Genomic DNA, 65,000 nt, shown 5'->3' on the forward strand with positions numbered 1-65,000 from the left:
TCGCTTCCTAGCTTTTGCTTTATTTTCTTTCACTCTTCTCTTTTTCGAGACGAATGTTTCTTTTGCAAAAGGATACATTCTCTTGTGTTTTTCTTTTTGGGCCTCTGCCCTCATCAAAGTCTGGTCAATGTTACTTTGCAATTCTGCAATCATTCCCACGCATTTTTCGTTGAAGCGTTGCCCACACTCTTGCCCACTGATGATTTTCCCAGACTTTTTAGTGAACCACTGGACATTCTCTTTCTGGATACTACTCTTCAGCTTCTTAGATTTCTCTTTCAAATCCTGAAGTTTTTTAATCTTGTGATTAATTGCTTGGCGGTCAGTAGGCTTTAAGGGTTCCTCTTCTGAATCGCCTTCTGGGATTGCTGCTTGCAATGACATAGCTGACAGCTGGCAGTGAAGGTCATACTGGCGTCTGGCTTCGGAATGGAATTTTTTCACAAAATCTCGTGCATTTCTTGACCACTTTCATTGGCGTTCGTAAAAAAAGGGTAGAACATCTTCATTAAGAAATTTAGCTCGTGCCGACTTGGGATTTGGATCACTTCACCAGAAGGACATTCCAGAGAGACAGATGATTATCAACCAAGGGCTCAGATTAAAAGGCATGTAAAAGAAAGAAAACTAACCCTGGAAGACAGTGACTCAATTGTTAGGGGGTTACATGTACGAAAGTACCTCGAGCACCTCCAATATCTTGAAGTGAAGAAATCGAAACGAAAAGATGACAGAAAACGTCAGAGAGAAAATGACTCCAAAAAGAAGTACGCTGATTACAACTGGGAAGAGATGTTCACGGCAGGGACACTGAAAAAGCTAAAAGTATCAGCTCTGAATCTCTTTCTGGAAAAGCACCAATTGGGAAATAAGAAAATGAAGAAAAACGAGAAACTAGTATTAATTTCAGCTTGTTTAGCCAAAGCCCAGCTTGACAAAGCAACTATTGAGCAAGCTGCGAGAAAGATTAACGTGGAAGAACATGTTGATTTTCATGATGGCGAACTCGAGGAGGACACAGGGGACGATGACGTTGACTATGATAGTGTTGACGCAGATGATACTGATGGTGATGACAACAATGACTGTGGCGACAAAGAGTATGATGGCAGCAGCAAAAACTTCGATGTAGTTCTCCAAGGCATTGGAAGTTCCAGCGAAGAAGAGGAAAACGATGATGACGATGAACAAGAAGTGAATGATGGCATAGAAGATGAATTCTGTTCAAGAGTGGGACGACGCGTTACAACATTTCGATCTCGAAGATTTTTTGGAGGTTCTGACTAAAGTGGTAGGCCAATGTTCCCTAATGTACCTATCCACATCAGCCTTACTGGTTTTGGTTGGGGAGTGGGTCACTAGTTTTTTTCTGTGCCACTCCAGGGGTGGGCCGCCCCAATTTTGTCAAATAACTCGGGGGTGGGCCACTGAAAACCAGTACTTAAAAAAAAATTTCATAGCCTACCCCCCTCCCCCCCTTGTTCCTTTATGACCGGTCCCTTAGCTTTCAAATTTCTTGCAGAGTTTAATTCTAGGCCTTTCTACCTCAACCATTCGCTCACAAAGGAAGTACCTTTTCCTTTAAACTTTTCAAATGATGCATTAAATTGATTGTTTTTCTTCCGTGTGCGAACTGATTATGATGGTGGGAAGCAATAATAATATGAGCCTGCGAACAGCAGACGCGCGCATTTCTGGTCGTCGCTTCTCTCCCTCCGAAAAATAGCTATGGTCAAGAGAGAATGAGCTAAGAGAGCGAATCCCTGTGCCCCATGATAATTTTTTTAAATCTATTTAAAGTTCGCGCGCGTGCTGCGAAGGATATTTTTGTCTGTTGTTTCCGTGACCCGCGCGGTCTATTTCCACGTGAACGTGACATGTTTCGCCGCCAAACATTTAAAGTTTGACAGCCATTACAGTAATTAGCGCCTGGAGCCGATGCTAATCGGCTCCTGTTGTTGAAATGTTTTTTGATCTGCGCTTTCCGCTCATAATTTAGGAATGAATTTCATTTACAAACGGATTGCAGTATTGGTGTCAAAATTTCCCTTTGAGATTAAAGATTTAGATTTTCTAACGGCTGGTAGCCTCATTTAAAGTAAAGAATATTGAATTCTCACACACTCTGAAAGCCAAAGGCAAAGGTTATCACGCGCGAAACACGAAACCTTAAATAAGTGGCTGGCTTCAATTTTTTATGCCAATGTGCAAGATATTTTTCTCTTTTTCCACGAATATTTTTCGTTCAGAAGCAGTACATTTGCTTTTAAGAATTATTTTTGAGAGTTTCAAACGCATTACTAATACTTGCGATGAATATTTCGCTGTGCAAACACAAATCAGGTCAGATGCTTCAATCTGTTAAACAGTCGCTAACCTGGATGCCAGAGAGTTTTGATGTGCGGTTTCCGGTTTAGGTCAATTCTTTATAGTGAGCGGTGTGCCCACATTTGTCTAGCTCCCTCACAATATTCAAATGTTTGGCGTCCAAACATTCATGTTTGAACCCACTTTGAACCTATTTTCTCGTTACGTGTCCATGGTTGGATCCAAACGACGGTAACACAGCTCGCGCCGGTGTGCGTGAATGTCGTCGGAAGAGACAGTTGTCGTTTTTAACAATAGGATGTTGGTTGCTTATATACTGATGTAGCGAAGACCTCAATAAGCAGTTTTCGCCGAGTCGGAACCGCTTTCCCCGGCGAGCCGGCTCCCGCAAGCCAGGACCGTTTTGCTCTTCGTCAGCTACTCTGGCCAGATTATTCCACGTATAAATCTTTTGAGTCGTCGACGAAAGTAATACCTAGTTTGCACGTCATATCGTTCGCTGTGCGTGATCGGCAGTGAAATAAATTACCCGCCAAGTTTAAAATTACATGACACCACTCTAATCGACCAATAAGGTGGCGTCCTTAAAATAACCACGCAGTATGACACAGAACCAATAATAGATTGAAAATAATTTTCATGGGAAGAGGGTCATGTATAGGGGATTCGCTCTCTTAGCTCATTCTCTCTTGCTATGGTATAGGGTGGGGATATTTTTAAGTGAAATATTGAAAAAGAACAACGTTTACCACTTCCCCTATACTCGAAGAAATGACAAATTAATGCCTCACACCTAGGCAGAGCTGGTTTTCTGACAAATTCCCCACCACTAGACCAACAAGATAACAAATGCCGGACAAAATTTAATCAGCGGGAAGTGGGTACCTTTGGAATTGACTGAGCCATAATAATTAAGCTTTCTTTGAACAATTATCTCAGACTTGACAGTGGGCAGAAGAGCCAGAACAATGGACTGGTAACATGCGATTTATTTCTTTCTCCCCTTGTCTCGCCCTTTACACTCGTTTCGCGCTTCATGCAAAATGCCGCGTTTTCCTCGAGTGGCTCATAAAGCGCCTGTTATGCAGGCTGACCTTCTTGGAATGAATTGTTATTTTCCTGTAATCTGATTGGTCAACTTTGTCTGAAGAGACCCCAATTACAGTAGTAACACTGTAAGGCTATGTGGATAATTTCCAAAAAAGTGAAATGAATAATTCGTGCACTTGAAGTACAAAATTTCTTTATTCAAGGTTCCAAAAGATTTCTGTAGAAAAGGTAACTCTCTAGGAAGCTTTCATGTTTCAAATTACGCTGTGGCTATATGGCCGGTAACCGGTCAAGGTTTTCAAAATACTAAATGACCGGCAGTCCTGTCTTTTCAGTAGATTTCACAAATCCAAAAAACTCCAGCTAAACCAAACTATCATATGTCGATTAAGAAAAGTCAAGCGATCCTGAAATGCTTTATATAGATGTCAAGAATAGCGTTTGGTTCACGCTGGGCTCAGAAGACGAAACCATGGTTTGCGACACTCAACTTTTTCCAGCTCAACTGCAGGTCAAGGTTTTCAAAACACTAAATGACCGGCAGTCTTATATTCTCCGTAAATTTCACAAAATCGAAAAATCCCAGCTAATGTAAATTATCATATGGCGATTAACAAAAGTCAAGCGATCCTGAAATGCTTTATATATCTCAAGTGTAGCGTTTGGTTTACACCGGGCTCAGAAGATCTCAGAAGACGAAACCACCTTTCGTGACTCGTCCCCAGTCGTCTCTCATTATTATTATTTGGCGTGGAAGACTAGAACGGGCTCTTTAACGAAGGGGATGACAGGAAGGGAGAAGGGAGCTAGAAAATAATTAATGAGTAGAGACAACTTGGAGACGACTGGTGACGAGTCACACTTAGAACTTTTTTCACGGTTTTCAAAACACTAAATGAGTGGCAGTCCTATATTCTCCATGAATTTCACAAATCGAAATAATCCAGCTTAACCAGACTATCATATGTCGATTAAGAAAAGTCAAGGGAAATGTACTGTGAATATAGGAGTGCCGGTCATTTAGTGTTTTCAACACCTTGACCGGCAGTCGAGTTGAAAAAAGTTCTAAGTGTCACAAAATATGGTTTCGTTTTCAGCGTAAACCAAACGCTAGACTGACTTTTCTTTATCGACATATAACAGTTTAGATTAGCTGGATTTTTTCGACTTGTGAAATTTACAGAGAATATAGGACTGCCAGTCATTTAGTGTTTTGAAAACCTTGACCGGCAGTCGAGGTGAAAAAAGTTTTAAGTGTCACAAAACATGGTTTCGTCTTCTGTGCCCAGCGTAAACCAAACGCTAAACTTGAGATCTATAAAGTATTTCAGGATCGCTTGACTTTTCTTAATCAACATATGAAAATTTAGATTAGCTGGGATTTTTCGATTTTGTGAAATTTAATGAGAATATAGGACTGCAGTCATTTAGTGTTTTGAAAACTTTGACCGGTTACCGGCCAATATAGCCACAGCGTTTAAATTATTCCTGTCTCGGGCAACCAGAAACAAATGTTTTGGGGCAGAAAGAAACGTAAAAATAATGAATCATATAAAAAGTCTTGGAAGCGCAAGGAAGGTGACAGCTGCATTTATTCTTCACTATTTAAAAGATAATTCAAAGATGTCGTGTTTGATTTGCCTAAAGTGAATGAGATATAAATACCTCCTGCAAGTTGACGTTAACTCAGCTGTGACCTCCTGTAGATAGATGTTACCCAGTAAATGGAATGCTTTTTGAAAAAAGGAGAAACAGAAAATTGTACAATTGCAAGGAGGCTTTAAGTAAATAAATAAAAAACGTTAATTTTTAAAAGGAAATTATTATATGTACCTATTCAGGTAAATTACCTATTGTAGATCTTGGTGGGTAGATTATCAAATGTTTTAAGAGAGGAAAAGCAGCAAATTATATGATATAACCTTATAATGAAAGCTTTCAATAATACGTTTATTCTTAACTAAGAAATGCCTAAAAGATGAATAAATAGTTGATATGCAGTTGTGTTTTATCTGCTGAATTTTACCCACCATCGCCAGTTCAATGTAGCCTGGGATCACACATCCCCTATTTCCTTTGCTGCATGCAGAAAGCTGTGTCCCTTTTCCGCCTTTTCACATGCAACAAAGGAAATAGCAGACATCTGCATGCAGGCTTGGAGGATATCACTAACAAAAACTGTTTGCCAAAACTTGTTCTTAGGGGCTTTTTTCAGTTTGCCGTCCCTTCTTCTGTTAATTGATGGTCTCACTCTGTACAATTTGCACTGATCATTGGTACCTTCCCGCACCAGCCGACAAACTTGGAATTGTGTTCAAAACATCTAAACCGAAAATTGTATGATGACAATTTTGTTTTTGAAAAATTTATCTCCACTGAAAACTATTTACTCTTAACGGGCCGTTGCATCTGTCATTAATTAATGGAAAGAATTATAAATGGCTTTACAACACAAAAGATTGATAAGGAAAACAGGATTTTGTCCAGTAATTTTACCTGGGACAAATTTTGTCCGCTTTGCCTTTGAAGATTGTCCCGTCTGGGACAAAATTTGTAAAATCGTGACAAACCTTCCGCATTTTTAAAACATTAGGGATGACAGAAAACTTAATATATCTAAGACAGCTTTTTCGCTAGTCAATGCCAGCTGGTTGTGAGGAGTTGGCAAGGGGACTTGAGCCAATCAGAAACGGAAAAATATTTTGAGTAAATAGTGATGAATAATGTTGTCTTGCAAAGATGTTTATTTTACATGTATACGCACTTTCTGAACCTTGAGATTTCTTTTCCTTTTTGTTCCAAGTCCCGGGGGGGGGGGTACTCCCATACATTACCTATACTTACCTATACGGGTATGTGCCGCCCAACGGGGTCGTAATTTTGAAGCTCCTGATTTAGAACGGGGTATCCATTTCAGAGGCGTTTTCTAGAACGGGGTAAAAAAAATTGTGGATCACGGCTTTATCTTCTGCTTAAAATTGTTGCTGATTATGAAGAAGCATTTATTTGATGTATAAGGCGAACAAATAAAGAAATATCTTTTTAAAAAAAACAGGGCTATTTCAATTTACAAACTTTCTAGAACGGAGTATAAAAATTTGGCCCATTTCTAGAACGGGGTATTAGTTTTAGGGCGAATTCTAGAACGGGGTATAAAAAATTGACCCATTTCTAGAATGGGGTATCAATTTTAGGGGAATTTTTTTTTAGAACGGGGTGCCAATTTGGAGTCCCGGGCGGCACATACCCACCCAAAAAATACCCAAGTGCCCCCCCCCCCCCGGGCTTAAAGTTTACCTTTTTAAGATACACTGTCAGGGGTTATCAATAATAACGTTTATTTGCTAATTACTATTTTTATTATTTTCATTTTAGATTACAAAGGAAGGACAAGGTTACCTTCATTTAATAACTTGAAACATGGAAGATTATTCCAGTGTAAAATTAAAAGCTCATGTTACGGATGGAGGTGGAGTAGCAAGTTTGGATCTGAGTGGAAAAGGACTCTCCAGGGTACCTGATGCAGTCACTGAACTGACTGAAGTGGAGGAACTTAGGCTGGATAAAAATAAACTGACTGGACTACCAACAAGTATAAACAAACTGAAAAATCTTATCAGGCTCCATTTGAATGATAACAAACTTAGAGAACTGCCTTCCCAGATTGTTGACTTAAAGGAGCTGAGGTTGCTGGATGTGGATAAAAACCAGTTGGTTAGTTTACCTATCAGTATACAGAAGCTGAACCAGCTTGAGAAGTTGCACTTGTTTGGTAACAGACTTACAGAACTGCCCTCTGAGATTGGTGACTTAAAGGAGCTGAGGTGGCTTGGTGTGAGCAACAATCAGTTGGTTAGTTTGCCAACGAGTATACAGAAGCTGAACCAACTTGAGGAGCTGCACTTGTCTGGTAACAAACTTACAGAAACTCCTTCTGAGATTGGTGACTTAAAGAAGCTGAGGAGGCTGGGTGTGATTAACAACCAGTTGGTTAGTTTACCTACCAGTATACAGAAGCTAAACCAGCTTAAGACGCTGCACTTGTCTGGTAACAAACTTACAGAACTGCCTGCTGAGATTGGTGATTTTAAGGAGCTGAGGTGGCTGGATGTGAGTAACAACCAGTTGGTTAGTTTACCTACGAGTATACAGAAGCTAAACCAACTTGAGGAGCTGCACTTGTCTGGAAACAAAATTACAGAACTGCCTCCTGAGATTGGTGACTTAAAGGAGCTGAGGAGGCTGGGTGTGATTAACAACCAGTTGGTTAGTTTACCTACCAGTATACAGAAGCTGAACCAGCTTAAGACGCTGCACTTGTCTGGTAACAAACTGACAGAACTGCCTGCTGAGATTGGTGATTTTAAGGAGCTGAAGAGGCTATATGTGGATAAAAACCAGTTGGTTGGTTTACCTGCTAGTATACAGAAGCTGAACCAGCTTGAGCACCTGTACTTGTCTGGTAACAGACTTACAGAACTGCCTTCTGAGATCGGTGACTTAAAGCAGCTGAGATGGCTGGATGTGAGTAACAACCAGTTGGTTAGTTTACCTACCAGTATACTTGAGCTGAACCAGCTTCATGGGCTGCGCTTGGAGGATAACAAACTTACAGAACTGCCCTCTGAAATTAGTGACTTAAGGGAGCTGTTGCGGCTGGATGTGAGTAACAACCAGTTGGTTGGTTTACCTGCCAGTATACAGAAGCTGAACCACCTCGAAGACCTAGACTTGTCTAGTAACAAACTTAGAGAACTGCCTTCCGAGATTGGTGACTTAAAGGAGCTGAGGAGGCTGGAGGTGCGATACAACCAGTTGGTTAGTTTACCTACCAGTATACAGAAGTTGAACCGGCTTGAGGGGCTGCACTTGGATGGTAACAGACTTACAGAACTGCCTTCTGAAATTGGTGACTTAAAGAAGCTGAGGTGGCTGCATGTGAGTGGTAATCCTTTAACCTCTGATGCAATACATTTCCTAGAGACGAAGATAAAAGGACTGACCAGTACATTTATTAAAGGTGGGTGTTGGGTTAGTTGTCAATGAAATTGTCCTCAATGCGTTTTTAGAATGGTACTTTTATTATTTACAAATGTGAAATATTTCAATAGTGTCATTATTTTTTGTCTTTGTTTTAATAAGGCTCGAGCGAAATTGGAAATGGCCAAATTTTGTCTCCTCCTAGACTTTCTTCTAAACTGAGGCCTATTTCTTGGCACGGTTTCAGGATATTAACAGATGTTTTCTTGCATCAAAATGTAGAAAACATCCGTTGAGCAATAAGTTTTGCGTAATCTTGCATTTCTTAAGTTCAGTTTTAGTCATAAATTCAGCTATTTCGTCTTCGGATAGCAGTGAACGCCATTTTTTTAGTACACTTGTGAATAAACAGCTAGGTTTCCTGGGTATAAGAGGGGTTCCCCTCCCCCCCCCGTGTGGGGACACGTCCGGCTAATTCTCCATAACCAACTGATGCTTATCATATTTCAGTCAATTTGGAAGATGTGTGCTATATACCATCGATTCGTTGGTATACTAAAATTTAGTCTCGTTACAAGTCGATCTCTCATAAGTTCTGAAAAGTGAGCGAAGCTAGCTTCAATGCATGAGATCGCGCAGGTACCGAGCGAGCGACCAAGTCCCCCATAACCAACCACGAAAAAAAATAAAGGACTTTTAGAAAGTCTAATTTAAATGATGAGATACCATCGATTAACCTCGTTTCCAGGAAAGGCAGCCTAACTGTTTATTCCCGGGTGAACAAAAAAAATGGTGTTCTCATCCTTCGGTCTTGGTGGATAACATCCTTCTCGATCTACATGATTCTTCACATTCTACTTCACAGCCTCATTCAATAATTGCTAAATATACTTGGCACAGAAGGAATTTATTTATTTTTGTTTTATTTATTCTTTCAAATTATTTCGTCGTTAAAATACAGTGGAAGCTCTAGTAAGCGGACATCACCCTCGGGACGCTGAAAAGGTGCCCAAAAAATCCTTTCATCATTTCCGTCACTTGAAATTCTGAGTGTTCCCCCCCCCCCCCCCCAGGGACCCAGTTATTTAAGTCGTTAATTAGAAAACTCCTTTGTGGATGTTCAGTGAAGTTTTTCAAAGCGTACATTTATTTCGCTTGATCACATTTAAAATCTTTAAAAGTTATCGACACCGAAAAACCAAAAGTAATCCGATCAAGCAAAATTTTAGCCTCCGTGTAGCCGCACCCTCTCCCCGTCAAAGGAAATACGGGGGGGGGGGAGTGCGGCTAACGTAGGCTAGCAAAACTTGTACCATTTAACGTGATATGCGAACGTTCTGTTTCATTTCTCACTTTTCGCGCGTGCAACAATGGAAATACAACACGTCTGCCCCCAGGCTATTTGTTCCATTGATGTCGAATTCCGCTTTTAATAAAACAGAACAGTTTTTTTTGTGTCGGCGTAAAAAAGCTTTCTGGTATACTGTATACGTAGACATACAGACATCTTCAGTTTTATCCTAAGTTATCTTATCATTGCATCTTATGTTTCGCAAGGAGTAATGAGTATGTCTGAAACTGGAATCCTTTCGAAAGCTGGCAAAGATAAAGAAGTGGTTGAGACGGTGTTACCTGTGAAAGCCGCTAAAGAAGAGGTTGTAGAAGAGCCTGAAGATGAAACCGAAGTTAACGACAATACGTATGTCGGCGAAAGCAGAATTGTCATTACAGAGTAAGTACTGTTTGAATAAAAATTCATTGGAACCTCCAATGACGGCAACGGAAGCGAAAAGTAGCTAAAAGTTACGTACAAAGTATATTTGTGTTAAGGTACCTCTGAGGCTTTGCTTGTCGACCTCTGCTGAGTCGTTTTTCATCAGCAAGTGCCATCTACTAGTAGTAGATCGGATATCATAGATCTCCAGCTGTTCCGACTCCTTTTTAACGCGTCGATTTTCAAAACTGGTGATAAAAGAAGGCCCAGGGATAACAAGCTTGAACATTTTACCCAAAAAGAGAGAAACTGACTTAGATATGCTACACTTATTAACAAAAAAGAAAGTGGCAGTGAAACATTCTTGTTCTCCGCGAGATCAGATACCGAGACGTCTCGTTTTCGATACTTTTCCTTTTTCATCTTTCCACACCAGTGACGAAACTCCACCTTTCCTCTCTGGAGAGCGTTTTTCAAAAAGTTGCGTTTTAGCGAGTGTTTAATTCTGATATGAGTTATATCTGTAGACGAAAGACTAATTCCACGAAAAAAGATGCTTTTTCAAAGAATCGAAAAAGGCGTCTGCTCTCGCAGGCTTGGATACTTGTGTGCGGGGCCTAATGTTTTTAATGTCTTTTATTTTTTGCACGGGTTGAGTGCACCGTGTGCACTCTACATCTACAACATAAGTTTTGCGTAAAGGGCAAAAAGTCTAAATTTTACCCGGCGTTTTGAATTTCCAGCCTGTTCGAAACTTGTTAGGGGTACAATTACCTTATTCTAGGAAATTAACAATGCCCGTTGACAACGCGTAAAAAATTTACCTTACATTAAATTAACGCGAATTTTTCGATGAACATCTTACTTTATTCAACACAAATTTGCTGCACTTACAGATTCTCAACACACATATCTCTCAAGGAGAAAAAAAAACATTTACAGTCTTTGTTAGCTATGTTAATGTTCGGGTTATTGGTCTGTGAATGGATCTAGCGAGGAAACATTCCCTTGGATTCTGACAGGTTCTAATGCCTCACTGATCCCCGCGGCTTTCCAGCCGTTCAAAAGACATTTTGAACTAGATTTTAAAAGACGAAGTCCTGTCAGATTGTGATCCTGAGGAGTCAATAGCGGAGTCATGAACTAATGAGGTTTTGCTGTGAAAGGTTCGAACCCAGGAGTAATTTCCAAAGTAGGTTGAGTTTGATCGTTCGGGTGAACGTAGTCCTGAACAGGACTGTTGTTGTTGATAGTGACTGACGTTTCGACAACCTGTACGGTAGTCAGTTGGTGGTATTATACTCTCGTCTGGTCTAGTAATCGGTCTTCTGTAAATAGTCGTTCCTAGTCTGACGACCACAAACTAGTGTCTTTTGACGTGAAACATGATCACATACCGACCGATTACTAGACCGCTCATCGAACAACCCTACCTCTCACAAGGCTACAACCATACGGACTTTGATAAGACGAGCGCAACTGGTTTGCGACTCACCTGACAGCCTACAAGACGAGACCCAAACCACGTTTACCTACCTAAACAGCGTTTTTAGTAAAAACAACTACAACAAACCTAAACAGCGTTTTTAGTAAAAACAACTACAACACGGACTCTGTTGAATGGAACACTCACAGTAACACTGATTCCATAAAGCCGGGTGCTTTAAAATAACAATGTTGTAAAATAGCGTGCATTGAGTTTAAATCGACGTTAGTTAAGATACATTAAATTAACGCGATTTTTTTTAAAATCGCGTCAATAAAGTGCTTTGCTAATTTCCTAGAATAAGGTACGTTCTTTTCAGTATGCTTATTTTTTATTTAAAAGATGATCTGACTTGTCACATCGAAGACCCCCTTCGAAAAGTGTCTCGCTCACGGTAGAACTATACGTCGCGGGCAAGAATCCGACTGAACGTCGCAGTCAAAATTTACGAAATGTTTTTTTGTCAGTAGAGAATTGTTTGAAATTCGACAACGACAGACTTTGTTTAGTTTCTTTGCTCAACGCTAAAGGTAGGGTATTCCAATTTTGGAGGATAAAGCAGCTAAGAGTTGATGTTGAATAATATAGTTAGTATAACGAATTTTCGACCTTGATCTCGTCATTCCCCTGCACTGCGTAGAACAAAATCATTATTGTCCAGTCTCTGTCCCCTACCCCCCAAAAAGCTTTACAAATTATGTTCTTCATTCAATGTAGATTTTACTCGAACAGTGAACTAGTGAAAGCTTTGTTTTGAAAACAACCGACTATCAAAATTTTGGCTCATTGCAGAGAAATAGTGGCAAGTGAAGGTACTCGCCTGGCCCTTAATTTAGGGGCTGTCCATCTTATATTCCATCCAAATGCGGTGTCTGAGCCTACGTCAACAGTGGTCTACAGATGGAAATCCAGTTTCTGCTCACCCCCATTGCAGGAACACGAGGCCATTGTCAGCAATGTTATTGAACTATCTTCCCACGATGGCCAACGCCTGCAATTCAATGCCATGGTGACTTTGTCACTTTCTCACAGTGCACCGGACCTACAGGGCTACGAAGTGGTGATAAAAAGGCAGATCAACAAGATAACCAATGAATGGGAAGACGTGAGTGGAACCAAGAACTTACGCTGTCGCCAAGGTATAGAAATGTTCTCTATGTAGTAGATTTATAACCGTTTGGCAGACCCTGTTTCTCTAAGCGGGATGCGGCTACGTCTTCCGTATTACCAAGAGACTATAAAGGGGACAGAGAGGGCATCCCCCATATACACCCTATTCCATAGGTAATTCGTCTCGAGTTATTTTTAGAATCGGGATAAAGTTACCTCGCGCGAGGCGTGGATGTTTCGTGGAGGTTTCGCATGACCAAACGCCGTGCAAAACATGTCGGGCGAGAGGCAATGAAAGCGTAAATAGATCAAGAGCATTCTTGAATATTGAAGCGAAATGAGTGGGGGCTCACCTGGGAAAAAGGAATCGCTGGACTCTTTGACAACCCGTGAAATCAGTTTAACTCGAAGTTGTCGTAACCTCAGTGCTTTAAAAAAATGAGAAATTTCGCCGGTCTATTGAAACCGGTCGTTTGTACAATTTAGGGAGTTTAAGATCCAACGACGCGGACGACAACTAGAACGTCAAAAAAACAATAGGTTTAATTAGCAAACAACAACTTCGCACGTGCAACACACTTTTTTGTTTATTTCTTTCTCGTTTTTTGCACGACTACGACGTGAAAATGCCTAATTTCGCGTTTTATGGAGGACGTAAATAAGCAACGACGAAATTTTATTTCTCTTTCTGAGCTTGAATATGGTCCCTTGAAATTCAGCTTTAGGAGGGTTCGCCTACAATTGACAAAGTAAGTGGGTAGGAATAATCGCTATAAAGACTGAAAAAAATAAACATCAAACCAGAAATTGCTCTCTTCAAACTGTAAATTATAAATGATCCTGAGAGAATATTCAGTGTGTTAAGGATTTCCCTGCTCTACTGTTAGCTCTATACAAGAGAGGAAGGGCGATTCTTTTTTAATTTCTGTTTCGCTGACACAGCTTTCGCAGAAATCTCGCTGCAGTCGTTTTCGTCGACAAAAGGAATAGCAAAATCGCTCTCCGCGTCTTCCCCCATTTTGTTCTGCGTCATTTCGTGAAGGACGCGTGGCTCTCAGCGTGGGTCATCCACGCGGAACACATTCGCGCTATGTGATTGGCTGTTGTCTAATCCCCCTTGAGATCTGTGGTATTAAAAATAACTCGAGACGAATTACCTATGGAATAGGGTGTATATGGGGGATTCCTTCTCTGTCCCCTTTATAGTCTCTTGGTATTACTGAAGGGTTTGCTTTGTTTCTTTCTGTTGAAAAGTGTTACCATTGCGCTTGCGCTCTCGATCTGAAGCTTGTTGTTTTTTCCAGTCTTGATTTTTATAAGGTCAGTCTTTCTCTTTTAGATAGCAAAGAAAGTCAAAGAAAGCGGTGTACATGATAGTTACATTTTACTTTTATCTTTTATCGGTGACATATATCGAAGCTGAGCACCCGTCTCACAAGGATATACCAGACCTTTTCTTTCCCGTTGCTCAAACTGATATATATGAGTGCTCAACATATGCAGTGGTTTGCCGTCTCAAACCTTCTCCGACTTACACCATTACATCTACTGGCGGTTTATTCATTCATCCTGATTATCCAGGCGTGACAATTACAATCCCTGAGAATGCTGTTGCACCCGAGTCACCGTCTACCCTGGAGTTAAAGGTTGGTGCGATGAAAAAGGTCCATTTTTAACTCGTGGGTACGCGCGAGCGTACCATGAGTTATTGCAGGGACAGGGATATCCAAATGAGTCACTCGCTCACTCGTAGTAGACGCACTTCGTAATTAATCGGGTCCGAACTCGAGAGCGCGAAGATCTATCGTTTCCAAAGAAGCACGCGCTCGCCGAAGTTCGGTGGCATCAAATTTCTCGCTGAGAGCGTGCATCGTGCGCTACAGCACGTTTATAGGATAGAGGTCTTACCAAGTGTAAGACACGCAGGAATCCTTGAGATTAGTACGATTCAAGAGCCTTTGACTCGTCCAGGCGTTAAACTTGATCATGACGAGAAGAGGAACATTTGCTCTTCGACTCCTTCAACTTCGACGCTGGCTTGATCTCCTACCTTGTAGTAATGTAGTAGGTTATGTGTATGAATGAATGTATGGTAAATAAAGGCACTTCTTCTTCTTCTTCTTCTTCTTCTTTATAAGGACTCCCCAAGATCACGGGGGGAAATGGATGTGATTTTGAGCATTAGCTTTAAAATAACCGCGGAAATCGAGATAAGAAAACATAAGCTTATGTTTTGCGTTCTACTTCGCGGAGGAGTTGTGTCGGCTTTGTATCGCATATGTTCTTTCATTGCCATGAAATGTGTTTACATTGCTTTTTGCTGTCAGTAGCCTGGTTTCAATAGTCCAGTTTCGAATTAGAAATTACCGCTAAATATAAACATTAACGACACATTCATACAGGGTTAGCCTCGACGTAAAGTAAAATATTCACAATTTCTGGCCAGTAAGTGTTTGAAATTTGAATATACACAATAGACAGAGTAATAAACAGATCTTTTTCTCGTTGGAATTTGTGTATATATTATTTCAGATTGAGGCTAAGGCTGTAAAAAATGCGTCTTCACTTCTTTAATTCAGCGGTCATAACGAACTCGAAAATGGACTATTAGCCTTAATCAATCGGTTACGTTTGCCGGCGGGAGTTCCATGGAAAAGGCATTAAATTTGAGACTTTTCACCAAATCACGTGATCATCCTCAATGGCGTAGTGGCTATGTGAGGTCGGGTCAACTCGAAGGTACCGGGTTCAAATTCTGCTATAAACGACCTTCTTTTTCCCTTCTTCCTTTTTTTTTTTCTTTTTTGTTTTGTTTTGTTTGCTTATTTGTTTTGCTGTTTTTTTGTTCTTGTTGTTTTTTAATATATACCTAAATAACTGTTAATAAAGTGCAATAAACAGCTAGAAAAGTATTGTGTTTCCAGAACAAGGATAGTATATTTATAATCTGAATTTCTATCATTTCCTAAAATTTACTGTGGGAAAACCAGAGGTGATAACTAATTGATAATTTTCTAGACAACGTACCCACGAGTTGACCATAGTCTTTCTTTGATTTGTTATATAAAGACAGTATTGACATGCGGGCAAATAAAATCAGCCCCACTGCTTTTTAAAGTGATACGGTTTCGTAAAAATGACAATCTAATAACGACCAGTCTAGTGAACTTGACTGAAAAATCGTTTACTGAATATTTGGAGAGATCCTTTTGTTACTTGAATTACTTCTTTTTAACTTTTGGGGAACCCACGTCAATTTTAAAGCCTAAAGAATACATGAAATTAACAGCTGATGATTACTCTTTTAAATGGTACAGGTGCAAGAAGTTCCAAATGAAGAATTTAAAGGGGAAGATGTATTTCTTGGACCTATTCTGCGAATTGAATGCTTTGGGGTTATCCAGTTCTCTAGACCTGTTACCATTCAGCTACCAGTTCCCTTCCAGACCGACAAGACTTCAAACCAGATCCCACTACATGCAGTGTTAGAGTCTTGTTCCTGAACTGCGAGGAGGAAAAAAAGGAATGGGTTGAACTCACTGATCTGGTAAAACCTGCACAGTTTGACGGGCGTTTTCTTAGGATCCAGGTCCAACGATTTTCTAGGTAAAGAAGCTTAAGAAATCATTTGGTTATTTAGAATAGGTGGATGGTTAAGCCACGCTTTAATGGATCCAACAATTGTAAGTGTTGGTCCAACTTCATCCAACATTGTTGGACGCAGCATGTGAGATCTTTTTATGTTGTTGCATGCTATTAGATCAGGTTTGACTTAGCCTGTCCACATACGTCTTCTCTTTTTATTTTTCGAGAATTCGACAGCGCGTGCCTGTTGTCTCCTTCCCCCCCCCCCCCCCTTCACCCCCAACCCCTTGCGCTTGCAAACAATAAATCCCTTGCGGTTTTTATTTCGATGCACGCGCTCGACGATCTGCAAAGAGGAAATACAGGGTCTGTGTACAGGCTAGGTTTGAGTGAGTTTAAACTCGTATGCGATGGACCATGTCGCAACATTGATTAAACAGAGGCTTTTTATTAGTGTTTCCCATTTGCGAAAAATAATAAGCTCAGAATATGAACTCCCCATGCGACATATTGGACAGTTCTAGGTTTAGGTTTTTGGGTTTGTGTGAAAGCTCAATGTTATCCAACTTTGTTGGATCCAGCAGTGTTTAGGCGAAATGTATCCAGGAAGTTACCCAAAATGACAGTTTTTTCTTTCAAAACTTCTTGATTTTATTTCCCATGCTCTACCCTGTATTACTCACAAAATTAAAACTCAAAAGATATTCCCCAAGTCTTCTCATTCTAGTTGTGGAAAAACGGTTGATGGCTTATGAACAAAGTGCTAACTGGCTTTTTTTTAAACACCTTGACATAAGCTCTTTCTGGTTTCCCTTTTCAAGTGTACTTGCACTCCTTTTCGAAGTTGAATCGTTATATCAGACGGCGATTACGTAGCACTCTGCTCAAATTTTATCTGTGCCATTTTAAGGCTCATAGCAACTCCCTTCAATCTGGCTCACACTCTTTAATTTTTGGTTCTTCCAGGTATTCCTATCTTCTCGACTGGCGTCAAGAAAACTCCAGTGTTGAAAGACTTGGAATTATTAGTTACATGACCCGACTGATAAGGAAGCCGCGCAGACCAGCAAGTTTCGTTGCTTACTTTCGTCCGCATATTCCAGACATTTTGCGCCTCATTTGTTGTCATACTCACCTTACACAAGCGGTAATACAAGATCTTGAAAAAAGAGACATAACATATGCTGACGGCAGCTCAATGCAAGATATGATACCAGGAGAGGACAAAGCATTTGTTTTTGTATCAGGAGGAATATGTCGATTCGATGATGAGGACGTGAATGATGTTTACCTCAGGTAAGCTTATTTTTTTATACATCGCATAACAATTTAGGAACGAGGAGCGCCTCCCAACCTTCAAGCTTCACCGAATCCGCTCCTGCTCCCCCCCCCCCTAGTAGAACCACTTTGTAATTGAATAATTATGCGAATCTGTGGTTAAGCATCCTTTTGACATTGGCAGCAAGTTATTTAAGATTTTCATTTTTAATTCCACGTGTACGTAACGTATAGCTGATGCACATGCTGGGGCAGTATTACTCGTAAAGAAGACTTCTGTCAAATCTCAACGGAGTAACCTTCGTGCTACAAGCTTTCTTTTATTGATTCAAATTTAGTGCGTCCAGCACAGGAAGGAAAAAAAATGCAAATTAAATTAGTCAGGCCTTTGTCTTTTTCGTTCATCAAGCTTACTGAAAGAAAACCGTTAGTACAGCATGGGTATTTTTGTTTGACGTTTGAACAGGTTATTAGAAGACAATCTTGAGTTCAAGACTGAATTGCGAGTTCGTGTCGTTAAAGAAGAAGACCTAGCAGAAGTAGAGTTCCGTAACAGCTTGACACCTACAGGAAGAATAAGCCTGTTGTGTAAATTTTACTTGCCCATCCAGAACATTCCACGTGCGGTTAGTATTACTACTATCGGCTAAAACATTTTATAGACATTAGCCTTCCATAGATCGAGTGGCAATGACAATGACGATCGTGATGATGATGATTTATTGGAGTATATCCAGAGGGCAGCTCTACATCTGCCATAATAACTAGAAAACTATTAAAAAACATAAGCCTATAAAATAATGTAAATACCGTAGATACCAAATACGATAAATAATAATGCTTTAGAAAACGAAGGAAATAGTGGTAGATTAAGGCTCAACCTAGGCGCAGGCTAGCACTGCTACTGAGAGCTCTAATGCACTCCTTTTTGAAAGTCGTGTAGAATATTAGCCTATCCAAGCAATGAAAAAGTTTACTCAAATTGTAGTGGTCGTTGTAAATCTTGAAATCGTGCCATTTCAAGTGACACTTGCCTCCTATCGAGTGATTGTTGGAGGATTTGTGCCAGTCAAGGCATTTTCCAAGTCACAAAAGCTACTTTTCGTCTTTGCGTCTTCTTTTCTTTTTTTATATTACTTACATAAAGTATGTCCTAAAAGTTTTAAAGGCCGAAAACCTTTTTAAAACTGCGAGTCTGTCATAGTGATGACACGATGGCAACAGTTGTGAAGACTTTTTTTCCAGTTTAGGCATTTTCAAATCGTCGAGAACACTCTTTGTCTCGGTTTATCCGTTTTTCTTACTTGTAAAGAGCTCCTGCTAAACTTTTTCCTTTTTTGGAAAATTCCCGTAATATCCTTCACAGGTTCTCTCTTCCTTCACGAAATGCCTGAATGTCTCGAAGAATTAGGAATTGGGGCAAAGGAATCCGAGTGCCCCCATCATTGAGCAAAGACGAGCAAGTGCGTTTCGTTGTTAAAGCACCAGAATATGCCATATGTCGCGGAGTTCCGCAGAGAATTGAAAACTAGTTAGGAGGCCTAGCTTCAAAGGGTACTCGGCTACTCAGTAAAAAGATAGAAATTGTGACTTGAAAACGTAGTTGAAGCAAACATTGACTGAGATTCGTTTAATTTCTTGTAGTATTAACAAAAGTTTATTTCTAAAGTTTAGTATTCGCATCCTTAGCGACATGTGGTAGCAGAGCGAGGTTGTAAACCGTTTGTACGTGGAACATGAGCGGATGTATTCGTCAGCGTTTAGGTCCGACGAAGAAGCGACTGAAGGATCGAATTAAACAAACTCAAGCCTTCCTCCAACACGATGTTGCTCTGGATGAAAGTGAGAACAAAGCAAATCAGTTACTCCTCAAGTTGGAAGGAAACCTCAAATCTTATAAAGATTTACTGGAACAACTGGAAGAATCATCCAAGGAAGACGAAGCTAAAAGCCAGCGACTGGAAAATGAAATGGAGGAGTTCAGTATTCTCGAGCTTGATGGAGACGAGGCTCTTTGCGATCTTAAAACACTTCTGATACATATTGCTAAACGAAAACAAGAGACAACTGAAAAGGAAGAAAAACAGAGGGAAAGTGCTCATGAAAGAGAACTTCAAATAGAAAAACTTCAACAAGAGAAGGACCTTCACCTTGCAAAACTTAATCAAGAGAAAGAGATTCAAATGGAAAAGATGAAGTTGGAATTGGAAATTTTGAAGAGGAATGAAATAGACAAACAGCGTGAAAATGAATTAAAGAAATTGGAGGTGGAACTGGAAGCTAAAAGGAAGTTGGCTGAAGCTGAAAAGGAAATGGAGCTCAAAAGAACAACTGCAGATACAGAACTTAAGATGAAAGCAGAAATGGAACAAAAACGTCTTGAACTGGAAAAACAGTTTGGTGTTCCAATTACTCGTCACACTCTCACTATCAAGCTTCCCAAACTGGAACTTCAAAAATTCAATGGAAATATTTTGAAGTGGCAAGAATTCGGGGACTCCTTTGAAGCCTCCATTCACAAGAATCCAAACCTTCAGCCTGTGGACAAATTCAACTATTTAAGAGCTGAATTAGAAGGAGATGCAAGTGTAGGTATCTCTGGACTGGAACTAACACCAACTACGAAATAGCGGTAAATTTACTCCAAGAGAGATTTGGAAGAGATGAACTCATGATGGATGCTCACTACTCGGCGTTAATGGATCTTCCTGTCTCTTTAATTAACACTGCCCAACTTCGTCAAACTTATGACATGATTGAGAAGCATCTTCGTTCTCTTAAATCCCTTGGTGAAAATGTGGACCAGCCACATTTTGTTTTCCTCATTAAGTCAAAGCTGCCAAAGACAGTGATATCCCGGATGGAAGAGTACAAGGACACGGAGGAGAAGTGGACAGTGGAAAGTATCCGAAAGGCTTTAAAGCGGTATATTTGTGCTCAAGAGGTTGGAGAACGTCAAACACAATTGATTCAGAGCCCCGAAAGTCAAGATACCACAGTGAAGTCTCAAAAACAGAAATCGTTCCCTTCAAGATGGCCTGGGATCACCACCATGGGTGCCTTACTTTCTGGAAATGAAGAGTCTGCTACTGATGGTCAAACAATGGGCTGCTTTTACTGTCACAGAAAGGATCACTGGAGTGACCAGTGTAAAACGTTTCCAACGTTAGAGTCAAGAAAGGCAAAAATCAAAGGAAACTGCTTTATTGCTTGAAGCCAAATCATCTACTGAAAGACTGCAAAGTAAACAAGCCATGTTTTCATTGCCATAAAGCTGGAAATCATCACAGGAGTCTTTGTCCTAAAAGGTTTTCTTCTAATGAAGAAAATGAAACTTTGACTATGTTTATTGACCCCCAAATGGCACCGGAAACTGAAAGTTCACTACTGGTTTCTGGGGAACAAGTACTGATGCAGACTGCACTGGCAGATACTGTGAACCTCAAGACTTCAAAGAAACAGTGTACTCGACTCTTGCTAGATTGTGGAAGCCAGAGAACCTGCATAAGTGAGGATTTAGTGAATAAACTCCAACTGATGCCCAGCAATACTGAAATCTTGACTGTCTTCACATTTGGCTCCACAAAGTCCAAGGAATTTAAGACTCCAGTGGTTGAGTTTGGTTTGAAATTAAAGAATGGACAGACAGTGGACATTCAAGCAAATGTTGTTCCAAAGATCACTGGGATGATTCAAAGGGCTCCTATTAATTCTAAGCAGTGTGAATTCCTTGCAAAGGAGTATCAGCTTGCTGACACTCTCCCAAATGAACTGGAGATGTCAAATGTGAAATTGTTGATTGGAAATGATTACTAAAGTGATTTGATTTTGCCAGAGAGGAAAAAGGTGATTCCTGGACTCTACTTGCTTGCATCTCATTTGGGTTGGAACCACTCTGGTAGACTGCCAACTGAAGAAAAAAAAAAATCAGCGGAAGTTTCAATGTTCCTTGTGACTGGAAATTCCAGTCAGCAATATCAGCAATCCTTCGTTGCTCCTCTGGAGAACATAATTACTTTGTGAAACCAAACTTAGACGAGTTTTGGAAATTGGAAACTATCGGAATCAAGGAGCCAATCAACGATTGTGATGATGATCTAGCCATTCAAAACTTCCACGACACTGTTAGGAAGACAAATGGGCGATACGAAGTTACTTGGCCATGGAAAGAAGAAAACCCTCAGCTCCCAGACAACTACCAGTTGGCTGTTGGTAGGCTTAACTCTCTCCTGAAACGAATTCAAGGAAATCCAGAATTAATTCAATGGTATGACAACATCATCAAAGATCAAGTCGAAAAAGAAATCATTGAGGAAGTGAATGATGGAACTGAAGAAGGATGTAAAAAGCACTACGTTCCCCACCATGCTGTCATCACCCCTGATCGAAAAACAACTAAAGTTAGAATTGTCTATGATGCATCAGCAAAAGCCAAAAAAGGATGCAAGAGTCTTAATGAGTGTTTGTACCGCGGTCCTGTCATCTTAGAAGATCTTTGTGGGCTTTTGCTACGATTCAGGATTTACAAAGTAGCACTTACAGCAGATATTGAAAAGGCCTTTCTGCAAGTAGGTCTCCAACCTGCAGATAGAGATGTTACTAGTTCCTGTGCCTTAAAGACACTACTAAGCCACTGTCCAAGGACAATCTGCAAATTTATCGCTTTGCGAGGGTCCCATTTGGAGTTATCTCAAGTCCTTTTCTGCTTGGTGCCACTATTCTCCATCACTTAGAACAAGTTGGAACTCCTACTGCAGACAAGATTATGATACACATGTATGTGGACAATCTTTTGACTGGAGTCAATTCAAGTAAAGAAGCAAGAGAGTTTTATTCAGAATCAAAAGAAGTATTTCAAGAATCATCCATGAATCTTAGAGAATGGGGTCAAACTCGAAAGAATTTCTGAAGTCAATTCCAAAGCAAGATAGAGTAAAGGAAACCATAATGAAAGTACTTGGAATACTCTGGAACACTATTAAAGATCACCTGATAGTCAAAGGTTCAAAACCAACAGAATGTTCCCCGAAAAGAGAAGTGCTTAAATCCATCGCTACAGTTTTTGACCCACTGGGATTCTTTACTCCTGCAGCTCTTCGGGGAAAACTCTTCCTTCAAGATTTATGGGCCTCAAAGAAAGAATGGGATGAGAAATTGGATGAAGAGATGCTTCATAATTGGAGGAAACTACAGAAAGAGATGGAATGTATCTCCATAGTAACTGTTCCTCGATTCATCGGAAACTCAAACGGTCAGTTGCTGTGCTTTTGTGATGCCTCAACCAAGGCTTACGCCTCTGTTATCTACTTGAGCTCTGATGCTGATGTTAATTTGCTCTTCTCCAAAGCGAGAATAGCTCCCATAAAGAAATTAGGAACACCTCGACTGGAGCTTCTAGCAGTGCTTATTGGTGTTCGCATGCTCAACTTTGTACGAGAGCAACTTCAACTCCCTATGAAAAAGAAATTCCTTTGGACAGACAATCAATGTGTTCTTCATTGGATCATGAGCAAGAAGGCACTAACTAACTTTCGTTCAGAATCGAGCCAAGGAGATCACTGAAACAAAGGACATATGTTTCCGTTACGTCGAAACCAGTCAATGTCCTGAGGATTTAGCAACAAGAGGAGTTTCAGCACAAGATCTGGACAAATGTGAACTTTGGTGGCATGGACCGAAATGGCTTCAGGACAGTGAGAAAACATGGCCAACTTGGGATATCCCAATGATTACTAAAGAAACATTGGAGATGATTGAAAGTGAAACAAAGGGCTCGAAAGCCTTCTATGAAACTTCCAACTTGGCTGGAGAAAACATCAATGAAGGGAAGGTTCAAAGCAAAGATAAGTCAGCATCCTTTGTCACCCCCTTCAGAATGGATGAAAAGAAATATTCTTCACTTCTTCGGCTTCTTCGAATTACAGCGTGGCTATTAAGATTTGTTCAGAAAGCTAGAAAACAGAAAACCCAAACTGGAGAGCTAAAAGCTATCGAAACCAAGGAAGCAAAAATTCTATGGATCAAGTCCATCCAGAAGACTTACTTCCCCGAAGCATTTAACAGCACAAATAGAACTGTGAGCAAGAAGGATTACAAAAATCAACTAGGCATTCAACATCATGAAGATGGACTACTTCATTGCCATGGAAGAATGATTCATGCTGAACTACCTCCTGATGCAGTATATCCAATACTTCTTCCCAAAAGGAGCCACTTCACTTCACTACTCATTAAGGAATACCACCAGAAGCTGTTTCATTCCGGTGTTTCTCATACGTTAGCTCAACCAGAAATGAATATTGGATTCCTCAGGGAATAGCTGAAGTAAAGAAAGCAATTCATGACTGTGGTATCTGTAAGAGATTTCAAGGTGGACCCTTCAGACTTCCATCAATGTCTCAATGGCCCAGGAAGAAAGTAGCACAATCTGCCCCATTCACCTATACTGCTTTAGATTATTTTGGCCCTCTTTATATTCAAGGTGAAAGTTCAAAAGAAAAGGTTTGGGTATGTCTCTTTACCTGCGTCACTGTCAGAGCCATCCATTTGGAGCTGGTAAAGGATATGATTGCTGAGCAGCTCCTGCTTGCACTCAGACGATTTATAGCAAGAAGAGGAAAACCTACACAGATTATACTAGATAATTTCCCACAATTTAAGCTCGCGAAAACTGCCATTGATAAAGCCTGGAAGGAAACAATTTCACACCACGAGATGCAAAGTTACACTGCCAACCAAGGAATTGAATGGAACTTTATAGTGGAACTGGCCCCTTAGATGGGTGGTTTTTATGAGAGACTAGTTGGCACTGTTAAGGGAGCTCTAAAGAAATCAATTGGCAAAATCTGCCTGACCGAGAAGAAGCTTGAAACCTTTCTAGCAGAGGCAGAGGCTGTTATTACTCCAGCAGACTTCTTAGGTCTCCATCCGATGTCAGGGATTCCGGTAATCGGGATCCATGGCCCCCATGATCCAGACTATGGAAAGAAGAGCTCAACCGATAAATTAGTAGAGATTTGGGGTAAAGGTCAGCAACACCTGAATTCACTTTGGAAAGTCTGGAAAGATGATTACTTAACCTCCGAGAAAGACGCCAAACACATGTAAAGGGTCCTCGAATTCAAGCAGCAGAAGAGCCTAAAGTAGGCAGTATAGTGCTTTTAAAGGAAGATTTACCACGTGGAGTCTGGAAAATGGCAAACATTACTGAGCTGATTTCACGAAATGACGGAAAGATCCAGGCACCCAAAGTTCTTCTTCCAACCAAGAAAGTACTCAACAGACCCCTAAATCTACTCTACCCATTAGAATGTGATAGTGGTCGAGAAATGGAAATGACGCAGGATGGAGAACAGTTTAAAGAAACTGAGGAAATTACCTCGAACACTTTGCGTCCCACTCGAGCGGCAGCAATTAGAGCAAGAGAACAGATGCAAAAACTCCTTTCTCCCGAAATAGGAACTTTCTCCTGGCTTGGGAGTGTCGCGGAGTTCCGCGGAGAACTGAAAACTAGTTAGGAGGCCTGGCTTCAAAGGGGCCTTGGCTACTCAGTAAAAAGATAGAAACTGTGACTTGAAAACGTGGTTGAAGCAGACATTGACTGAGATTCGTTCAATTTCTTGTAGTATTAACAAAAGTTTATTTCAAAAGTTTGGTATTCGCATTCTTGGCGACACCATATTCGACATCAAGAAACCTTGTTTTGTCAGTCTTATGAGTCAGTGAGTTATTGTAATTGTAATTTGTTTACCGACGGAGCTCTTAGGAGTTCACAATAACTCGTTGAAACGTTTCCGTACGTTCCTGATGGAATTGGAATTTGGAAGTGTTGATTTTTAAGGACAGAGGAAAACCGGAGTACCGGAGAAAACCCTCTCGGAGTAAGGGAGAGAACCAGCAACAAACTCAACTGGTTATGGAGAGAACAACAACAAACTCGGTATAAGTTAGGGTTAGGATTTGAGTTGGGGTTAGGGTGAGGGTTAGAGCTTAAAGTTAAGGTTTGTGTTCGCGTTTACGTTAGTTTTATGGTGAGATGACTCATACACATTCAATTCTCGCCATATTCAGGTACGTTGAACGTCTTTAATTAACGCGTATACCGTATGTATTGCGGTGTGCGCCTTTTTCCACTCAACATGGTTTTGTTTTGCTACTTAAGTTGACATCATCTTTAATTTGATGGAATCAGGTTTTACAAATGTCTGCTCAAACTCTTTCTCGTCGGCACCCTCTCTAAAAGTTCTATTTTGAAATATACAATGTTGGTTTGCTTTCAGGAATTACATTCAGCCTTTTCTGGTATAACACAAAGTCATGCACAGCCTTCAATCTTAAAAGTTTCCCTCCTGGCTGATGAGTGGGGGTCATCTAAGGGTGGCTTGTCAACAATCAACAGAACGCTTGCCATACATTTGGCAAAACTCCCAAATGTAGAAGTCACTATCATTGTACCTCAATTTGAGTGCGGTGAAGATGACAAGAGAGCCGCCAAGGCTCATAACATTTCCATTATGGAAGTACATCGTCGCCCTGGCTTTAGTGATCCTCTTGATTGGTTGAGTTTTCCACCAAGAGACCTTGACATTCAAGTCGTGATTGGTCATGGTGCAAAGCTGGGTAAACAAGCTCAAATCATCCAAGAGTCTCATTGTTCCAAGTGGGTTCAGGTAGTGCACACCGAACCTGAAGAGCTAGCAATGTATAAGAACTATCCTGGCGCAATTACCAAGGGAGAAGGAAAGAATAGAGCTGAAGTTGAGCTGTGTCAACTTGTAGATCTCGTTGTGGCAGTTGGGCCCAAGTTGACAGAAGCATTCTCGTCCTACTTGCGTTCATCTCATCAAGATGTCTTCCAGCTGATGCCAGGCACCTTTAAAGAGTTTTCAGATGTTGAGCATGCTGCTACGCGAGCGAGTGCAAAGTTCAAGGTGTTAGCCTTTGGCCGTGGTGATTTTGAAGACCTCATTCTCAAAGGATACGACATTGCCGTTCAAGCAATAGTTGAATTGAAGGACAGTTCTTACCGTCTGATCTTTGTTGGCGCACCTGATGGAAAGCAGGATGAAATCGCCGAAATCTTATGCCAGATGGGCATTCCAAGAAACCAGTTGTTTGTCAGATCATTCTTGAAAGACAAGCAAAGATTAAAAGAGTTGTTTTGTGAAGTTGATGTGGCCATCATGCCTTCAAGAACTGAGGGATTTGGCTTGACAGCACTGGAAGCCATGTCAGCCGGTCTTCCCATTCTGGTCAGTGGAAACTCTGGATTTGGAGAAGCACTGCGTTGTCTTCCAATGGGTATGTCATTTGTGATTGATTCGGATGACCCCAAGGAATGGGCAAAGGCAATTGCAGCTATCCATCAAAAATCTAGGGCACAGCGGCTTGAGGAAATCCAAAGACTTCGAAGAAGTTATGAAGAGAGATTTAGTTGGGAGAGACAGTGCAAATCCCTTGTTGACACGATGTGGAAGATGGTTTATGGTAAGAAATCAAGTATGTACTCAAAGTAAAGTAACGATAATTTAAATGAGCAATTTTAGGATGAGGCTGAGTATGATCTGAAGAATTTTGTAGATCGTGGAAGGTGTTGGCCGAGGCGGATAACACCCTACGAGATCTGCATAATTTTGGAGATCATTCGAAAGCCGAATCCAATAATTGTTTTATTATTCATTTGAAATAATTCATACTTTAAAAACATGCATGCCTCTGTCGATGTTAACTTTCTTTCTTCAACTTCGTCCCCAGGGCTTCTCAGTTGCCGTCCCTTTTTCTGGCGATATCCTATACTATTGACGTCATTTTATTGGATATCGCAAACGTTTTCCAAATTTTGATCAGCGCTAGCTGGTTTTGATGAAATAGCCGTGGGATTTGAGTCATTCTCATTTTGTTCTGTTGAAACCACCGTCATTTAAAATGGTCAGTTGGTTTTTCTTTGGACGAGTGTACTATCTCCCACAGAGCGTTTTCACTCACATGGCGAGCATCTAGGCCAATTTATTGGAAAAAAGAAAGCGTTTATATAAGAAAAGAGTTAACTCCCACAGGATTGGTTTGGAACACCAACGTGGCCGCCGTTTCTTTTTTTTTGAAACAACAATATGGCCGCCGTGACGTCATGTGAAAACGCTATATTAAACTGACGTGAAATAACCTTGCCACCAGGGTAGCTTTTTTCCTGCTCACTTCTCTTTTGCGTCATCCACAGTATCTAAAAGCTTGAAGAGGCTAACAGACATATAGAGTTGGACCTCATCGTTCTTTCTTTATTTTTTTTGAAACTTTATAAGGCGTACACTTATTTTAGAGTACGACTACTAACGGTGTCTGTGGTCCAGGGGAGTACTTCCTATTATGGCCTATACGGGGAGGCTCCGCACAAAAGGGGTATCTTTTTCAGGTCTCAGGTGTATATGAAAGGGTAGGTGTTTCATTAGTTTAGGTGTATAAAAGGGTAGGGAAATCTGTCATTTCGGTCTGTAAAAGGACTAAAAAGGGCTAACAAACGCATTTTATGGATGTAAAAGAGACAAGACAACTTCCTGGTTTAGTGATTTATTCATAAAACAAGATCGTGCATTTACAGCAGTTTTAACTTTGCACCCCTTTTAAAAGGGATACAAAGTTCTAAACTACAGTAGGTATGTCAAAGGGGCACCATTTGTCAATATACGAGGTATACGAAAGGTGAACCTTTTCTGTCAAAAATGGTATATAAAAGGGTAAGAGGTTGGACCTCAAAGCGGGGCCTCCCCGGATAAAATTGTTGAGTACCCCCCCTCCCCGGAGTCTGTGGTGGAGAGAGCTGACTGCGTAGTTTCCAGAATAAGAACCGTCTAGAAATGCACTTTGTCGTCTTTCTAGTAAAATTGTTGAGTACCCTCCCCCCGGGGGGTCTGTGGTGGAGAGAGATGACTGCGTAGTTTCCTGAATAAGAACCGCCTAGAAATGCACTTTGTCGTCTTTCTAGTAAAATTGTTGATTACCCCCCCCCCCCGGGGGGGTCAGTGGTGAAGAGAGCTGACTGCGTAGTTTCCTGAATAAGAACCGTCTAGGAATGCACTTTGTCGTTTTTCTAGTAACCACAGCATTTTTTTCTATTACAGCCGGATGGGACAGATCTCTTCCACTTTGTTGATGGATATTCATCTTGGAACGCTTACCTCACAAACATGGTGGCAGAGGGTACATGGGGTGATCACGTGGTTCTCCTTGGTGCTGCAAACTGCTTTGAAACTTGCATCCACGTGATCAGCAGTCTGCCGCATCACCATGACGTAATGATCTCCCCAGAGTATGATGTTACTGGTAGCAAACGACTTGTGCTGGGTCACGTGCATGAGCTTCACTATGTTAGTCTTACTCCACATGAAGGATGCTAAGTTGTCTAATTACTCTGTAACGTTTAATTTCCAAACTCGACTTAACCAAATTCATGTCATTTGAATCAAGCAACTGCACCTTTCATTTGCCACGTTATTTGCTGTTGTTGGCAAGAAACTTCTCTCTCCGTATAAACTGAACGCGTCCTTTTAGTCACATGTTTGCAGTTCATCAATGCTATTGTGACGGAATAAATAGACGTTTAATTAACAGTTAATGAATGAGGCTGAGTATCTTATGAAGAATTATGGAGATCGAGGAGGGTGTTATCCGTCGAGGCCGTAGGCCGAGGCGGATAACACCCTCCGAGATCTCCACAGTTCTTCATATGATACGAAAGCCGAATTCATTAACTGTTTTATTATTCATTCAAAATAATTCCTAGTTTAAAAACATAGCTAAAACATGCTTACCTCCATCGATCCATCGATGTTCAGTTCATCTTCGATAGTGTACGTTTAGGTTTGTCCAGCTCCGCAAATATTCTCCAAATAGCAGATGTCGCCCTTCTTCTTGCTGTTCTTGCCATGTTTTTAGCTATTTTTTCGCCTTTTTTACTCTTGAAACGAGTGAAATGTCCGCCATTTTTTCAAGTTCACAACCAAAACAACTCAACCTCGTCCCCAGATCTCGGTTAACGGTGCCTTCACTTGCGAAAACGCTGCATTTTTAACGTCATTTCCTCATTAAAGTCAAAATTCTTCCAAATTTGGTCACCAGTAACTGGTTATGGTGAATTAAACGTGTGCTTTTAGCCAATCAGAATCGGGAAAATATTTTGAATAAATAATAAATATGATTAACTCATAGGAAATTTTCTGTCCGAAAATGATCATACACAGTTCTCCTTAGGTAATATGAAAATCTTCTTATTTATTTTAGTCACTCTATTCTATTCTAATAGGATTTAGTTGTTTCAAGATCACATTGCCTGCAGTCGCTCTTAGTAATAGGGAGCTTATGCACGACGACGGCAACGAGAACGGCAAAATAGTAATAGCTTTAGTTAAGGAAAACAACAATTTTGCACGTGCATCACACTTTTTTGCACATTTCTTTGCCGTTGTTTCACGACTACGACGTGAAACTGCCTAATTTCACGTTTTATGGAGGGCGTAAATACAAGACAATTTTTTTTTTACCTGAACTTAGATGCAATCTTTTAGAATCAACTCCAGAAAGATTTCCCAACGCTTGATAAGTTGCCTGAAATAAAATAAGAGGGATGAAGTTTGGAACAGCGAAACTCGATTTTCAGTGACGTTTTCGCTGCCGTTGCCGTTGCCGTCGTTGTTGCTGAAGCTCCCTATTCTAGCAAAATTTCTCAATCCCTAATCTACACATACGTCGAGGAGATGAACACGAGTAACATTCACAGAGGCAGTTTGGTCACCGTTATGTTGTACACATCCTAACAAAATGCCTGTACTAATGATCACCTGGTTACTGTGTATGCGCATGTTGCCGGTGATCATGTTTGCGGCGTGTGTATAAACTGGGCCTCACCATTTAGAATTGTATACAAGTCAGGAGTTATTCCAGCATTTTCAATAGCATTTAGTTAAAAGCCTTGCCTTAGCGGTTCCTGATCTATAGTCTCTGAAATATTCAGTTTCAGGTAAAATATTTAAGTTATATAGAATTTGTTCCTGAAGCACAATTTCTTTCTTAGGGTATTAGTTTTTTTGTCGCTGTATATATGAAGTGTGTTCCTTGTCATTCTTTATGTATTTTTAAAAGCTTTGTATTGAGACAAATCTAGTAGTATGGATTGTGAGGAATGAAGTCTGGTTTAAATCATTTGGCTCAGTTAGAATCGTTTTATAGTTGGGTAGTAAATTTTTCGGATAGTTTATTAAGCGAACATTCGCCAAAATTAAGTTACCTCCCTGGCTCTGAATTTTGAGTGGTCTCTCTGAGGAGACCAGGTGCCGATTCACAGCGATTTCCACCGTTTTACGAAAATCAGTCAGATTTTTTATAAACAAGACGCCTAAAGTCGTTTCCGTGGGATGCGTTGGTCCATGGAAGCATAATGGCGTTCTATCTGAATTTGGAAAAATTAGGGAAACCAGAAAGATGTGTCATGTTATGAGCACGCAGTCTATTATTTTTTCCTTATCCACATCCCTTTTTTGCTTCCTCCCTATCCCCTACCACTTTCGACACCTGCTACACAAGCTAAATTTATAGTTGTCAGTGGTCGCAAGGATGGAGTTGACCTTGTTTTGATCTATCGCTATGTAGTTATTTTCGTAGCATGATTTGGATAAGAAAAAGAAGTTATTTTGCATCAAAACAAGATTTACCCGTGTAACTTAAATTGGAATGTTAACGAAAACAAGTAATGGAAAACATGCGCATAATGCTCTCTGATTAACCTGAACAGGAACTATATGTATAAAGATAGGTCATATCTTGGTAGTAAGTTGCCACAGGCAACTTTTTCAAAGAGAAATAAACATTGTAGTTTTGGGTTAATGGAACAAAACAAAACAAAACATCCGCTTGCTTTATCCAGGGTCGAACCCAGGGTTACAAAGTTCGATAAAGTTCCAATGTTTTAATCCAAGATGAAAGTTTAATATTCCAAGATGCTCTTGATACGGTTAAAAATTAATTGTAATGTGTTTCCAAGGTCTTAAAGTTAACATAGTTCCAATGAATTGATTATCCCTGATCCCAAGGAAAAATAAGTTTACTAAGGTCCTGATCCGTGTCCCATCCAGAAGTCCAACCATACCAAAAGCGAGTCGTCGATCGACGAGGACAATATTTTTGCGATTTCACCGTCAATCGTCAAGGGTACGAGTTGAAATTTACGCGATTTAACCTCCCATCGTCAAGGTGTTTTCGATAAAAAAAGAAAAAAAACTGAACTCTCGCTGTGCTCGGCAAAAACTGGCGAACCCCGATCGGAAATCACGGCCCGCGACCAGACGCTACTAAAACCTTATGAAAAAGCTAGACCTAAATAAAAAAGAATCATGAAGGGAAGAAATAATTTGGCTTAGGTCGCCTTTCGTGACTTGCCAGTATCTCGAAGGATTTCGCTGGTTAACAAGCCATCCTAAACCACGTGTGGAAAAACTCAAGGGCGACAAATTTGGCAAGGAACGTTCTGATTTCGACTTTCTTCAGAGGAAGCAAATCGATTAAAAATCGATACAGATTTTGTACAATCTGATTGGTCGGCTTGGAGGAAGAGATAATCGATAAAGATTTTAGGCAATCCTATTGGCTGGCTTTGCAATTTTGGGTACAACCGAACCGGATTTACCGTGGGAGTGCCACAGGCATCCCACGGAATAAATATATACCTGGAGTTATGAAAACCTGGTTAACAAACATTTTGTAAGTTTTCTCAACTTCCCCTGTCTAATAGCTTGTTTACTGTGTTGTTTGCTTATGTCTTTTTTTTTTGTTTGCCTGTTTTGTGGTTAGGGATTTGTGTAGACGTGGATGTAGACAGAACTTCCCCCCTCCTTTTTTTTTCTTTCCCTACCCACAATTCTTTCTTTAACACAAGTGACGGTTATTTGAAATCAGCGCGCGCGTAAAGCTGTTTTCGATGCCGTTTAGCAGTTTAGTTTTACTTGTATATTTGTCACCTTGAGAAAAGTTTCCCGGAGAACATCATGTATAGCTCAGAGATGGGACAAAGTTATTACGATTCGCAGAGTCTGCATCGTCCAGTATCGTATTATGTCCTCGTTTCATTTGCCTTAACGGATCAATCACCCTGATCCGGGCCGAGACGGAAAGGTACGATATTGTTCGCTTTTCTAAGGTGACCACTAAGTCTTTGGCCTCGGGAACAAGACAATACAAATGTTATTGTCAACTCCCCATGGGGGCTTTTCAGAGAAAAATATTAATAGTGGAGGTAATAAGGGACTGGTCAAAAAGTATAGGGGGGGGGGGGTGGGCCGGAGCAGAGAGGGGGTGGGTCATGAGGTTTTGAGCCTTGTGCAAGGGGTGGGTCGTGCAATTTGCAGCTACCCTTAGGGGGTGGGTCACCCTATTTTATTACATAGATAAGCACTAAACGAGACAGTTGACCACAATTGTTATATAAAACACAGCCAGCTGGAATTATTGCTAAAATACTCACAAACCTGTTGTGCGAGAAAATGCAACGGGTGACAGACCGCACATCCCGTGAACCCTTTGTTAACCTTTTTTTTGTTTGGCTCTAACGAGCATTTCCTTTAATGATTTTCCTTTTTTGTAAGGAAATGATTGGTGGTTCTTTAAAAATTTATTAAAGTTATGGTTGGCTTTGTATAAGATTCCATTTTTATTATTCAAGCTTCCTTTATAGTAGACACTGAGGGTTGGTATTGTGTCACAAATGGCAATAAATCTTTTTCCTCCTTGTAGGTTTTGTTTTAGGAGTTTAGACTCGTTTTTGTGAATTTTATTTCTGATAGTAGGTCTTCTATCAAAGTTTGTGGGTAGCCTCCGTCCATCAAGCGTTTTTTGAATTATTTTCCTCAAAGGTTGTTTCTGAGGAGTTTTTTCGTAGGATTCTCAAGGCTTCTCCTTTGACAAATACTTTTTTAACACTTGGAGGGTGACATGAGGTGAAATGTGTGTGCAAGAAGGTTTCCGTTTGTTTAAAATGTGTCTTTGCATTAAGGATAGATTTTTCTTGAATCTTGTGCCTTTGTATACAACCGTGTCTAAAAACGCTGCATCTCAGTGTCAAACGTTTCGGCCATGAATTTAATAGTTGGGTGATGTAAGTTTGCTTGTTCAATGAAGGCTTCGATGTCTGGTTTACTCATGTCCCATAGGGAAAAGACATCGTGTATGTAGCATTTCCAAACTGTTGTTCTTAAGACAGTTTTGCTTAGAGTTGTTGTTTCAATATATGTCATGAAAATATTGGCAAAGGAATCAAAACTGCTGTCTTTGTGCCCATTACAGTTCCATGGTTTTGTAGGTAGTGCTTTCCATTGAAGTGGAAGAAATTTTCTTTGAGGATTAATCTAAGAATTTCCGGCAAGTAATGTGTAGGAATGGGTTGTCTTTGTAGAAATTTTCATATGCGTTGTGACAGACAATTTCAATATACCCTCGTTTAGCTGTATATTTGTGTCAAGACTCATAACGTCCATCGAAACAAGAAATGTTCAGTTTTTCACATTTGTCTTTTCAGTGAAAGGTATGATTCTGTGATTTTGATAATGGTTGTAGCGGTGTATCAACAAATTTTGTCAAGCACAGAACAAGGTTAGGCCATCCTCTTTTTTTCTCCGTTTACCGTCGCCTGACCGACCCAAATTTTTGGCATTTTTTTAAAAAAAGTAACGACATAGTTACACCATTTTTCACTTGAAATAATTCTTTTTATCTGAAAAATGAGCATAGTAACAGCACAGAGAAAAACAAGAACAAAAACATGAACATTTTTCACAGTATATTTTACATTTTGTTAATCCAAATATGTGAATGTTAACTTTTAACGTCGTCCAGGGGTACCAGGGCCCACTATTCCGAGACTTCTTGTGATTTTTTTAAAGTTTTTTTTTTCAATCCGACCGACCGACCCAATATCAGGAAACGCATTCGACGGTAAACGAAGAGAAAAAAGGGGATGGCCTTAGAGGAAACCAAACATCCATGTTTTAACTAGGGGGTGGGTCATGCAATTTCCGACCTTGCTTTAGGGGTGGGTCAGTCATTTTTGTGCCGAAGGGAGGGGGTGGGTCATGTGTTTTTTATCAACCACATTTCCAAACGCTCCGGCCCATCCCCCCCTATACTTTTTGACCAGTCCCTAATAAAAAAAAAACAAGCAAACAACAACAACAAAAAAAAAACTCAAGAATTGTCAATAAACAATTATTAAGAAACTCTTTGCATATAGAATTTATGACATCACAAATTGATTATCAATAAACTATTAAGAAACTATTTACATATAAATTTATGACATTAAAAATTGATTTAAAAGGGAGGCTTTCGTTTTACGTTTGAAAATGATAAGAGATTCACTTAATTTAAAATGGGGTTTTCACGCATTCCACAACGTTACAGTTCTGTAATAAAAAGATCTCTGTCCCGACTTGGTTTTAAAAAGCGTTTTATAAAATAACTAAGATAGTACACGCGCTCTGATTGGCCGAGAGGAGTGTTTGCATGAGAGTATGTAAACATGGTTGTGGCGTCGAGTCGTTTGGCTTTTCGCGCGCTAATCACGCAAGCACGAATGTGAAAAAGTTTTCGAGTGCAAAACTCGACAAGTTTACTTTGTTTACCCATTTCTTCGTGGGCTGAAACATGGAAAATCGTTACAAAGAAGGTGAGTCAATTTTTCTTCGCTTAAGCTGACATTTTAAGCGAGAAGAAACCGTATTTTGCAAAGCATCTTTTTGCAAAACAAGAACTGATTACGCGTGCAAGACTTCGTGGACAAGATTTTGCGACTGGTAAGAATTTCTCTTGCGTTTTTTTCTCGGGAAAGTTATTTTATAAAAGCAATAGAAAACTTTTTTCCTCTGTTTGCATAGCCTGATATAAACACTCGAGGCGTTGGGAGAATTCTCGACGGTTATGCAAACCCTTGACTTCGTCTCGGGTTTGCATAACTGTCTCGAATTCTCCCAACCCCTCTCGTGCTTATATCAGGCTATGCAAACACGGAAAACGTTTTCTATTGCTTAAATATTAAGCTGGGAAGGTGATCTGGTCGTCCGACCACTGATATTCCCTCTGGAGATAAATTTGAACTGAGGTAGTTTGGTACCTGACCTGTCATAGATTTAAAGGCCAAGATGGCGTCTCTCAGATACAGGTGGACTTAACTGGTATTCATCCCAGGTCTTTCAGGGCTGGAGATACGTGATCAAACTTCCTTGCCCCAGAAACTATGCGAGCAGCCAAATTCTGTACTCCTTGTAGTTTGCGTATATTGCTGGCAGAAGTATTCGACCAGACGGACGAGCAGTAATACAACTTACTAAACACGAGAGAATTAATTATTGTAACAAGTATGTCTTTTCTAAATATATGTTTAACTCGGCTAATTTGCCCTAGGGCAGACATACAAGATGATGCTGTTTTAATTATGTGGTCTTTGAATGAGAGTTTACTATCAAATACTACACCCAGGTCCTTAACAGAGTCGACGGGTAAAAGTTCTTTACCCAAGAGGGTAAGGCGAAAATCCTGAAGTTTCGATATCATTTGCCGACTTCCATATACAATCAGTTTAGTCTTGTCCGGGTTCAGGAGTAGCCTATTATTAAAACACCAGCCTTCCTGCTATTTTGCAATCCGTGACGTCCACAAGAGTTACGGCTTCTTGAGAAGACCTGGCAGCAGTTGTTTTTGTGAGTAATAAATTTATGTCTTCTTGTGTAATTTGTGTTGTTATTGCGAGAGAAATTTTCCTGCTTCAGTCGGATTGTCCGGACATAACAAAAGAGCATAACAAATTTAAAAACAACAATAAAAACGGAAATTTTACCTTTTTAAAAATGTTGTTGATGACCAGTTGGTGTCTGTTCTGTTCCCTGTGAATGTCTTTCGGCCAAAATTTGCTGCAGCTGGTCTTCCGACAAGTTTGCGAAACGCGCAATTTGAGAGTTTTTTTAATTCGGCTTTATTTTTGCTGCTTGTTGGATCAGGACCTAAAAGGTCAATGCCGATACAAAAATTGGGCAGTTCTTCGCTGGTTTCTTCCATATTTTACAGAGAAGGAAAACTGCACTAAAGACGACAACTTTACGGGCGTGCGTAAATAAAGATTTTGTTCATAGTGGCTCAATAGGACTTATATAGGGCAAGCACGCGCGCTATGTTATAAAAAGATTTTGTTCACAGCGGCTCAATAGGACTTATATAGGGCAAGCACGCGCGCTGTGTTATAAAGAAATTTTTTATTGACGCACGAAAACAATAGCACATAACAAAGGCTTTCCGAGAAAGTAAAAACAAATTCGCCATGTTGAAAAAGTTTATTCGGTCAAAACTAAGAGTACTGTAAGTTTTAGCTCTTTAATGTAACGCTGGAGTATTTTGGAAACCGGACACTGTGTCTGTCTAGAAGTCGTTTCCATCTTTCCTCCGTTTGTCCTTGTAAAGAAAACACTGCAAAAGGCAAAGAAGCTTTTTAAGGTAAGTTTGTTGTCATTGTCGAAGGATTCGCTCGTTAATTGTTTTTGGGAAAACCTCTCTTTCTGGCAGTTCATTCTCGTCTTCAATTGTGATCTACTTTAAAATTTTCAAACACTTACTAGAAGTCTCTTCCTCGGTAAGGTTTCGATTCAGTTTCTACACCAGCTTCGTTCTCATAAAACAAAGCTATGTTAAAATTTGGAAAGGCAAAGGCAACATCCCAGTCGTCAGGGGTTACATAGATATTTCAAAGTTTATTCGGTGGAAACTAAGAGCACTGCAAGTATTCACTCGTTAATGTGACGCAGGAGTCTTTTGAAAACTGGACATTGTTGTATCTGGCTCGAACCCGCTTCTATCTTTCTTTCGTTGGTCTTTGGAAAAACACTGCAAATGGCAAAGAAGCCAGTCAAGATGATCGGGTGCAGGTATGTTTGTTATCATATTTGTTGAAGGAATTACTCATTTTCTCTTAGCCAAAACATCTCGAACCTCTGCCAGTCGATTCTCGTCTTCTTAACTGTGTACTACGATAAAATTTTCAAACACTGACTCTCTTCGATAAGATTACGAGTTAGTTTCTTCATTGCCTTCGTTCAAAAATAAACACAGTTTAAAATGTTGAAGGCCAAAGTCAACATTGAAGTCCTCAAGGTTGACAGGTATCTTATAACTTTATTTAACATTTTTTCCGAGGTAAAGAGATTTAGACCTCCGAAATGAGCTTTTTTTTTTTTAATTTTGGTCCGTATAGCAAGTTACGGACCGCAAATTGACCTATCGCATGGCGAAAACAGACTCAGCCATATAATAATATTAGTTATTTGGAAATAGCTGATATACTATTTATCGTATAAGAATCCAAATAAATAAAACATGTATGTATGTATGTATGTATGTATGTAATATATGACATAACCACCTTCGTCACCTTAGCCTGTTGCAGGCGTTCAGATAATAGTATGTGGCGGTCAGTGGGGAGCGACTAAAATAGTACACCGGGAAAACGCCCGGGGGGGGGGGAGGGGAAGAGGGGAGGCGAGGGCGAGGGAACGCCTGTAAACGTTCTTAACAAAGGGTTCTTCTGGTATACTGGATTCCAGTATACCCTCTTATTGGTCGATTATGACACCTTCTCTTAGGTTAACACTCGAGCACTGGTGAGCACAGACATTGATGAAGAATGCGATATGGAGGGAGAGAGACGCATCTGTTATCGAATAACGCGGACATCGAGGCTACTAACAACAATGCCATCAAGCATTTCCGGTATGTTAAATCTTTTCGTGATAAGCAGAAAATATGCTTGAATCTCGTTCGCCGTGGCCAGGACGTTTGCGCGATTCTTCCAATGGGCTCTCGGAGACCTTGACTTTTAAACTCTTTCCACGAATAATGAACGTATGTAATCAAAACAAACGTTGGCGTGTCAATTTCCAGGATCATCATCGTTGCGCCTCTCGTAGCCATAATAAAATACCAAGCTCAAGCGATTTGGAATACTCTGAACAGCAGCAACAACCATGGGTTGGGGGCAGGAGGAAGGCATGGACGTAGCCACGCCAATGTTAGACTGAAAAACAGTCGATTTTTTGTTTTCAAAATCAGTAAATCGGTGGCGTGTAAGAGTCTTACGAGCGCGAAGCGCGCGAGCCGCACACGCCCTGGGCGTGTGTTAGCGTCTCTCCCCAGTCTCGCTCTCTGTTTTCAGCCTCGTTTCTCGATCCGTTCTTTTTGTTTGACCGCTCGAGCGTACTTGAATACGCAAAAATATGGACTGTTTTGCAGTCTACGGTAATATGTAAGGAAGGTGTGAGATCATTAATTTATGGAAGCCCAGAAAGGCATAGAAAAGTCTTGTTTGAAAAGTTATTTAGGCGCAATAAAAAGATTTAAAATGCTTAAACAGAGGTCAAGATCAGTACTTAACTGCATTTGGAATCAAATCCCTACAGAAACAAACCGCAGGAAACAATTGCTCAGTATGCAGGACTGACCCTCTTAATGTTAGACTCAGAGCGGCAGAAATTAGATTCGCTCAGTTAAAAGAAGGAAAACCTCGGATGTTGTTTATGTTAAAAAACAAAAAAGCTAATTCAAGCTAATTCCCCCACTGCGGAGCCTGGTGCCTAGGCCTTTCAACACTTTATTTTACAATTCAGTCCAACTGTAGTTCATGATACAGTTACGGTCAAGTGAGGGCGGAAAGAGGTCTGTAAGGGAATGTTTACAGGCGTTCTCTCCCCCTTTCCCCCTCTAGTCTCCCTCGTTTCTTTTTTCTTCGTGAATTTTTCTTCCGCGCTCTGCTATCTGAATGTCTGGAACAGGCCATTGTTGTTTTAAATTTTCAAACCTCTATTTGTAATAAAGATCTTGCAGTTTCATTTTTTTTCTTTTTCTTTCAGGCCAAGAAGAAGGTTTTTTTTCCAAACCAAAATGTCAGGCAAATTTGATGAAATATATTTTTTGTTTTACTATTTTGTTTACTTATTTGTTGCTTTACCGTAAAGATCAGTTTGCCTTTTCTATATCTTGCACTAATGTTGTTAATTTAGTGATCCAGGTCTTCAACTGAGACTTCAATTCCTGCACCACTCAATCAGGGTTGTTTGTCGCTATGGTCTTGTTGCTATTTAATATTATAAAAACAACTCAGTAGCTGGACAGCAAGCAAATCAGTCGGGCCTTGAAAAGAAAGGAAATTGTCATTAGAATTAGGTAAACTCTTTCTTTTAATTTTCTTGTCCCCCTCTTAGTACTTTGCCAGCATGACGTTTGTGTTCTCTGTTCATTACGCTTTCAGTTATTACTGTGGCTGCAATTTGGCTCCAGTTTATAAACTGACTCAGCTTATTCTGGGCTCTGGAAGGAGCCCGAAAGGGTTGTTTCCGTTTTGGAACCGAGTTTAAAGGAAGAAAAATTAAGGCAGCCAGAATCGGGGGGGATCACCAGCTATCACCATAGTCACTAAAACGAGTAACCCCCGAGTGGGTAATTGACCAATATTTGGGTATAGGTGAGTTGCTGAGGGCTTACGTCCCTGACCCTGTTTAGGGCAAAAAATTCGTAAAATACATACCCTGTTTGGGACAACTTGACCCTCCATTTTTATAACCCTGTTTACGACGTACAAAGGTCGAAATGAACGCCGTCTTGCTTTAAAGCCAGTTATTGGCAATCGCAAGAGAGCAAATTCACGTTATAGTCACTGCTTTTGTTAACTTGGAGGACAAACAAAATTCATCTAGCAAATCAAATCAATCGTGCAGGAAATAACCTGTTGACAGACTTACACACAATTAGATACCTTGTTTAGGACAGAGAGGTCAAAAACCATATCCTGTCCAGCGGCACATCCACGTACTGTATAGGCTATATAAGGGAGTATTAATAAACCTGAGCGAGGAACCATCAAAACGATTTTCAGAAGCAGCAGGATCAGTGTTCCTGGTATCCCTACCGGGCCTACCAAGCGATACTGGCCCAAATTACTGTGACCGAGGCACACAACTCACAAAGTGAGTTTTGTGGAGGCAGCCTGCGTAGCAGGCGCTTGGAAGTATTTGGGCTCAAGAAAGACCGGACGCGCGAGAGGCCTCTTAGGTACGCGCTTCCTCTCCTCCCGCGTGTTCCCCTCGCGCGTCCCGTTCTTTCTTGCGCCCACTACTTCCAAGCGCCTCCTACGCAGGCTATGTTGAGGTAGCTCTTTCTTCTAATTTCATGGTCTTTCCAACTATTTCTGCCTTGTCCCTAGGCAGGAGAATTCACACAGTTGTCCGCAGGCGGTCGGTACAGCCACACCGGCTTCCCTCAAATTTGAGAAGCTTGGACTTATTTGCGAACCATTTACGTCAAACCGCGCGTCGTATTTTACTTGAGGGGGGCGGGGCACAGGGTTAAATTCACACGTTGTTTTACAATTTAGTTAACATTTTTAAGGAGGTGATGTTACACGGGACGATTCGTAACGATGATTTTTAGCTCAACACAGCGTCCTTTCAATGTTGGAATAATGTTGTAACCATTCGAAACAATGTCGCAACAAACGAAACTGTGTTGCGCCATAAATCGTCTTTGAGAATCGTCTCGTGTAATATAAACATCATTTCAAAGGACTGAAATGTTCTTTTAATAGTTCCCATAAGTTCGAAAAAATTAATTAGGTTGTCTCCAAAATTTAAAGTTGCCATAAAGTTGCTCCAAATAGCAAAAGCTGCCGAGCATTTTGTGGCTGAAGGAAAAGCGCCCCTGGGGACGAGGTTGTGAGGCTATCGTGCAGGGACGGCAAGGAAATCATGTTCTAAAAAGCGTGCTGCGCGTGCAAAATTGTTGTTTTGCCTATTAAACCAATTAACTTTTTGACGTTATCAGTGCCGTCACCGCCGTTCCTGCTAAATCTTCCTAAAATCGATGAAGGAAACGGTTCAGGTACGCTTACCCAGGGGTACCCATATGAGAAGTATCCTCGGAGACCCAGGGGCAGCTAGTCGGGTGGATAAAATGTTCGTGGTGAATGTTTACTGTAAGATCGAGATGCGCTCGTCTCGATCTTACAGTAAACATTCACCACGAACATTTTATCCACCCGACTAACTGCCCCTGGGTCTCTGAGGATGTATGAAAAGGGGAGTGTGCTACCCATCTTTTGAATGAACAACAGGGGCCTGGAGCCGACCCAGCAGGCCGGGGTAGTACGTCATGCCAAGCCATCATATAGTCTTCATTTGAGGTGTATTTGAGGTATTTGGTAGTTGAGGTGTGTTTTTTTCCAGTAGTGGATGATCCGGAGAGCAAAGGAGTGTAGAGTGTGTCTATTGCTATAAACAATGGGACATTGAATAGCTTTCTTCTTTAGATCAGCAGCCTTACCTCTGTAAAGGTAAGTTTGGTACTGAATACTTAGCACACTCAAACGCGCTGGAGAGTTACTGAACAAGCATTCTTTAGCAGCCCGGAAGTTTCGAACATTTCATTACGACCAAAAATAAGCTTTAGTTTTATGTCGCTGCAAAAGTTTCAGTCTAAAAGCGTGTGTACCTAAGTGTGATTTCGATAGTTTAGAACGCAGAACCATGTTACTCCGATTGTCAGTTAGCAGGCTAGCACACTTGTCATCGCAAACAGTGGGTCAGCGAAATAACGACTCAGTCACTTGCTATCATGTTCATTCCCCCTGAAAAATGCCCCACGGTGGGGCCAGGTAGTTCATACAAAACCTACTTGCTAGGGCTTAAAAAAGTGTGCAAATTCCCTACCCACCCAAATTCCATTTACTAGTATTAAATTTTTAAATTTAAGCTTAAAAGCTGAAAATGCCATATTTATAGAAATCTGTAACAATCTCATCAAAATGCGTAAACAGGACCAGAACAATCGATGAAATCGATAATCGATGGCAATCGATAACAATCGATGACAACTGATATCAATTAATCGATCGATATTGATAATTGATGGACAATCGATCATAAAAATTTTTGTGATTATTGATTATCATCGATTATCGATCAATATCAATCAATAATCGATGGGAATCAATCAATGAACATAATAGATTTTTATCAATATTGAATATCAATTGATTACCTATTCAGTCAAACATTTCAATTTCATTTCATCATGCACTTTTTGACTGTGTGGGACTGAGGGCCTGATGGGAGAATAATTGGCAAAAAAAAAAAAATTTTAAATAAAGGTGAATGTCTCTCGCTATGATTCCTGGGAACAAGAATCACTTCTGCGCTGCTTTGACGCCCGCCTGGAATAACTTTTTGCTACTCCGTAAATCACTCTTGGGAATTCCACACGGAAGATCGAGGTGGATGTGGGGGTCTGCACAAACATATAAAGAAAGAAGAAGAAAAAGAAATAACAATAAAGCTTAATCGTGTTTTAACGACTACTGCGTCCCAGGTCGGTTGAATCTTTGCAATGAACTCGAAGCTAAATCGATCAAGTTTGTACTACTGACAACGAGATATGTTAATTGTCTTAATTATTTGTGCTGTTTTTCACGGAGCCACATCTATGAACAATTCTCAAACTTTGCTACTGAGGTTTAAAACTAATATACGATCTGCGTACACTCCCGCGATACCTGAAGATACGGAGACATGAATTTAGTGCCAATCAATGGCAATCGATGAAGTTCGCAACCACCTAAGTGTGATTATCGATTGATCATCGATTGGCCAATGCCAATCGATGCTAATCAACAGTAATTAATCGATTATCATCGATTGATCGATTGATTTTCCGATCATCGATTGTCATCGATTGTTCAGGTCCTGCGTAAAGCACCCTTCAGGGGCACCCAACGAGAATATAGTTCAAAACCACTTAAACATAGTATTGTTAAACGTATTTTAGTATTTAAACGGTATATATAGGCATATTTTTATCCCCTAAAAAAGTCTAGTGATCCGAAAATTATAGGGACCAAAACTTACCTTTTCGAAAATTTCAGCCAGAAAAAAGGCTTCCGAGAATTCTAGGTGAACTTCCCTTAAAAATGGCCAATTATACCACTTTTTTAGATGTTCAAAAATCCTAGGAGAGGTAAGCAAGCAAGAAATTTTACAATAAATGTTCCGAAATTTCTAGATCTCAAATGGTCTTCCAAACAGATATTTTCTGAAAATTGACGTTGGGTGCCCCTGACCCTTCGCAAATTGCTCCTAGCCACTAGTTATAACTCGAATTATTGTAAAATAGATCACATCCATCTGATTATAAATACAATGAAAGAAATACAAACTGGAATTTTAATAATACCTATAATTTCTTATTTTCAACGCTGTGGCTATATGACTGGTAACTGGTCAAGGTTTTTAAAACACTAAATGACCGGCAGTCCTGTCTTTTCTGTAAATTTCACAAATCAAAAAGTCCAGCTAACCTAAACTATCATAAATGTATGTCGATCAAGAAAAGTCAAGTGATTCTAAAACACCTTATAGAGCTCAAGTCTAGCGTTTGGTTTACGCTGGGCTCAGAAAACGAAACCATGTTTTGTGGCACTTAAACTTTTTCCAGGTCGACTGCCGGTCAAGGTTTGCAAAACACTAAATGACCGGTGGTCCTATATTCTCAGTTTATACTACTACATGAGAAATTTCTGCGATTTAATTGGCTTAGAGCAGTCGTATTTCAGCTTAATACCTACACGTACATGTGAAAATTACAAACCTTTCGTGGGCAGTAGTACAACATGTATAAACAAATAATAGCATGATTTATACGTGATATTGGGCATAAATACCACTCGTGATATTTCAAAGTTGTCTCAAATTTCACTCGCCTAACCGCTTGTGAAATTACGTATAACAATTTCGAAATATCACTAGTGGTATTTATGCCAAACATGACTACAAATCATGCTATTACCTATACAAATTTCACAAATCGAAAAAATCCAGCTAAACCAAACTATCATATTATGTCGAGATCCTGAACCAGCTGATTGTGGGATTTCTATATCATGTTTTTGTTGGGTGCAAGTCTTTTGATGTTCGTGACTATTTTCATGATCTTTTTGTTGGTGGGAAATTTTACCAATTTTACCCTCTTAATGCACCATTTTATGATTAATTTCCCATAAAACCGGTTGGTTTTATCAGGATCTCGACATATGATATTTTGGTTTAGCCAGATTTTTTCGATTTGTGAAGTTTACTGAAAATATTAGGACTCCCGGTTATTTAGTATTTTGAAAACCTTGACACTGGCAGTCGACCTGAAAAAAACATGTAAGTGTTGCAAAACATGGTTTTGTTGTCTGAGCCCAGTGTATACCAAACGCTAAACTTGAGATCTATAAAGCATTTCAGGATCACTTGACTTTTCTTAATCGACATATGTTATTAGTGTAGATTAGCTGGATTTTTTCGATTTGTCAAATTTACTGAGAATATACATGTAGGACTGCCGGTCATTTAGTGCTTTGAAAGCCTTGACCGGTTACCAACCATATAGCCACAGCATATTTTCAAAGGTATTTAAACAGCTACATTTCTTTGCTGTTGTTTGGCATAACAACAATTGGGTGAACTTCCAGAAACTTCCTAGTTGCACATTTTATGGAGGAGATGACGTACGTGTGAATAGTTGTTCACTTTTTTTTCACTGCTGCTCATTGTCACATTGGTGACCTCACTAGCATTTGTCATTTTCTCAGAACTGCTACAAAATTTTCATTTTGTTCTTTAAACAAAAAAATGTCTCCTTTGATTTTAATTATCTCTCGCTCTTTTTCTCGTTGAGCTTCGCTGGCCTGTTGCCTGCTTTCTCTTTTTCTCTGTGTTTCTCTTTCTCTATATTCCAAATTTGTGGACATGACAATTTTAATATGTAAGCTTAATACTTTAGGCAACATGGATACGGAAACAATTTCCACTTTCCTTTTTTGTCTTTATTGACTCTTTAGTGATGTATTTGCTTCACAAGACATGGGTGGCTATACGATTTCCCACCAAAATAACCTTGAGTTGCATTTGGTTTAATAATTGCCATACCTGTTGATTGAGTTATTTTACATTGTTATGCCTGTGGCGCGGACAGACGGTCGGGCATACAGTCAAGTGATTACCAAAATTTCTCGGATGGGTAGATTACCACATTTTCTTAGGTATGGGGCTATGCTCGTGTGTGCTTTGTGCATACGTGTGGAGCTTTGCTATGACTGAATGATAGATGTGTGTATGAGTTATTAAGATAGCACTTTTAGTTCCAGTATCAGCAGAGGAAATTGTCATGGAATCATGAACATGGAAATTGAATTGAACAGCACAGTAATTGACATTTAAAAATGTGAAGCCAATGCTACTATTGAGAACATGTAAAAAATTTTTTTTATTTTTTATGAAAACTTTTTTCTCGACCTTTACCCCATTTTGAAATACTGCTCAACAGTAAAGCTAGGAAAACTTGAATTCACTCTGTAATCTATGATTAGGAGTAATCAGAGCTTAGAAGAGTGCATTCGAGTTGTAAGGTGTACAGGTAGCAGTTGAGGAGGAAGGGTGGATGGTTATTGCGATAGATTTTGGCCGGTTTCCATGTGATCGCTATGATTGCTGTGATCGCTGCGATCGCTGAGAAAAAAAAGTTCAGACGATCGCTGAGATTGTTGTCGCTGGGATCACTGGAGAGTGGTTTCATATGATCGCTGCGATCGCTGAAGTTTTTTTTTTTCTCAGCGATCGCAGCGATCACAGCAATGGTAGCGATCATATGGAAACCGGGCATTAATTTGATCATGGCATATTTTAAAATTTAATTACATTTAATGTAAGGATTGCTTACAGCGAAACCTCTATTTAAACTGTGTATCATTCAGTGAAAAACCCTTGAAGGCTAGTCATATCGTATGGTCTGTCTCAATAAGTGCTGCAGTCTAGTGCTGGTCGAGTGTTGATTTCAGTGACTTGAGTGGAGCTACTGTGGGCTGTTTATAAGTTTTTCTGAATAAATAACATAGACCTAAAATGTTGGTTTGTCTGGTGCTGAAAATATCACAAGTGATGATGAAATGGTGCCACCGAGCTTCACATCTTGGTAGATTTACTTTGTGGTACAACGGCCGCCAAGCTACACAACTCAGTAGATTTACTTTGTGGCACAACGGCTGCCGAAACTTTTGAAAGATGAACGTTTTGAAACATTTAGCAAACACAGATCGAAAGTAGACCTTCAGCAAACTCTTAAATATGTACGCTTTACGAAGATTGAGCACACTTTTAAAAGATGAACAATTTGCGAAGACAGAATAGCAGACTTCAGCAAACGTTTGAAAGATGAACGCCAAGGACACACAAATCACAGTGACCACGCGAGTTAGTGCATCAAAGTGAGGCAAAACGTAAGCAAGCGCCTCAAAGCCAGGCAAATGTGTGTTGACGACGACGACGACAAATGCAATCTCAAAAAAAACCTCCCTTATTAATTGCACAGAACACCCAATGCAAATTAGGGGTTGCGTTCTCGTACCTTGAACGCAATTACTTAGCTAGTACTAATAACCTTAAATGATGCAAATCACTGATACTCCACCTCAGACATTCTACCCAACTGTTGCATTCAATGAACAGGATGCATACTTTTCAAGTCATTAATTTTTCTCATGGGATTACCATGCCTGTGGGTTTCACAGGTTATTCTTGTCCCAGGCAACCGGAAATAAATGTGTTTGGAGCAGAAATAAAAGGAAAAAAGTGAATCATATAAAGCCGCAGGAGCCTATTAGGAAGGCGACCGCCATGTTCGTTCTTCACTATTAAATGACAAATAAATTATTGTTCACACTGAAACCTCATGATTACTCTTAACAGGCTGTTGCATCTGTCATTACATGATGGAAAGAATAATGGCTTTACAACAAATGATTGACAAGGAAAACACGATTTTGTCCAGTGTTTACTTGGGACAAATTTAGTCTACATTGCCTGTGAAGATTGTCCGGTCTGGGTCAAACTTTGTAAAATCATGCCAAACCATCTGCATTTGTGAAGCATTGGTGATGCCAGCAGGTTGTGAAGAGTTGGCCAGGGGACTTGAGCCAATCAGAAATGGAGAAATATTTTGAGTAAATTAAATGGTGAATAATTTTGTCTTGCCAAGATGTTTAATTTATAAGCACTTTTGATTCTGAACCTTGAGATTTCTTTTCCTTTTTGTTCTTTAAAGTTCACCTATTCACCTATCAAAAATTAAGATACATTGTCAGGGGTGATCAATAATTATGACATTTATTTGCTAATTATTACTATGTTTGGTATTTTCATTTTAGATTTTACAAAAAGGACAAAGCTACCTTTTTAAATTAATAATTTCAAACATGGACGATTATTCCAGTGCAAAATTGAAAGCTTATGTTAAAGATGTAGGTGGAGTGGCAAGTGTGGATCTAAGTGAAAAAGGACTCTCCAGGGTACCTGATGCAGTCACTGAACTGACTGAAGTGGAGGAACTCAAACTGATTAACAATAACCTGACTGAATTACCAACAAGTATTAACAAGCTGAAAAATCTTATCAGGCTCCACTTGAATAGTAATAAACTTACAGAACTGCCTTCTGAGATTGGTGACTTAAAGGAGCTAAGGAGTCTGGATGTGAGGCACAACCAGTTGGTTAGTTTACCTACCAGTATACAGAAGCTGGACCAGCTTGAGGAGCTGCACTTGTATGGTAACAGACTCACAGAACTGCCTTATGAGATCGGTGACTTGAAAGAGCTGAGGAGGCTGGATGTGAGATACAACAAGTTGGTTAGTTTACCTACCAGTATACAGAAGCTAAACCAGCTCGAGGAGCTGCAGTTGTATGGTAACAGACTTAAAGAACTGCCTTCGGAGATTGGTGACTTAAAGGAGCTGAAGAAGCTGTATGTAGGTACCAACCAGTTGGTTAGTTTACCTGCCAGTATACAGAAGCAGAATCAGCTTAAGGAGCTACACTTGTATGGTAACAGACTTACAGAACTGCCTTCTGAGATTGGTGACTTAAAGGAGCTGAGGAGGCTGGATGTGGGATACAACCAGTTGGTTAGTTTACCTACCAGTATACAGAAGCTGAACCAGCTTGGGGAGCTGTACTTGTATACTAACAAACTCACAAAACTTCCTTCTAAGATTGGTGACTTAAAGGAACTGAGAAGGCTGGATGTGAGTAACAACCGGTTGGTTAGTTTACCCACCAGTATACAGAAGCAGAACCAGCTTGAGGTGCTGCACTTGTGTGGTAACAGACTTACAGAACTGCCTTCTGAGATTGGTGACTTAAAGGAGCTGAGGAGGTTGGATGTGAGATACAACCAGTTGGTTAGTTTGCCTACCAGTATACAGAAGCTGAACGAGCTTGAGGAGCTGCACTTGTCTCGTAACAAACTTATAGAACTGCCTTCTGAGATTGGTGACTTAAAGAAGCTGAGGATGCTGGATGTGAGTGGCAACCAGTTGGTTAGTTTACCTACCAGTATACAGAAGCTGAACCAGCTTGACAGTCTGTACTTGTCTGGTAACAAACTTACAGAACTGCCTTCTGAGATTGGTGACTTAAAGGAGCTGAGGAAGCTGGATGTGAGTAACAACCAGTTGGTTAGTTTACCTACCAGTATACAGAAGCTGAACCTGCTTGAGGAGCTGTACTTGTATGATAACAGACTTACAGAACTGCCTTCTGAGATTGTTGACTTAAGGAAACTTAGGAGGCTAGGTGTGCGTGGTAATCCTTTATCTTCTGATGAAATACATGTTCCAGAGATGATCAAGAAAAAGGGAATGACCAGTTCGGTTATTGCAGGTGGGTGTGGGGATAATTTTCAATGAAATTGTCATCAATAATTAGTTTTTAAGAATGGTACTTTTATTACTTATAGATGTAAAATATTTCAGTTTTAGTGGTGCCATTATTTTTTTGTCTTTGGCTCGAACAAAATTGGAAATGGCCAAGCGAAACTTTCCTTCAAACTGAAACTACTCACTGCGCTGAGCATTAGTAGGGGAAAATTTGGGCTGATATTTGATTTTTTGGGACACTCCTTGAAAATTAGTATTGTGTTTTGTTGAGTAAATTGGAAATGGCCAAACGAAACCTTCTTTCATACTTTGTGTAGTTAGTTAGTTTCAGATGAAACTACTTACTGTGGCATTTATTTCACTGCTAACAAAACCCTGCGCTGAGCATCATCAATGCTAAAAAAGACATTTCTGAACAAGTGTTTTTTTTTTTATCAACGTTGTGACAGAATGTAAATATTTACCCGACACGTTTTTGTATGGCAAGCAAATTAAAATGGATACTTGAGAAAAAATAGTACTTTTTTTCAGCTGTTTTCGCCGTTAACTTTCTTTTAATGTCATTGGGGTGATATTAAGTAAGAGCCTATTAATAGAGCTTTTAATAGTCAGTTATCGAGTAGAATAACGATTACTGGTTTTCAAAAACAGGTCTCGTGTGGTCAGCGGTCAACTTACGAAAATAACTGTCCCCAGATAATTAACTTAGCAAGATCAAATATGTTTTCCAGCTGAAGAAACTGCTTCGAATGGACTATTTATCAATTATTGAATGAGGTTGAGTATTGTGTGAAATTATGCAGATCGAGGAGGATTTTAGGTGGAGAACAGCCTCCGAGATCTGCATTATTCTTCACCTCATATGGAAGCCGAATTCAGCAATTGTTAATATTATGCATTTACATTGTAAAATATATCTAAGTTCTTAGCAAATTTTTCCTCCTCCCAGACTTTCTTCTAAGCTTAGGTCCATTTCTTGGCACGGTTTCAGGATATTAACAGATGTTTTCTTGCAGATACTCCTCAAAACGTAGAAAACATCCATTGAGCAATGTGTTTTGCGTAAACTTGAATTTCTTCCGTTCAGTTTTAGTCAGAAATTCAGCTAGTTCATCTTCGGATAGCCCTTAAGTCCATTTTTTTAGTTCAGTCGTGAATAAACAGCTAGGTTCCCTGGGTACAGGAGGGGTTTCCCCCCGTGCGGGGACACGTCTGTTGCCGAAGGGTCACTAGAAAGACTTGACAGAAACCGCAAAACCGCGCATGAAAAGTTTCTTGCATCCTGTCCAGGCGGGTTAAGTGGATAAGTCTATGGGGAGGTTAGTCTCCTTCGCAGCCGTTATTAGGGTTGTCACGCAACGCTCCTCCCCACTAACGGCTGCGAAGGAGACTACGGGGAGGTAAGATTGTTAAGAATTTAAGACGGAATCCATCAGGAAATTGAGTAATTTTAATTTTCAGTGGACAAAAACATTTTACCAGAATCTTTAAAGAATTTTGCATTCTTTTTCACATTTTTCAAGGGCTAAAGATGTAATAAATCATCTGTAGTAACACTAAGGAAAATTTCTCATGGAAGTCCGAGATAACGAATGTCAAATTTCACAAGAATTGTGATTACACAGGTGAAATTCTGAAAATGTCATGTGTAAGATGTAATTTTGTAAAATTTGACATTCGTTTTTTCGGGCTCCGAAAAGAAATTTTTTTTGGTGTTACTTCAGATGATTTATTACATCTTTAGCCCTTGAAAATGTAAGAAAGAAAGCATTTAATATGCTTTAAATTATTCTGGTACCAGACTTTTGTCCACTGAAAATCAAAGTTACTCAATGCCCTGGTGGATTCCGTCTTAAAAATATTTTGAATGACTAAAAAGTCATTATTGAATAAGACTGAGTATCATGTGAAGAGTTATGCAGATCTCGGCGGCTGTTATCATTCCACTGATAACATTCTCCTCGAACTGCATAATGGTTTATCATTCAAAATGTTAAATATTCCACAACGCTTGCGTTGGTTATCAGATTTCAGTTAGCCAACGAAGCGCGTGATCTGCGAACGTTCTGTTTCATTTCTCAGGGGTTGCCCATACCTCTCGGGATCCACTGCATGGTTACCGGCCCAAAATGGTGTTCAGTTCACGCCGTTAAGTACCCGATATGCAACTGTGTGCATAGTTACTCCATTTCTCCCTGCCAGACGCCATTTTTTAAAAGCATGAGCTTTGCAACGATTTCAATGCCGTGGATGGCTACAGAACTAACAAAGACGATGTGCACACAGGTGCCCGGTGCCCACTTTCGTGCCCGAGTACAAGGTCTCGAGCTTGTACTCGGGCACCGGCACCGTGTCCGAATTCTAGCGTGGGTACACTTGAAAAAAGGGTGCGTTCACATTAGTACCCAGCGAGTACCGTACTCGGGCACCATGTCCGGGCACCAAGAGTGAAGGCTGCCTTACTTTTCCGCGTACAACAAAGGAAATAGGACGCGTCTGCCGGCACGCAGGCTATTTGTTCCATTGATGTCGAATTCCGCTTTTAATAAAACAGAATAGTTTTTTTTGTCGGCATAAAAAGCTTTCTGGTATACTGTATCCGTAGATATACAGACATCTTCAGGTTTATCCTAATTTATCTTATCATCATTGCTTCTTATGTTCCACAAGGAGGAATGAGTATGCCTTCGTTCGAAGTAACAGCTGACACTGGAATGTTTTGGAATGCTGGCGAAGAGGAAGAAGTGCTCAAGACTGTGTTACCTATGAAAGCCGCTAAAGAAAAGGTTGTAGTAGAGCCTGAAGATAAAACTGAACTTGATGACGATGCTAATGACCCTCTCTTGGGAGCGATTTTCGACCCGTTGCCTATTAGTGAGTGTTTATATTCTGATATGAGTTTTATCTGTAGACGGAAAGACTAATTCCACGAAAGATGCTTTTTTCAAAGAGCCGAAGAAAGTGTCTGCTCTCGCAGGCTTGGATACGAGTGGACTGGGCCTAATGTTTTTAATGTCTTTTATTTTTTGCACGGGTTGAGTGCACCGAGTGCACTCTATATCTACAAAGTAAGTTTTGCGTAAAGGGCAAAAAGTCTATATTTTAACCGGCGTTTTGAATTTCCAGCGTGTGCGAAACTTGTTAGGAGTACCATTACGTTTGTTTACTTTTTTATTTAAAAGAGGATCTGACTAGTCACATCGAAGACCCCGTTTGAAAAGTGTTTCGCTCGCCTTGATATAGTAAGCATAATTATAATCCGATCAAGCAAAATTTGCACCATTCAACGTGATACGCGAACGTTCTGTTTCATTTCTCACCTTTCCGCGTGCAACAAGAAAACAGGACAAAGGACGTCTGCCAGCACGCAGGCTATTTGTTCCATTGATGTCGAACTTCTCTTTTGATAAAACAGAACAGTTTCTTTTTGTCGGCATAAAAAGCTTTCTGGTATACTGTATCCGTAGATGTACAGACACCTTCAGGTTTATCTTAATTTATCTTATCATCAGTGCTTCCTTATGTTCCGCAAGGAGGAATGAGTATGCCTTCGTTCGAACTAACAGTTGACACTGGAATGTTTTGGAATGCTGGCGAAGAGGAAGAAGTGGTCAAGACTGTGTTAGCTATGAAAGCCGCTAAAGAAGAGGTTGTAGTAGAGCCTGAAGATAAAGCTGAACTTGAAGACGATGCTAATGTCTCTCACTGGGGAGCGATTTTCGACCCGTTGCCTTTTAGTGAGTGTTTATATTCTGATATGAGTTAATTTTATCTGTAGACGGAAAGACTAATTCCACGAAAGATGCTTTTTTCAAAGAGCCGAAAAAGGTGTCTGCTCTCGCAGGCTTGGATACGAGTGGACGGGGCCTAATGTTTTTGATGTCTTTTATTTTTTGCACGGGTTGAGTGCACCGTGTGCACTCTATATCTACAACATAAGTTTTGCTTAAAGGGCAAAAAGTCTATATTTTAACCTGCGTTTTGAATTTCCAGCATGTGCGAAACTTGTTAGGAGTACCATTACGTTTGTTTACTTTTTTATTTAAAAGAGGATCTGACTAGTCACATCGAAGACCCTCTTTGAAAAGTGTTTCGCTCGCCGTCATATAGTAAGCATAATTATAATCCGATCATGCAAAATTTGTACCATTCAACGTGATACGCGAACGTTCTGTTTCATTTCTCACCTTTCCGCGTGCAACAAAGGAAACAGGACACAGGACGTCTGCCAGCATGCAGGCTAGTTGTTCCATTGATGTCGAACTCTGCTTTTAATAAAACAGTTTGTTGTGTGGGCATAAAAAGCTTTCTGGTATACTGTATACGTAGACATACAGACATCTTCAGGTTTATCCTAATTTAATAATAATAATATTTATTGATTTGGATTGCGCAAATATCAATCCAGGGAAAGAAATTTTCATCTGCGCATAACAATGACTCAACAAAATCCTAAAATCCTAATTTGCCTTATCATTGCATCTTGTGTTCCCCAAGGAGGAAAGAGTACGCCTTCGTTTGAACAAACTGTTGAAACTGGAATGCTTTCAAATGCTGGCAAAGATAAAGAAGTAGTTGAGACAGTGTTACCTGTGAAAGCCACTGAAAAAGAGGGTGTTGTAGAGCCTGAAGAGGAAACTGAAGTTGAAGACAATACTTATTGCAACGAAAGCAGAAGTGTCATCAAAAGGTAAGTACCGTTTGAATAAAATTCAGTGGAACCTCCGATGGCGGCAACAGCAGTAAAAAGTTATTACAAATTTCATTTGTGTAAAGGTACCTCCGAGGCTTTGTTTCTCGACCTCTGGTGTGTCGTTTAACCGCTTCGATTTTCGAAACTGGTGATGGAAGAAGCCCTACCGATAAACTCGTAATCATAAAATAACAAGCTTGAACATTTTACCCAAAAGTAGAGAAATTAACGTAGATTTGCTACACTTGTTAAAAAAGGGAAAGTGGCAGGGAATCATTCTTGTTCCGCGCGAGATCAGATACCGGGACGTCTTGTTTTCGATAGTTTTCCTTTTTCATCCTTCCACACCAGTGATCGGGGAAATCACCTTTCCTCTCTGAAGAGCGTTATTTAAAAAGTTGCGTTTTAGTGCTTGTTTAATTCTGATACGAGTTATATCTGTAGCCGGAAGACTAATTCCACGAAAACAGATGCTTTTTTCAAAGAGCCGAAAAAGGCATCTGCTCTCGCAGGCTTGGATACGTGTGGACTGGGCCTAATGTTTTTAATGTCTTTTATTTTTTGCACGGGTTGAGTGCATCGTGTGCACTCTACATCTACAACATAAGTTTTGCGTAAAGAGCAAAAAGTCTATATTTTATCCGGCGCTTTAATTCTTTGTTCACGAATTTTCAGCATGTGCGAAACTTGTTAGGAGTACAGTTGCGTTCTTTTCAGTATGCTTATTTTTTTCTTTAAAAGATGATCTGACTAGTCACATTAAAGAACCTCTTTGTAAAGTGTTTCGCTCACCGTAACAGTGAGCATAATTATACATCGCGGACAAGCATCCGACTGAACGTCGCAGTCAAAACTTACTAAATGTTTTTTCAGTAGAGAATTGTTTGAAATTCGACAACGACAGACTTTGTTTAGTTTCTTTGCTCAACGCTAAGGGTAGGGTATCCTAATTTTGGAGGATAAAAGCAGCTAAGAGTTGATGTTAAATAATATAGTTAACATTATATTATATTTGTATTCTAGTACGACGATTTTCTTTACCTTGAACTCATCATAAAGAAGATCCCTAGCATTGACCCCTGCCCTGCGTGGAGCAAAACCATTATTGTCCACTCTCTATCCCCTATCCCACCCCCCCCCCCCCCCTCCCCAAAAAAAAAACAGCTTTACAAATTATGTTCTTCATTTATTGTAGATTTTACTTACTTTTTACTTTTAGCTATGTTTTGAAAACAACCCAGTATTAAAATTTTGGCTTATTGCAGAGAAACAGTGGCAAGTGATGGTACTCGCTGGGCCCTCAAACTAGGGGCTGTCCATCTTATATTCCATCCAAGTGCTGTGTCTGAGCCTACGTCAACAGTGGTCTACAGATGGAAATCCAGTTTCTGCTCACCCCCATTGCAGGAACACGAGGCCATTGTCAGCAATGTTATTGAACTATCTTCCCACGATGGCCAACGCCTGAAATTCAGTGCCATGGTGACTTTGTCGCTTTCTCACAGTGCACCGGACCTACGTGGCTACGAAGTGGTGATAAAACGGCAAATCAACAAGGAGAACAATGAATGGGAAGACGTGAGTGGAACGAGGGACTTACGCTGTCGCCAAGGTATAGAATTTATATCTATGTACACTGTAGTAGATTTATGGCAACTACAGATAACCGTTTGGCAGACCCTGTTTCTCTAAGCAGGATGCGGTGTACGTCTTCCGTATTTATGAAGGGTTTGTTTTGTTTCTTTTTAAGATAGTGTTATTTAGTGTTACAGTGGCGCTTGCAATCTCGATCTAAAGCTTGATTCCAGTCTTGATTTCTATAACGTCAGTCTTTTTTAGATGGCAAAGGAAGTCAAAGAAAGTACATATGATAGTTTCATTTTACTTGTACTTTTTATCGCGGGTAACAGATATCGAGGATGAGCACCCGTCTCAAAAGGAAATACCAGACCTTTTCTTTCCCGTTGCTCAAGCTGATGTATATGAGTGCTCAACATATGCAGTGGTTTGCCGTCTCAAATCTTCTCCGACTTATACCATCACATCTACTGGCGGTTTATTCAGTCATCCTGATTATCCAGGCGTGATGGTTATATTCCCTGAGAATGCTGTTGCACCCGAGTCACCGTTTACCCTGGAGTTAAAGGTTGGTGTGTTTAAAAAGGTTCATTTTTTCTTATATAAAGACAGTATTGATATGCGGGCAAATAAAATCAGCCCCACGGCTTTTAAAAGTGATGCCGTTTCTTAAAAATGACAATCTAATAATGATCAGTATCGTGGGCTTGACTGCACACAGTAATTTTTAGGGAGTTATTATAACTTAAAAAATGGAGTAAAAATTTTAGGTACAGGATAACCCCCTTTTTGGGGGTTACTTTAACTCCTAATTGAACTCCAAATTTGGGGTCATTTTTATTCCTGAAAAAGAGTTCTTTTTACTCCCAGTCTGGAGTTAGAATAACTCCGAAAATGGGGTTGTTTTTACTCCTTACATGGGTTGTTTTTACTCTTTTTGGAGTTACTTTAACTCTGAAAGTGGAGTAAAAATTTTAGGTACGGGATAACTCCTTTTTGGGGGTTATTTTAACTCCTCAATATCTGGGGTCATTTTTACTCCTGAAAAAGAGTTCTCTAAACTCCTTTTTGGAGTGAAAATATCGTAACTCCCCAAAAAATAACTCCACTGTAAGGAGTTAAATTAACCCCACTAGAGGAGTTATTATAACTCCTTGAAAATCACTGTGTATGAAAAATCGTTTACTGAATATTTGGAGAGATCCTTTTGTTACTTGAGTTACGTTAACTTTTTTTAACTTATGAGGAACCCACCTCAATTTTACGGCCTAAAGAATACATGAAATCAACTGCTGATGATTACTCTTTTTACAGGTGCAAGAAGTTCCAAATGAAGAATTTAAAGGAGAAGATGTATTTCTTGGACCTATTCTGCGAATTAATTGCTTTGAATTTATCCAGCTCTTAAGACCTGTTACCATTCAGCTGCCAGTTTCTCTTCGAGACCAACAAGACTTTAAACCAGATCCCATTGAATGCCTTGTGAGAGTGTTTTTCATGAATTGCGAGGAGGAAGAAAAGGAATGGACTGAACTCACTGATCTGGTAGAACCGACACAGTTTGATGCAAAGTTTGTTAGGATCCAAGTCCAACGATTTTCTAGGTAAAGATACTTAGGAAATCAGTAGTATTTACCAGATAGATGGCCAGTTGAGTCCCTTTTTATCCAAAATGTTGATCCAATTCATTCAACGTTGTCGGATGCAACATTTTAGAGCCGTTTGAACACCATGTTGAACGGCGCTGGGTGTTGCTGGATCTTGTTTGAACGTTCAAACTTAACATTCAACATCGTCAGTTATTTCTTTTGTTCAGGTGTGCAATGGCCTCAATGCTGAATGGGCGAACGCTCAATTAAACTCGCCCCTTTTCCACGAAAATCCCGCCTCCCACACTTTTTTCATCAGTGACTTTCCCCAGGGGCACCCAACGACAATTTTCGGAAAAATATCTGTTCGGAAGACGATTTGAGATCTAGAATTTTCGGAACATTTGTTGTAAAATTTCTTGCTTGCCTGCTTCTCCTAGGATTTTCGAACATCTAAAATATGGTATAGTTGCCTATTTTTAACGGATTTTTACCCTAAAAAGGCCACCTAGAATTTTCGGGAGCCTTTTTTCTGGCTGAAATTTTCGAAAAGGTAAGTTTCCATCCCTACAATTTTCGGGTCACTAGACTTTCAGCTAGGAAATCCGAACAGAATTTTTAGGGGATAAAAATATGCCTATATCTACCGTTTAAATACCAAAATACGTTTAACAATGCTATGTTTTAGTGGTTTTGAACCATATTCTCGTTGGGTGCCCCTGTTTCCCGAATCCCGCTTTTTTTTCTTTCGAAAATACACAAGTAAAAAAAAGTCCAATTGCTGCCAAAGCGAATAAATGTAAGATGTAGATTGGCCCTTTCGACTTATATTTTGCCTCTTCACTTGTACTTCACATTTCTTGTAAATAATCAGCTCAGGATTCACTCTTCATCTACACAAGGCCCCATTCAACGAAGTCGGATGATGCGAAGCAGTGCCACTGCTTAACAACTTCTTTGCATCCAGTTGGTGGGTCGGCCTAAACGCACCTTTAGGTTCTTAAAATGCCGGTACTTCTTTCAAAGCATCTCTATGTCAAATTTCAAACAATACCCATGCGAGGCGATTTTAGTTACCATCTGCCTGTCAGGTGGTTAGCAAAAAATATCAACTCAAAAAGTAGAAAAGAACGTTTTCCCTTTTCAATCTACTGGAAACTTTTCATTGTGCTGGGCGATTTACGTAGAATAAGCCAAGATTTGACCTTTGCCATTTTAAGGCTCCTAACATGGTTTATATTTTTCGATTTTTTGGTTCTAGATATTCGTTTCTTTTTGAGCGGCGTGAAGAAAGCTCCAGAGCTTATGGACTGGGGATCTTAAGTTACTTTACCCGCTTCACTAGAACGCAGCCCCGAGCAGCATGTTTCGTCGCTTACTTTCGTCCAGATATTCCAAACATTTTGTTCCTTATTTGTTGCTCTGCTCACCTTAAACAAGAGGTGATACAAGATCTTGAAAACAGAGACGTAACGCGGTTTGCTGATGGGAGTTCGATTAAAGATATGATACCTGGAGAGGACGGTGACAAAGCATTTGTGTTTTTGTCAGGAGGAATACGCCCCTTTGATGAGGAGGACGTAAATAAAATTTATCTTAGGTAATCTCATTTATTATTCATTCAAAACATTTCCCCGTTTCTGCTTGGCTCAAAATCCCGCGGCTAATTCTTAAAAACCAGCTAAACGTTGACCACATTTGGAAGATGATAACGATATCCAGACTATTACGTCAATAGTGCAGCGTAATGCCAATAAAATGGACTGCAGCCGAGAAGCCCTGATAAGAGTTTGAGCTGTTTTGGTAGATCATTACAAAATGGCGGAACATCCGTCACTGTGCATACTTTTTAAGAACAGACCGATCTGAGCAGTCGTGATTAATAGTTAAATTCTCTCAGGTGACTGAACTGATCTGTCTAATGGTAAACGAAGGATTACGCGGCACTGCATCATGCATGTTTCTCTCTTACATTTAAACAGGTTATTAGAAGACGATATTCCGTTTAAGACTGAATTGCGAGTTCGTCTCGTTGATGGCGAAGACCTGGCACAAGTGGAATTTCGAAACACCTTGATACAGACAGACAGAACGCGTCTCTTGTGTAAATTTCACTTAACTTTGCCCTCCCGTAATATACCCCGCGCGGTAAGTACAACTTATCATTCTTTAAATCTCCTATCAGTTGAAAAATTCTGAGTCAGTTATTTAAACGCAGTTTACCCAATGTCTAGCAAATCCACCAGTACCACGTTCTAACTCGTTTTCAGTTTGTCAAATGCTATTATCTAAACACCGTTTCTCGTGAACAATTTCATGAAAGCATGACTAGAAAGCACTTATCTGGAGATTCCATGATTTCTTAAACCGAGGCCTAAACCTTCGTTTAAATAACCAACCCTTTGTGTTGCAACTGTAGAGTGAACTAGCAGATGGCTGAAGGTACACTGTAGTTGTAAGTTGTTTCTTGTAGAATTTTTGCCTGTCCAAGCAGTGAGAAAGTTTACTCAAATTGTTGCACGTATTAAAATTATACGCAGTAATTTTCAGGGAGTTATAATAACTCCTCTAGTGGGGCTAATTTAACTCCTTACAGTACTTACAGTACAGTAGAGGGCGGGGTGGGGGGGGGGGGGGGGGAAATAAGGAGGAAAACTGCATGACCGTAAAAGTTTATTGAGTGGCCAATATGAATCAAACTCTTTAAGGGTAAAAGAGTCCGTGTCTATTCGCCAGGGCTTTTTTCCCTTTACTCGCTTCCCTCTTTGGGCCTCGTCTTCTCATCTTCCCTTTGCTGCGTTTCCCTTAGTACTGCGAACCCGTCATAATTCATTTTTTTGGGGGGGTGGGGGGGGGGGTGACTGGTAAAAGAAAAATGGAAGGGACTGCAGTGGTTTCTCTGACTTGGCTTTTCATTTTGTTAAACCATACTATTATGTGTAATTAGTTGTACAATCAAACTTACACACTCTTGTTGTGCTTTCTTTTACAGAGGGGTTCCGTACTATTTTCCGACTTCGAGAGAAGGAACTGGGAAAAAACTGAACAGACCAGCCAAACTGAGCAATGAATTTGAATCATCGTTGTAAAGAGACTTTCTGGTTTCTGACGATGGAGGATCAAAAAACTGTGTGTCTATGCCGCTTTCAAAATATGTGACCTCATCAAAGCAACTCACCCACGAAGACCTGAGGAAGGCAGCGTCATAAACTATTTTGAAGACAACGACTCTGCTGGTTAGTGAAGTACGTTAATACTAATTTGCCTTGATCTCAGTTCTTAACACTGGTTATCCAAGGCTTTAAAACCTTGGTCGTGAAAGAATTGTTTTCACAGCACAACTTGTTTTTTCTCTGTTTTCAGTGATGTTTTCATTGGTGACGCCGTCGTTATTGCGTAAACTGATCTCTTGTGTTTCCTGGGGCGGAATCAAAGATAGAACTTGACTTTAATGAGATCAAATATTAAAACAAGAACGCGGAAAATGTCGCGAGTAAAAGTGTTCTGTTGGCCGCTGATGTCATAGAGTTTGCAACATTAGGGAGCTTAAGCAACGACGACGGGGACGGCAACGAGAACGACAAAAAAACAATAGGTTTAGATTAGCAAAACAACAATTTTGCACGTGCACCACGCTTTGAGTTTTTGTACATTTCTGTGCCGTTGTTGCACGACTACAACGTGAAATCGTCTATTTTCACGTTTTATAGAGGACGTGAACACAAGACAACAATTTTCTTTTTCTTTTTCTGATCTTAGATACAGTCCTTTAGAATTAACTCCTGAAAAATTCCCTAAAATTTGACAAATTAAATGAATTGAGATAAGATTAATAAAGTTTAAAAAAGCACGAGTTCACTTTTTAACTGACGTTTTCGCTGCCGTTGCCGTTGCTTAAGCCAACAGATTTTTGGCGATAAACAGTTTCATTGTTAGGTCATGTAACCTTAATGTAAGCAGTGACAGCAAGTGATTAGCCTGTTTCAGGCGAGTGGTTAGCCTGTTTCAGGTGTTCAGATAGTGGAGTGCGGCGCGAAGTGAGAGAGCGGAAAAAAATAAAGAGAAAGAGAGGGAGAGGGAGAGAGAAGGAACCCCCTACCCCACCCCCTCTCTGTTTTTCCTTTTCACATCTCTCCGCGCTGTCCTTACAATCTGAACGCCTGGAACAGGCGAGTGGTTTGTAGGAAAAACAATCTAGCTATGATAATAAAAGTGTGTTTAAATTAATGCTGGTATAAGCACCACCTTAAATTTGCGCCTCATGAGAGAGAAAAAAATTAAATAAGAACGGTTACGTTTTTAGTAACATAGTTATTCCTTGTGTTTCAGCCTGATGGGGCAGAGCTCTTCCGTTGTGATGATGGATTTTCATCTTGGGATACCAACCTCACAAGCTTCGTGACAGATAATACAAGGGATGATCACGTGATTCTGCGTGGTGCTGCAAACCACTTTGAAGCATACATAGACATGACTAACAGTCCGCCACGTCACTATGACGTAATGACCTGCAGTAACAGGCTTGTGCTGTGACACGTGCTCGAGCTTCACGTTCATAAAAACAGATTACACCTCGTGCAAGAAATAACAAGCAAACGGCGGTTACAAACAAGTGAAAAACCGCATTGCTGGAAAAAATTATATCCTTCTTGAACCTGACGTTTCGTATGCTACAACATACATCTTCAGAAGCAACTCTGAATTAAAATAACAACAACACCTTAAGTAGTTCAGTAAAGCTGTCAGTTGCCCATTTCTGTGCTTAGTAGGTTGGAGTGTTTTTACAAATTAATGTGGATGTGATCCTCGCAGTGTTTTGATTACCGTAAGCGATTTTTTTAAACTAGGTGATAAGTTCAGGTACGAATTTAGGTAATTAATTTTTCGCATAGTTAGTTAACTTATATGTCAAGTTCATTCTAAGTGATTCTGTCTTCTTAAGTTAATTTAGCTCCTTTTTTTACTGAGGGCGCTTTCCACTTGTCAGATTTGACTGACTGACCATTCCCGTTGTAATGAGAATTTCATTTTTTATTAAAACTTTCCAGCCAAATCAGTCCGATAATCCTAAATAGCTAGTATCCACGAAAGAGATGGGTTTTCCGCAAAAATCTTCGAAAAAGCCTATTTCATTGTCAAAATGACTGGTCTGGCCATGGTGCAGCTGGCCGGCAGTTCTCACTTGTGGAAACCGCCCTTAGTTCTGTAACTAGGTGATCAGAAAAGTAGTAAACTGCTTAGTTAAGTTCTTTGTTAGTTCTTGTTTCAGATACTTTTCAGTAAGTTCCTCAGTCAGTTTTCAGGTACCCAGTTCTTGAGTCCATCAGTCATTTAGACTGTTCACAGTCCTCTATTTTCCCATAAGATCGTCGAGATCGATTGCTTTGCGTTACGGTCTGCCATCTTGCATGAGTTTCAAAACTACTTATTAGGGGGCGGGGGGCGGTTTGGGAGGAAGTGAGAAAAAGATATTTTTTTTCTATTTTTCTCTCCCCCCTCCCCCTAGAGCTATAATCCCCGACGCCCGCCCCCTCGGTACATTTGAAAATAAAGATGGCCGCCATTAATGGTAAGACGTGCTATATCTCAACGATCTCACGGAAAAATAGGGGACTGTGAACAGTCTATCAGTCATTCAGCTGTTATAACAATTAATCTGTCATTCAGTTAGTCCTCCAGTCAGTCCCACAGTTTTTCAGTTCATTGTCTTTCAGTCAGTAAGTTAGTTAGAAATTTAGTCAGGCGGGTCTTTCAATCTTCCAGTAAGTCAGTTAGTCATCCATTCTTTTAATCAGTTAGTCAGTGCGTCATTCGATTAGTTAGTTAGTCAGTCAATTAGTTAGTCAAGTATTCAGTAAGTCATTCAATTACTTGGTAAGTTGGTCAGTCATCCAAACAATTAGTCAGCCAGTCAGTCAGTTAGTTAGTAAGTCAGTCAGTCATCCAAACAATTAGCCAGTTAGCCAGTAACTCATTCGATTAGTTAGTCAGTCAGTTAGTTAGTAAATCAGTCAGTCATCCAAACAATTAATCAGTTAGCCAGTAAGACATTTGATTAGTTTCTTTAGTTAGTCAGCCAGTCAGTCAGTCAGTCATCCAAACAATTAGTAAGTAAGTCATTCGGTCAGTTAGTCAGTCAGTCAGTCAGTTAGTAAGTCAGTCAGTCATCCAAACAATTAGTCAGTATAAGTCATTCGATTAGCTCGTTAGTCAGTCAGTTAGTTAGTAAATCAGTCAATCATCCAGTCAACTACAAAGTTAGCCAGTAAGTCATTCGATCAGTCAGTCCGTCAGTTTTTCGCAGTTTATCAGTAAGTCATTCAGTCAGGTTAGACGTTCAAGTAGTCAGTCAGTCCTTCAATCAGTCAATCAGTCAGTTGGTCATCCATTCCGTCAGTCATTTAGTTATTCAGTCGTTTAGTCATTTAGTCAGTCATAAATCGATCAGTTGGGTTGTCCTTCCATCCGGTTAGTTGGTCTGTTCGTCAGTCATCCGGTTAGTAAGTTAGTGTTTCATTAAATACTTAATTAGCCCTTATGTAAAAACAATATAAAAATAGTATAAATGATAACAAAAACTTTATTCAAGTGTCAAGGTATTCAGCTTTACAGCTAATATGTGAGACTGGTAAAATATTTTTTGGCCATGTCGACACTGTAACGGAGAGTTTTTCATGTTGACATGAAAAGCTATCCAGTATAGTATGAACACCTGTTTACACTGCACCAAACTGTGGCACAGAAACCTGTCCGACATCAGTGTAACCAACCTCGCAGTGTCAGAGCGGGAAAATTAGCACCGGAAGTAGTCAGGTTCAGTCCTTTTCGCTCTCATGTGACGCTGTGGTTTCTTTGATGGTGGACGTTACATCACTTTTTATGTCGCTTTTTTTAACGCCAGATCCAAGTCAAACCGAAATTTTGGACACATTTAATGAAATATATTTCTGAGCTGTCAGATTTCCGCCAATCAGTGCGAAGCGTAAAGGAGTGCGAATGTAAAAAAAAGAACATAGAAAAATATGCTCCAATGGCAATGACGTCATAAGTGGTGTCATCTGCGCCAGTCAGCATTTCGCATCGACGTTTTCGATACAGATATTCAAATTCCAGAGACGTACCACAGGGCACAGAGGAATTATTTGTGATGGCAGGCCAAGCGCAAATTTTACAGCCGATCGTACGAGTCGCCTTTGTTTACTGTAGAATCGACTATGAAGTTAACCTATCAAACCGTCATGCGATCGTGTTACAAACCTGGTAAAATATTACTTAATGCTCGGTGGGATCGAACGTCGCCCGGAGGGCGACGCATTAGGAAAGCGAAGCTTTCCAAGCGAGGCACGAAGTGCGTCGCTGTTATTGGTCCTCAGTCATTACCTTCAGCGGTTTTCCCGAGCATTGGATACTATATTACCGGGTTTATAAGTTGATCGAATGACGGTTTGCTCGATTTTACAGTATAAAAGCAAAGGCGATGCGTGGTAGCAACCGTAAAATTTAACAATAACTCACAAATAACTCCTCTTCGCTCTGTGGACGTACCTGTAGTTGCAAGCCCTCCTTCCTGTTCCCGCCCGCCGCCAGAGAACCCCGGAGAGCTTACACGCAAGCTAATCCAGGTCTACAACTGAGAGTTCAATTCCTGCACCACTTAATCAGAGTTGCTTGTCGCTATGGTCGTGCTGCCTTTTAATATTTTAAAAACACCTTCATTACTCGACCAATATTTGGGTATAGGTGAGTCGCTGAGGGCTTAAAACCCTGACCCTGTTTACGGCAAAAAATTCCTAAAA

General features: G+C 40.1%; 1 protein-coding gene across 1 annotated transcript; it reads left to right on the forward strand.

Annotated features, from left to right (window-relative positions):
* Positions 1–24,308: 24,308 nt before the first annotated feature.
* Positions 24,309–29,125, forward strand: LOC140946660 (D-inositol 3-phosphate glycosyltransferase-like). Its single transcript, XM_073395769.1, has 4 exons — positions 24,309–24,634; positions 25,157–25,235; positions 25,811–27,017; positions 28,646–29,125. The coding sequence occupies exons 1-4, from the start codon at positions 24,309–24,311 to the stop codon at positions 28,675–28,677; spliced, it is 1,644 nt and encodes a 547-aa protein (XP_073251870.1). The 3' UTR covers positions 28,678–29,125.
* The last annotated feature ends 35,875 nt before the right edge of the window (positions 29,126–65,000 follow it).

This window comes from Porites lutea, chromosome 8 (assembly GCF_958299795.1).
Source record: "Porites lutea chromosome 8, jaPorLute2.1, whole genome shotgun sequence".
Lineage (NCBI taxonomy): Eukaryota > Metazoa > Cnidaria > Anthozoa > Scleractinia > Poritidae > Porites > Porites lutea.

Coding starts and splice junctions, on each gene's coding strand:
- LOC140946660 (XM_073395769.1), top strand. CDS start 24,309: ATGGGTGGTTTTTATGAGAGACTAGTTGGCACTGTTAAGGGAGCTCTA. Junction 24,635..25,156: donor GAGAAAGACGCCAAACACAT/GTAAAGGGTCCT, acceptor AATTTCTTGTAG/TATTAACAAAAGTTTATTTC. Junction 25,236..25,810: donor ACATCAAGAAACCTTGTTTT/GTCAGTCTTATG, acceptor GTTTGCTTTCAG/GAATTACATTCAGCCTTTTC.